This window comes from Macaca mulatta, chromosome 11 (genome assembly GCF_049350105.2).
Source record: "Macaca mulatta isolate MMU2019108-1 chromosome 11, T2T-MMU8v2.0, whole genome shotgun sequence".
NCBI lineage: Eukaryota > Metazoa > Chordata > Mammalia > Primates > Cercopithecidae > Macaca > Macaca mulatta.
In genome coordinates, this window is record NC_133416.1 from 12,395,660 (window position 1) to 12,449,429 (window position 53,770).

The 53,770-nt window shown below is 45.7% G+C and overlaps 1 protein-coding gene across 1 annotated transcript; it reads left to right on the forward strand.

The window, feature by feature from the left end:
* Positions 1-20,390: 20,390 nt before the first annotated feature.
* On the forward strand, positions 20,391-36,823 carry SLC2A3 (solute carrier family 2 (facilitated glucose transporter), member 3). The gene is given in 10 exon segments (NM_001261533.1): positions 20,391-20,643; positions 22,721-22,813; positions 23,476-23,636; positions 26,069-26,309; positions 26,613-26,775; positions 27,397-27,584; positions 30,985-31,089; positions 32,733-32,834; positions 34,545-34,748; positions 36,034-36,823. Coding segments are annotated over 10 exon segments (1,491 nt in total). The 5' UTR covers positions 20,391-20,628; the 3' UTR covers positions 36,253-36,823.
* Positions 36,824-53,770: the final 16,947 nt, after the last annotated feature.

Here is a 53,770-nt window from a genome sequence, read left to right on the forward strand (position 1 = left end):
TTTTTTTTGTAGAGATCAAGTCTTGCTATGTTCCCCAGGCTGGGCTGAAACTCCTGACCTCAAGCCATCTTCCCATCTCAGCCTCCTAAAGCAAGGTAATTATAGGCACAAGCCACCACACCCCCTAGTCCATTTTAGAACCCCATTTGATAAACAACATCCTGAAGCTTCAGTAGTCTTTTTCCTCCTAGAGAACTGAGTGAATCTTTTCTAGGGAGTTAGGCTCTGCTGGACTGGAGGGCTGCCAAAGTTAGGGAAAAGCCCTGTTAAAAGAATATAGACCTTTCATTATGAAACATTGTATTGAAAAGTATCCATAGGTCCGGAGCAGTGGCTTGCGCCTGTGATCCCAGCACTTTGGGAGGCCCAAGGCAGTTGGATCGATCACTTGAGGTCAGGAGTTTGAGACCAGCCTGGCCAACAGGATGAAACCCTGTCTCTACTAAAAATACAAAAATTAGCCAGGCATGGTGGTGGGCATCTGTAATCCCAGCTACTCAGGAGGCTGAGGCAGGAGAATCACTGGAATCCGGGAGGTGGAAGTTGTTGTGAGCAACCATTGCACCATTGCATTCCAGCCTGGGTGACACAGCAAGACTCTGTCTCAAAAGAAATTTAAAAAAAAAAAAAAAAAGTGTCCATAGATTGGCATATGCTTCTGGTTTTGAAAGAGTAGATGTGAGTCAGCTAAGCACTTCAGTCACCATGTAGCTGTTTTCCTGTGAGTGGGGGGAGGGGGTGGCATCCTGGTGATAGTGTCCCACTAATAGCTACACAGAGAAAGAAGGACGTTTATAGCTTTAGTGCACTGCTAGAGGAAAGTTAAGGAACTCAAAGAACTGTCTTCACTTCATGCAGGCAATTATCTGTGTTCCCTATATATTGGCGCTTGCACAGAAGATGACTTTTATTGCTTCTTGGCCTTTTGGCTAAGATCAAGTGAAGATGACTTTTAAAACACTTGTCTGTGATCCTGCAGTCACTCTCCTTGGCGCTTATGCAAATGAGTTGAAATCCTGCATCTACATGAAAACCTGCGAACGAATATTTAGAGCAGTTTTATTCATAGTTGCTAAAACTTACCAAGATATCCTTCAGGAGGGTGAATGTATAAATTGTGGTGCATCCAAATAATGGAATATTATCCAGTAATAAAAATAAATGAGCCATGAAAAGACATAGAGGAATCTTCAATGAATATCACTAAGTCAAATAAGCCAATATGAAAAGGCTACATAATGTATGATTCTGACTGTATGACAACCTGGAAAAGGTAAAACTATGCAACAAAACAGCAAAAAGACCAGTGGTTGCCAGGGGTTGGAGGAGCAGGGAAGGGAGGTGGAACATGGGATTTTCAGAGCAGTAAAGCTGTTCTGTATGATATCATACATTTATCAAACCCGTGGAATATACAACCCAAAGAATGAACGCGAATATAAACTGTGGACCTCAGTTAATAATCATGTATCAATATTAGCTCCTCAATTATTAATATAACAGATGTGGCCAGGTGAGGTGGTTCACACCTGTAATCCCAACACTTTGGTAGGCCAAGACGACGGGCAGATCACCTGAGGTTAGGAGTTTGAGACCAGCCTGGCCAATATGGCAAAACCTCATCTCTACTAAAAATACAAAAATTAGCTGGGCATGGTGACGGGTGCCTGTAATTCCAGCTACTCAGGAGGCTGAGGCAGGAGAATCGCTTGAACATGGGAAACAGAGGTTGCAGTGAGCCGAGATCACGCCACTGCATTCCAGCCTGGGAGACAGAGTGGAAGACTCCGTATAAAAATATATATAACAGATGTATCATACTAATGCAAATGTCACTATAGTGTAAGAGGGTTAAGGGAGTAGATGGGAACTCTGTATACTTTCTGCTTAATTTTTCTCTAAACCTTAAACTGTCCTACCCCAAGCAAAGCCTATTAATTTTAAAAAAGGCAAAATGCTTGATTATATGTCATTCTCCATCCCCTTTACCACCATGAGACCTTAAAGGCAGGGAACATGTTTTTTGTGTGTGCCGGAGTTTGGCTGTTGTCGCCTAGGCTGGAGTGTAATGGCGTGATCTCGGCTCACTGAAATCTCCGCCTCCCAGGTTCATGGGATTCTCCTGCCTGAGCCTCCTGAGTAGCTGAGATAACAGGCGTGGGCCACCACACTCAGCTAATTTTTTTTTGTATTATTAGTAGAAACGGGATTTTACCATGTTGACCAGGCTAGTCTCAAAATCCGGACCTCAGGTGATCCACCCGCCTCGGCCTCCCAAACTGCTGGGATTATAGGTGTGAGCCACTGCGCCAGTCCAAACATCTTTTCTATCTTTATATTCCCAGCATCTGGGATGAAAGAGAAAGAGAACACTATTTTTAGTGCATATCCTAACAATATCTCAGACTTAGCACATCTAAAATAAAAGTCTTGATTTGACCGTGAAGTGTCTGTCTGCTTTCCTGACTGAGGTAAATGGCAACTCCAGTTCTCCAGTTGCTCCAGCCAAAACCTGTAGGATCATTATAGGATCATTATTGACTCAATTTTTTCACTTATGCCGAACATCTAAAACCACCAGTAGGTTGCACCTTAAAAATACATTTTAAATCCAACAAGTCAGTTCTCACCTGGACCAGTAGCCTCCTAACTGGTCTCTATGCTCCCACTCTTACCCTGTGTCTTTGTTCATACTGCTGTAACTAAGCAACACAGACTGGCAGGGCGCCCGTGGCTCAAGCCTGTAATCCCTGCACCGAGGCAGGTGGATCACCTGAGGTCAGGAGTTCGAGACCATCCTGACGAACATGATGGAACCTCGTCTCTACTAAAAATACAAAAAATTGGCCGGGCGCGGTGGCTCATGCCTGTAATCCCAGCACTTTGGGAGGCCAAGGCAGGCGGATCACAACGTCAGGAGATCAAGACCATCCTGGCTAACATGGTGAAACCCCATCTCTACCAAAAACACAAAAAAATTAGCCGAGCGTGGTGGCAGGTGCCTGTAGTCCCAGCTACTCAGGAGGCTAAGGCAGGAGAATGGCGTGAACTCGGGGGCGGAGTGTGCAGTGAGCCGAGATCACGCCGCTGCACTCCAGCCTGGGAGACAGAGCAAGACTCCGTCTCAAAAAAAATAAAAAATAAAAGATAAAAAAATTTAAAAAAAATAACTAGGCGTGGTGGTAGGCGCCTGTAATCCCAGCTACTCAGGAGGCTGAGGCAGGAGAATCGCTTGAACCCGGGAGGCGGTTGTAGTGAGCGGAGATTGCGCCACTGCCCTCCAGCCGCCAACAACAGCAAAACTCCGTGCTCGGATTACAGGTGTGAGCCACGCGCCTGGCCAAGGTCCAGCCTCTTAATATCGCCACAATTAGGATTAAGTTTCTGCATGAATTTCGGAGGGAACACACATTTAAACCACAGCGCCCTCCTTCAGCACCTTCTCCATTCAACAGCACATACTTTTTTTTAAAAACACGAATCAACTCATGTCACGCTTCTGTTCGAAATACTAAAATGGCTTCGTAGCTCCCTGGCTGTCTGTCACATTCAGAATATAAACCAGAAGGTCCATGACTGCTTACAATGTCCTGCACGAGCAGACTCCTAGCTGTCTTCAGCATCATTTCTCCTGCCACTCTGCCCCTGCTTCACTCCACTCCTGCCAAATCCGCCCTTTGTCACCCTGCCAAACACGAGTCCTCCTTTTGGTGTCTGCGTTTGAAATGCCTTCTGTTTGAAATGCTGTTTTCAGATACTGCCGAGGTTGACTTCCTCGTGTGATTTAGGTTTCTGTTCAAGTATCATCTCTACTGAGAGAGGAACCCTAACCACTCTATCTTAATCTTCCCCAGCCCCAACCCTTTATCACCTTACCTTGATCTTTTATTCTTCAAAATGCTCTCTTATTACTTGACATTATATATGTGTTGTCTGCTAAGGCTGCCATAACAAAATACCACAAACAGGTGGCTTAAACAACAGGAATTTGTTTTCTCATAGTTCTAGATGCTGGACATCCAAGATCAAGGTGCCAGCAGGGTTAGATTCTCCTGAGACCTCTCCCCTTCGGTAGCAGATGGCTGTCTCAGTGTCCTCACATGGCCTTTTCTCTATTCATAGGCCTAATGCCTCTTCCTCTTCTCATAAGGACACCTGTCCTATTGGACTAGAGCCCCACCCTAGTGACCTCATGTGACCTTAATTACCTCCTTAAAGACCCATCTCCAAATACAGCTCCATTCTAAGTTACTAGGGGTTAGGGCTTCAACATATGAATTTTAGGACACAATTTAGTCCATGGCTTTTTGCCCTCTGGCCCCCCAAAATTTATGTCCTCACATGCAAAATACATTTATCTCTATCCCAGCAGGCCCTAAAGTCTTAACCCATTCCAGCATCCGTTCTAAATCCAAAAATCTCATCTGAATATCATTTAAATTTGGTATGGGTGAGACTCAAGGTATTATTAATCCTGAGGCAAATTTTTTTTCCAACCTGAGCCTGGGAAACCAGACAAGTTATGTGCTTCCATAATACAATGGTGGGACAGACATAGGCTAGACATTCTCATTGCAAAAGGGGGAAATGAGGGAAATAAGAAAGAGGTACCCAGTCTTGCAAGTATTCTAGCAAGGCAAATTCCTTTTTTTTTTTTTTTTTTTGAGACAGAGTCTAGCTTGGTTATCCAGGCTGGAGTGCAATGGCGCGATCTCAGTTCACTGCAACCTCTGCCTCCTGGGTTCATGCGATTCTCCTGCCTCAGCCTCCCAAGTAGCTGGTATTACAGGCTTGTGCCACCACACCTGGCTAATTTTTGTATTTTTAGTAAAGACAGGGTTTCTTTTTTTTTTTTTTTTTTTTTTTGAGACAGAGTCTCGCTCTGTCGCCCAGGCTGGAGTGCAGTGGCGCAATCTCGGCTCACTGTAAGCTCCGCCTCCCGGGTTCACGCCATTCTCCTGCCTCAGCCTCCTGAGTAGCTGGGACTACAGGCGCCCGCCACTGCTCCCGGCTAATTTTTTGTATTTTTAGTAGAAACGGGGTTTCACCGCGGTCTCGATCTCCTGACCTTGTGATCCGCCCGCCTCGGCCTCCCAAAGTGCTGGGATTACAGGCGTGAGCCACCGCGCCCAGCAAGACAGGGTTTCAACATGTTGGCCAGGCTGGTCTTGAACAACTGACCTCAAGTAATCCACCCAACTTGGCCTCCCAAAGTGCTGGGATTACAGGCGTGAACCACCATGCCCAGCCCATTATTTCTTTATCAAGTGATTTTCTAGCCATACTCTCAGTATTCTCTCTAAAACATGCTTTGCCAGTACTTTGCAATATACATAGGCCAAGAATTTCCCAAATAATGATTCTTTTTTGCTTACAATTTCTCATTCAGTTTATCTCTTCTTCTCACATGTTACTATAAGCAGCAAGGAGAAAGCAGGCCATATCCTCAGCATTTTCCTTAGAAATCACCTCAGCTAAATATGCATTTCATGACAAATAAGCTCTTTCTTTCTTTTTTTTTTTTGAGACGGAGTCTCGCTCTGTAGCCCAGGCTGGAGTGCAGTGGCCGGATCTCAGCTCACTGCAAGCTCCACCTCCCGGGTTCACGCCATTCTCCGGCCTCAGCCTCCCGAGTAGCTGGGACTACAGGCGCCCGCCACCTCGCCCGGCTAGTTTTTTGTGTTTCTTAGTAGAGACGGGGTTTCACCGTGTTACCCAGGATGGTCTCGATCTCCTGACCTCGTGATCCGCCCATCTCGGCCTCCCAAAGTGCTGGGATTACAGGCTTGAGCCACCGCACCCGGCCCCGACAAATAAGTTCTTTCCGCAAAACATTGGCACAATGTTGAGCCACATTTTTTTTGCCACTTTATAACATGGATTGCCTTTTCTTCAGTTTCCAATAACATGTTCCTCACTTCCCTCAGGGAACTCACAGAATCACCTATTTATTTATCTATTTATTTTGCATATTTATTTTTCAGAGGGTCCCATGGAGAAACAGAATCACTTTTAATGTTGATTAATGTTGATATTCCTAAAAAGAATTTTTTTTTTTTTTTTTTTTTTTTTGAGACAGAGTTTCACTCTTGTTGCCCAGGATGAAATGCAATGGCACGATCTCAGCTCACTGCAATCTCCACCTCCCAGGTTCAGGTGATTCTTCTGCCTCAACCTCCCAAAGTGCTGGGATTACAGGTGTGAATCTCTGCGCCCGGCCTGGCTCACATGATTATAATGGCTGGCAAGTCCGAAATCTGCAAGGAGGGCCGACTGGATAGAGACCCAGGAAGAGCTGATACTGCATTTGAAGTCTGAAGCCTCTCCGCTGGCAGAAATACTTCTTGCTCAGGGAGTCAGTCTGTTGTTCTATCAGGTCTTCAACTGATTGGATGAGGTCTACCCACATTATGGATCATAATCTTCTTTACTCAAACTCCACTGATTTAAATATAAATCTCATCCCAAACACTCTCACAAAAACATTTAGAATGAGGTTTGACCACGTATCTGGGTACTGTAGTCCAACCAAGTTGACACATAAGATAAAATATCACAAGTATCTTCCATACTGAAATTTAGATGTTGAGCACAGTGGCTCATGCCTTGTAATCTCACTGCTTTGGGAGGCCAAGGCAGGAGGATCACTCGAGCTCAGGAATTTGAGATGAGCCTGGGCGACATGGAAAGACTGTGTCTCTACTAAAAACCAACAAAATGAGCCAGGTATGGTGGTATGCACATGTAGTCCCAGCTGCTTGGGAGGCTGAGGCAGGAAGTTCATGACATCCTGCCTTGCTGCAGCCCCGACCTCGCTTGAGGCAGGAGCTGTAGGTTGCAGTGAGTCATGATGGTGCCATTGCACTCCAGCCTAGATGACAAAGTGAGACCCTGTCTCGATTTTTTTTTTTTTTTTTTTTTTTTTGAGACAGAGTCTGACTCCATCGCCCAGGCTGGAGTGCAGTGGCATGATTTCGGCTCACTGCAACCTCTGCCTCCCGGGTTCAAGCAATTCTCCTGCCTCAGTCTCCTGAGTAGCCAGGACTACAGGCGCGCACCACCATGCCCGGCTAATTTCTGTATTTTTAGTAGAGGTGGGGTTTCACCATGTTAGCCAGGTTGGTCTTAAATTCCTGACCTCAGGTGATCCGCCCACCTCAGCCTCCCAAAGTGCTGGGATTACAGAAGTGAGCCACCGCGCCCGGCCTCAAACAAGTCACTTTCTTTCTCTAAATCTCAATTTCAGTATTTACATTGGAGGTTTTAATACCCATCTCACAAAATTATTGGAAAAATTAAACGAGACAATGCAAGCGGAAAAATGGCAGATGCACTCTATAGCCCAAACAAATATTCATTTCTTCAGTCAGTCATTATGCATTTTTTTCATTTATTTATTTTTCACGCAGATGGGATCTCACTATGTTGCCTAGGCTGCTCTCAAGCTCCTGGGCTCAAGCAGTCCTCCCGCCTCAGCCTCCTAAAATGCTAGGATTCACCATGCCTGGCCTTTGAGGTGAGTATTTTATTTTATTTTTTGAGACAAGAGTCTTGCTCTGTTGCCCAGACTGGAGTGCAATGGCCAGTCTCGGCCCACTGCAACCTATATTGTCTGTGCCTAGTAGTGTATCTACCATACGGTAGGTATTCAATAAATAGTTGATGAAAAATATCATGAGGTCAGGAGTTCGAGACCAGCCTGACCAACATGGTGAAACCCCGTCTCTACTAAAAATACAAAAATTAGCTGGGTGTGGTGGCAGGTGCCTGTAATCCTGGCTACTCAGGAGGCTAAGGCAGGAGAATCACTTGAACCTAGGAGGCGGAGGTTGCAGTGAACCAAGATAGCGCCATTGCATTTCAGCCTTGGCAACAGAGTGAGGTTCTGTCTCAAAAAAAAAAAGAAAGAAAGAAAGAAGGAAGGAAGGAAGGAAGGAAGGAAGGAAGGAAGGAAGGAAGGAAGGAAGGAAGGAAGGAAGGAAGGAAAGAAAGAGACTTGTTTGAATGTCTAAACTCTAGTTCATACTTCAGAGTTGGGCTTCACATTTTTCTGTTCTGACATCCAAACCTCTGCTTAATCAACTACACCAAACTGTAAAAATTCTCTCTCCTACCAATTGTTTTCTAGTATTGACAATAAGATGAAATAAATAAAGTATTAATGCCAAGTCTCAGATCGTCTCATGTCTTTTACATTCTGCTGGGTGTTAAAGAGGATACCCAGTGAGTCAGGGGAATATTTGTGCAGCCCTGCCCAACGTTAACAGGCAGTTGTGATCAGCAAGGGGAGGTGTCAGAGACAGAACTTCTGCTTTAGAGTAGATGGTCATTTCAGGGAAGCACTGAAATACTCTGCAAGGAGTGTCACTTGTTTCTCCAATCCTGGGGAAAAAACTGTTATTAAAACACTGGAGAGAGTCTATAAACACAAAGATTTTGCTTTGCACTGCAAGTCTTTCAGAATTAGTTTGGCATACAGGGATTGGGGAGATTTGGGGGCTAAAGTGTGGGCAGCTGTTGTATAAGGTAGTGGTTTTTCGTGTGGTAATTGTGACACATACATTCACTTCCCCCTCTTAGTAACCAGGTTCTTCCTTTTTTCTCAGGTCTTCCTTTATCAAGTATAATGATTGACTTATCTTTCTTGATATTGATTAGAGCATATTCAGACATTATTGATTCTTAACAATAAGTATAATATATGTGATGTTATAGTATGGTAGAACCATTTTAATCTCTGCTAAGTATTAAAAACTACTTGTGGCCGGGCATGGTGGCTCATGCCTGTAATCCCAGCACTTTGCAAGGCTGAGGTGGGTGGATCATGAGGTCAGGAGATCGAGACCATCCTGCCTAACATGGTGAAACCCCGTCACTACTAAAAATACAAAAAATTAGCCAGGCGTGGTGGCAGGTGCCTGTAGTCCCAGCTATTCGGGAGGCTGAGGCAGGAGAATGGCTTGAACCTGGGAGGTGGAGCTTGCAGTGAGCTGAGATCGTGCCACTGCACTTCAGCCTGGGCAACAGAACGAGACTGTCTCAAAAACAACAAAAAGTACTTGTGCCAGGAAGGGTGTCTCGTGCCTGTAATCCCAGCACTTTGGAAGGTCAAGGTGGGCAGATCACGAGGTCAAGAGGCCGAGACCATCCTGGCCAACAGGTGAATCCCCATCTCTACTAAAAATACAAAAATTGGCTGGATGTGGTGGTGCTCACCATTAGTCCCAGCTACTCGGGAGGCTGAGGCAGGAGAATCGCTTGAACCCAGGAGGTGCAGGTTGCAGTGAGCTGAGATCAAGCCACTGCAGCGAGACTCCATCTAAAAATAAAAAGTACTTGTTTAAAGAAAAATAAAAATAATTACTTAGAAGTAACAAGCCAGGCCAGGTGTGGTGGCTCACACCTGTAATTGCAGGACTTTGGAAGGCCAAGGTGGATGGATAGCTTGAGGTCAGAAGTTTAAGACCAGCGTGGCCAATGTGGTGAAATCCGTCTCTACCAGAAATACAAAAATTAGCCGGGCTTGGTGGCATGGGCCTATAATCCCAACTACGCAGGAGGCAGAGGCTCAGGAATTGCTTGACCAGGGAGATAGAGGTGGCAGTGAGCTAAGATCACTCCAGCCTGGGCGACAGAGCGAGACTGTGACTCAAAAATAAATAAATAAAATAAAATAAAAAGAAGAAACAACGCATGGGAAATAAAATGGCTAGGCTTGGTGGCTCACGTCTGTAATTCCACCACTTTGGGAGGCTGAGGTGGGTGGATCGCTTGAGCTCAGGAGTTCCAGACCAGCCTGGGCAACATGGTAAATCCCTATCTCTACAAAAAATTAGCTGTGCGTGGTGGTGCACACCTGTGGTCCAAGCTACTCAGGAGGCTGAGATGGGATGATTGCTTGGCCCAGAAGGCGGAGGCTGCAGTGAGCTGAGACCACACAACTGCACTCCAGCCTGGGAGACAGAGTTAGACCCTATCTCAAAAAAAGAAAGAAAGAAAGAAACAAAGAAAGAAAGAAAGAAGGGAGGAAGGGAGGGAGGGAGGAAGGAAGGAAGGAAGGAAGGAAGGGGAGCACTTTTTTTTTTTTTTTTGAGACGGAGTCTAGCTCTGTCGCCCAGGTTGGAATGCAGTGGCAGGATCTCGACTCACTGCCAGCTCCGCCTCCTGGGTTCACGCCATTCTCCTGCCTCAGCCTCCTGAGTAGCTAGGATTACAAGTGCCCACCACCATGCCCGGCTAATTTTTGTGTTTTTAGTAGAGACTGGGTTTCACCTTGTTAACCAGGATGGTCTCGATCTCCTGACCTCGTGATCTGCCCACCTCAGCCTCCCAAAGTGCTGGGATTACAGGCATGAGCCACCGCGCCCGGCCAGAAGGGGATCATATTAATTGGCTTATCATGCCCCATCTACCTACATTCCTAGAAGGATTTACTTATCTAAGGGACATTTTTGACACTTACAAAAATAATTTTATTAATGAATCTTTCCTATAATTATGTTATCTAATTAGGTTCTAGCTTATTTAGATATTAGCAGTCCTAAGGATATACTTCGGACATGTTTTATTCCCCTAATTAGATATTTTGATCACCTATTTATTAGGCACTCTGAATCTAGAGATAGGTAAAATCCAGTCTCTGCCCCTAGAGTGCTCACAGCTTAGAGAGGTAAGCAAATACTCGCCATGGGATTCAGTAAGTACTGAGTGATGGGTGTGTTTGAGATGGTTGGTGGCACAAAGGAAATCAGATCTTCTTAGGTTTTTCTGGGAAAGTTTCACAAATGACAAGAAATGCTGGTTATTGAAGTATGATCAGGAGTTAGCTGATTGGAAAGAATATTCCAGATGGAAGAATACAAAGGAGTGAATCTCCAGTAACATGGTGTTATGGACTGAACTATGCCCCCAAAATTTAATACCACTGCCCTATTCTGGGAATAGAGTTCACTAAAAATCCTGGTATTAGAGACTAGTAATATTAAATTACAGTCTCTTAAATTTCAGCCTCTTAAATTTTATTTAAAGATGTTATTTCTTCTAAAGAGATAGCTTTTTTTTTCTTATTTTTTTGAAACGGAGTTTTGCTCTTGTTGCCCAGGCTGGAGTACAATGGCACAATCTTGGCTCACGGCAACCTCTGCCTCCAGGGTTCAAGCAAGCGATTTTCCTGCCTCAGCCTCCCAAGTAGCTGGGATTACAGGCATGTGACACCACACCCAGCAAATTTTGTATTTTTAGTAGAAATTGGATTTCTCCATGTTGGTCAGGCTGGTTTCGAACTCCTGATCTCAGGTGATCCACCAGCCTTGGCTTCTCAAAATGCTGAGATGACAGGCGTGAGCCACGTGCCCGGCCTGCTCAACATTAAAATAGGTATCTACTTTAACAATTTCAGGCCATGGGTTTTTTTGTTTGTTTTGGGTTTTTTGTTTTTGTTTTTGTTTTTTGGGACAGGGCCTTGCTCTGTTGCCCAGGCTGGAGTGCAGTGGCATGATCACGGCTCACTGCAAGCCTTGACCTCCTGGGCTCAAAAGTCTCCCTCCTCAGCCTCTCCAGTAGCTGGGACTACAGGCACACACCACCACGCTTGGCTAATTTTTAAATTTTTTGTAGACACAAGGTCTCACTATATCACCCAGGCTGGTCTTGAACTCCTGAGCTCAAGCAATGCTCCCACCTAGGCCTCCCCAAACCATGTTTTAATACCTATGAGTGACAAAGATGGCTATCGTAAAACAGAAGAACCTATGACTGGCAGAATTGAAGTCCTATGGCAATTTATTATAAAAAGGAAGAAAGATCCAGATTGTTTCTATACCCTCTGTAATTAATTCAACAATGATTAAGCCTTTCTATGTGCAAGGAACTTACACATTTCAAAAGTTTAAAAATTACCCAGAGCGTTGATGAGAATACTGTATTAATACAATCACCAGATGCCCAGATTTTCCAAGGCAATCCTAGTTTCAGTATTTTGTCCCAGTTTCAGACTGTGTGGAATGATATAAACATGTCAGTTATGAACATGATGAGTTTGTTGTTTGAAGTTTTCCAAAAGTCCTATATTATGTATTCAAGGCTAACATACAAAATAGAGTAAAAGTAAACTTCACATACTTCGTTATGGGTTAATGTACTCCTTGGCCAAGTGTGGTGACTCACACCTATAATCTGAGCAATTTGGGAAGCTGAGACAGGGGAATAGCTTGAGGCCAGGAGTTTGAGACCACTACGGGCTACATAGTGAGTCCCTGTCTCTATAATTTAAAAATAAAAATAATGGCTGGGCACGATGGCTCACGCCTGTAATCCCAGCACTTTGGGAGGCCGAGGTGGGTGGATCATGAGGTCAGGAGATCGAGACCATCCTGGCTAACACAGTGAAACCCCGTCTCTACTAAAAATACAAAAAATTAGCCGGGTGCGGTGGCGGGCGCCTGTAGTCCCAGCTACTCGGGAGGCTGAGGCAGGAGAATGGCGTGAACCCGGGAGGCGGAGCTTGCAGTGAGCTGAGATGACGCCACTGCACTCCAGCCTGGGCGACAGAGCGAGACTCCATCTCAAAAAAAAAAACAAAAAAAAAAAACAGAAAAATAAAAATAATGTACTCACTAACCTTGGTTTCACTGTCAAGGTTAAAGGTGAAACCTTGGTTTCACCCTGTTTGTGTGGCCTGCAAGCAAGACTGTATGACCTTCCTAAACCAAATGCTTCAGGGGGAACTGAAGTGTTCATAAGTTTTAGTTTGTTCCTTTGTTCTGAGAAATACAGTAAACTTTTGTTTTGTTTAGTTTTTTTTTTTTTTTGAGGCGCAGTCTCGCTCTGTCGCCCAGGCTGGAGTGCGGTGGCGCGATCTCGGCTCACTGCAAGCTCCGCCTCCCGGGTTCCCGCCATTCTCCTGCCTCAGCCTCCCGAGTAGCTGGGACTACAGGCGCCGCCACCACGCCCGGCTAATTTTTTTGTATTTTTAGTGGAGACGGGGTTTCATTGTGTTAGCCAGGATGGTCTCGATCTCCTGACCTCGTGATCCGCCCGTCTAGGCCTCCCAAAGTGCTGGGATTACAGGCTTGAGCCACCGCGCCCAGCCTTGTTTTGTTTCGTTTTGAGAGAGAGTCTTGCTCTGTTGCCCAGGTTGGAGCGCAGTGGCGCGATCTTGGCTCACTGCAACCTCCACCTCCCAGGTTCCAGCGATTCCCCTGCTTCAGCCTCCCAAATAGCTGGAATTACAGGCATGTATCACCACGCCCAGTTTATTTTTGTATTTTGAGTAGAGACGGGGTTTCCCCATGTTGGCCAGGCTGGTCTCCAACTCCTGACCTCAGGTGATCCACCCGCCTCGGCCTCCCAAAGTGCTGGGATTACAGCTGTGAGCCACTGTGCCTGGCCGACAATAACCTTTTTTATCTGAGGAATCTGAATCCCCTTTAAATTAACAGGTCCAGAGAGGGGCATTGAAATGAGACTGCAGTCACTTACCATTCCTGCTTGAGCCAAGTAATTATTTTGAAGTGGCTTTCTATATGAACTCCAGATCAACAGCTATAAATTAACATGGGCATGGTGATGCATGCCTGTAATCCCAGCTACTCAGGAGACTAAGGCAGGAGGATCACTTGAGATTGGGGTGACATAGAAAGACCCTGTCTAGAAGAAAAAAAAAATTAATTGAATGATACAGTATATTGGACACCATAACTCATATTCTGTAGTTGAACTAGGTATAGCCAATCACTGATCAATGTTCTTTCTTTTTTTTTTTTTTTTTTTTTTTTTGAGACAGAGTCTCACTCTGTCTCCAAGCTGGAGTGCAGTGGTGTGATCTCGGCTCACTGCAACCTCTGCCTCCCAGGTTCAAGTGATTCTCCTGCCTCAGCCTCCCGAGTAGCTGGGACTACAGGCACGCGCCACCATGCCCAGCTAATTTTTGTATTTTTCGTGGAGACAGACTTTCACCATGTTGGCCAGGCTGGTCTTAAACTCTTGACGTCAGGTGATCCGCCTGCCTCGGACTTCCAAAGTGCTGGGATTACAGGCGTGAGCCAGTGGGCCTGGCCGATCAATGTTATTTCTGTAAACCTGTGAGAATTCCTGAAACACAACGTTTGTTTTCACCATTCTCCTGATTAATCCTTTTTTCTTTAAAATCTCAAGGTTCTCCTTTGTTCTCTGGAGCACTTCTTAGTGATTTCTAGGATACAGTCCTCAACTTTGGCCCAAATATACCCTCTACCTATATTAATTTTGCCTCAGTTTCTTTCTTTAGGTCAACATGTCATTCAATTGACGGTTCATTCACGCATATGTCCAGGACTATGTGAAGTGCCTGCGAACAGAAAGAAGACACAAAATCCCTGCTCTTAAGGGATTTACACGTGAAATAGGGTGACAAAGAAGACAATTAAGGTGAGACTCTGAGGAACATGGAGTGTGCCTGTAGTCCCAGCTACCAGGAGGATTGCTTGAGCCCAGGAGTTACAGTCCAGCCTGGGGTAGCACAGCTAGATGCTGTCTCTTAAATTAAAAAGAAGAAGAAAATTAAAAGACACTGGCCAGGCACGGTGGCTCATGCCTATAATCCCGACACTTTGGGAGGCCGAGGCGGGCAGATCACCTGAGGTCAGGAGTTTGAGACCAGCCTGGCCAATATGACAAAACCCCATCTCTACTAAAAATACAAAAAAATCAGCTGTGTGGTGGTGGGAGGCTGTAATCCCAGCTATTTGGGAGACTGAGGCAGGAGAATTACTTGAACTCGGGAGGGGGAGGTTGCAGCGAGTGTACCATTGCACTCCAGCCTGGGCAACAAGAGCAAAACTCCATTTCAAAAAAAAAGAAAATTAAAATACATAAAAACAGGTTATGAGGGATCAAGTTCCTGGAAGAGATGATGTTTCATCTAAAACATGAAGGTCGCTGGGTACAGTGGCTGACACCTGTAATCCCAGCACTTTGGGAGGCCGAGGCAGGTGAATCACGAGGTCAAGAGATCGAGATCATCCTGACTAACACGGTGAAACCCCGTCTCTACTAAAAAAATACAAAAAATCAGCCAGGTGTGCTGGCAGACGCCTGTAATCCCAGCTACTCAGGAGGCTGAGGCAGGAGAATGGTGTGAACCTGGGAGGCGGAGGTTGCAGTGAGCCGAGATCACGCCATTGCACTCCCGCCTGGGCGACAGAGCGAGACTCCTTTAAAAAAAAAAAAAAAAACAAAACAAAACCTGCAGGTCTTCATCAGGTTTTTCACTACCCTCAACTTCCACATATTCCTATAACTTCTACATACAACCATTCATTGATTCAACTAACATGTAGTGGGTTTCCATTCTATTCTGGGCCTGCTCAAAACAACTAAGCCAGACCATGCTCCCATGGAGTTCCAACCTAGATACCTACAATTCAAGATAAAATATAGTATTATAAGACATGCATGATCTTTGGCTGGGCACAGTGGCTCACACCTGTAATCCTAGCACTTTGAGAGGCCAAGGCGGGTGGATCACCTGAATTCAGGAGTTTGAGACCAGCCTGGCCAACATGGTAAAACCCCATCTCTACAAAACTTGGCTGGGCGTGGTGCCACATGCCTATAATCCCAGCTAGTTGGGAGGCTGAGACAGAAAAATCGCTTGATCTCGGAAGGCAGAGGTTGCAGTGAACCGAGATCACGCCACTGCACTTTAGCCTGGGCGATAGAGTGAGACTCTCGGAAAAAAAAAAAACAAAAAAAACAAAAAGATATGCATAATCTTCAAATGTATGTCCTTTGGCCAGGAGGATCTTGCCTTAGAATTGACCCATAAAGGATGGGAAAGATTTGTACAAGCAGCAGTGAAAGGGATTTATTTTTTAAGACAGAGTAAGACAAAGTAAAACCTATGAGGCAGGGAATGGGGCCTGTTTGAAAACTGACAAATAGTTAGATTGGCTGAGGCAAAGCGTAGGTATACTTCTAATTTTTTTTTCTTGGGTGTATATTTTAAGTATATTCTAAGCCTGGCATCATAAGTTGGGATCATGCTGAAGAGTCAAGATATATCTCATTGATAATTATATATATTAATTTCATGCTGAAATGAGAATTTGGGGATATATTAGGGTATATAAAGTATAATATTAAAATTAATGTGTTTCTTTTTTATTTTCTTAATGTGGCTACTGAGTTTTTTTGTTTTGTTTTGTTTTGTTTTTTTGACTTAGTGTCTCACTCAGTCACCCAGACTGGAGTGCAGTGGCACTGTCTTGGCTCATTGCAACATCTGCCTCCTGGATTCAAGTGATTCTCATGCCTCAGCTTCCCAAGTAGCTGGGGTTACAGGTGTGTGGACACACCTGGCTAAATTTTTGTATTTTTCATAGAGACGGAGTTTTGCGATGTTGGCCAGGCTGGTATTGAACTTCTGACCTCAAGTGATCTGCCCACCTCAGCCTCCCAAAGTGCTGGGATTACAACAGGTGTGAGACCCCATGCGCAGAAGAAAAATTTTAAGTGACATTTGTGACTCATACTATATGTATATTGGACAGTACTGGTCTAGGCTTTATTCAATAATCATTGAAGATATTTGAGTAGGAAATTGATAAGATTCAAATTCTGATTTAGGATAATTCATGTAGCCCTGATGTGGAATGGATTCATTTTTGAAGAAGGGAGAGGGAGGAGGAGGGAAGACCTTCCTGAAAGTGGGACGGACCTGAGAGCTGGGAGTAGGCCCTTCAAGATCAATGGGAGTGATGGAAGGATGATGTAAACCCAGTTTAGACAGGAAAATCAACATTTCTCAAACGTTTTCCTTCTTAATCTTGAGGACTTATTTTCTACAGTGTTTTCAAATTCAAGTGAACTAACCTAATACAGGAAGATTAAAAAGTAACATGCTTTAACAAAAGTTGTTCTTTATGAGGAATATTACGGACGCAAGGAAAGTTTTAGATCAGTTATTAGCTTTTTTGTTTCTGTTTTTGTTTTTGGGTTTTTTTTAGACAGAGTTTTTGCTCTTGTTGCCCAGGCTGGAGTGCAGTGGCACAATCGCGGATCACTACAACCTCCGCCTCCCAGGTTCAAGTGATTCTTCTGCTTCAGCCTCCTGAGTAGCTTAGATTACAGGCATGCACCACCACTCCCAGCTAATTTTTTAGTATTTTTAGTAGAGACAGTGTTTCACCATGTTGGCCAGGCTGGTCTCGAACTCCTGACCTCAGGTGATCTGCCTGCCTCGGCCTCCCAAAGTGCTGGGATTACAGGTGTGAGCCACCGCGCCTGGCCCGGTTACTAGCTTTTTAGTGTGTCTTGAAATGCCTCTTATATTGTTTTATGAAAGAGATAGTTTTCCCTGTCTTTACCTCAATGCGTTTAAAGCCTTGTATTCCTTGACTTTAGATTTTATGTTTGTTTTCCACTTGGTTATCATATAGCAAGCATCCATCCCACAAAACTGCATGAAACTAGGATTGAGATTTACATTATGCAGATGTAGATTCTAGGATTGAGATTTACATCACAACTCTTCTCTAGTGACCAAGGTGAAGGACTATCTAAGCTTGGACATCTATGTTGCTTTGGGGGCCAGCCCACTCCGGAACTGGTTTTTGAGCATCAGGTTCCTCCTAGGTCCCATTTGCTCAAGGAATACTTGTCTCAATATGCTCAACACACTTTTTTTTTTTTTTGAGACAGGGTCTCACTCCGTTGCCCAGGCTGCATAGCTCACTGCAGCTTCTACCTCCTGGGCTCAAGTGATCCTCCCACCTCAGCCTCCCAAGAAGCTGGGTCTATAGGCGCATGCCATTACCACACCCAGCTAATTTTTTTTTTTTAGGTAGAGAAGGGGTCTCACTGTGTTGTCCAGGCAATGCTCAATATGCAATTTAAAATATTTTCCTGATAAACACAACTTTGTTGTTTTGGTAGGGCTACATATTGCTTTAATTTGTAACTTTAAAATATACAATATGTTTCAAAGACAGTACAAAAAAGTAAGCTATTAATAATTTTTATATTGAATGCATGCTGAAATGGCAATGTTTTGGATATATTGGGTTTAAATAAAATAATTATGAAAAAAAATTCTCATTTCTTTTAAAATCTTTAATGTGGCTACTAGAAACCATAATGTGACAGGCTCACATTATATTTCTATTGCACAGCACTGCTCTTTGGGATATCCTTTTTCCTTTAGATGCCAAATTCAGTTGTGGTGGTGACTAAAGGGGCCTCTGGCTCAGCGTTTCCTGGAAGGCAAGGGTTAGATGGGGGAGGGGAGTTGTCATCAAATCAGATTTTAACAATATCCTCATTAAAGCAAAGGAAGCAAGAGTAATGTAGTTTTCTCGGGTACAGCAGTATTAATTTGAATTCTAGGCCCTCAACCAAAACCCTAAAGGAAGATGCACTTTCTCCAGTTCACCACTGGGAAAACGTTTATCTCTTTACCAAGCTTCCTTCACCCACCCTGCCACCTCCAGTACTGAAAGGGTTGCCAGCTACAAATAAAGGGACATTAGGAATTTGATAGTTGATATACCTCCTCCAAAAAAGCCTAGATACTATCTCCCACTTACCCAGCTGTTTAAACACAAACTAAATTGTTTTGCTTTGTTTGCTCTCACCCTGGAGCCACTCTTCTCTCTCCCCATTATCCCTCCCTCAGTTCTCATTCCTATTTTCTTCTCCTACTTAGCTTGTTCAGTTTTCTTGTATAGCTTAGTAATCAGATACTTATCTCACACTTTTCTTTCAAGAAACTCACAGTCCATAACTACTAGGGTATTCATTATCTTTTCCAGTTATGTGAGAATTGCTTGCCCTAGTCCCTTCTTATTAAATACAAAAAGGTTAGAAGGGAAACACTATAAATGCCTTGTGGGTCAGAACTCTTTTGTCCTATTATTATTATTACTATTATTATTATTACTATTATTATTATTAGTTTTTGAGACAGAGTCTTGCTCTTTTGCCCAGGCTGGAGTGCAGTGGCGCGATCTCAGCTCACTGCAAGCTCCACCTCCCGGGTTCACACCATTCTACTGCCTCAGCCTCCCAAGTAGCTGGGACTACAGGCGCCCACTACCACGCCCAGTTAATTTTTTTTTTGTATTTTTAGTAGAGACAGGGTTTCACCGTGTTAGCCAGGATGGTCTTGATCCTTTGACCTCGTGATCCGCCCGCCTCAGCCTCCCAGAGTACTGGGATTACAGGCGTGAGCCACCACGCCTGGCCTTTTGTCCTATTATTCACTGAAGAATCACCAGCTTCTTGGAGAGTACTTGATACATAGCATGTACTCAGCAAATATCTGCTTAATTGAACTCGATATTCATTGCATTTCTAGATTCTATAAGCTTGAGACTAGCAAAAAGCGATGCAGAATTCAGAATGCGTGATATGGCAAATACCTTATTAAAGAATGTGGGGTCAGGCACGGTGGCTCACACTTGTAATCCCAAAACTCTGGGAGGCCGAGGTGGGCAGATCACAAGGTCAGGAGTTTGAGACCAGCCTGGCCAATATGGTGAAATCCTGTCTCTACTAAAAATACAAAAATTAGCTGGGCGTGGTGGCGGGTGCGTATAGTCCCAGCTACTCGGTAGGCTGAGGCAGGAGAATTGCTTGAACCCGGGAGGCGGAGGTTGCAGTGGGCCGAGATCGCACCACTGCACTCCAGCCTGGGTGACAGTGTGAGGCAACATATCAAAAAAAAAAAAAAAAAAGAATATGGATTGTATTTCATAAACAGTTGAACCTCTTCTTGCTGCCCTGATAGTTGGTCTGGCTCCTAGAAATTCAGGTTTCTTCCCTCCAGGTGAGATTATGCTAATCAGAGAACACTGGCAAAATTCTTTCCCTGATTTTCTTCTCACAGGCTGTCTTTCCCTCCCTTTTAAGATCGTAGACTCCCTCTTAAAAAAAAAAGAAAAAAAAAAAAAGATTGTAGACCCACCCTATAAACAAAAAACGACTGATAAATTCATAGAATCAGGAATCCTTACTGCTTACACTCTTTCTAACAACCTTAAATCTCTGATAGTAGCACCCACTTTGTTTTATATGGATAGATTTATTCTCATCTCTCTGTAGATTGTTTTAATCCCAAGCAGATTCCAGAGCAAAAAATAGTGTATTTGCCCTCCCTCCAGGCTTTTCTGGTAGCATTTTGTCTGTGAAACTAAGAGGCTGTAACTGCTATTAGAAGAGGGAAGGAGTAAGGATGAGCTTTTGAAAAAAAAAAAGAAAAAAAAAAAAACCCAGGGTAGAGAGAGTGGCAGGATGTGGTTTGAAGAGAGGGGGGAGGGAGGGCGTTATTGTCGGTGGTGCGGGGGTGGGGATAGTTCTGAAGTTCTGATAACACAGAATTCCGAGAGATCACAAGATTATTTCAGGGGGGTGGGGTGGGGTGGGGCTGGGGGCTTGTCGCCCTTTCAGGCTCCACCCTTTGCGGAGATTATAAATAGTCATGATCCCAGCCAGACCCATAGATGCTGTAGTGGTGAGACTCTGGAGCCTTCCTGAGAACCTGGAGAAGACTTGCTGCTGAGAAGGACATTTTGAAGGTTTTGTTGGCTGAAAAAGCTGTTTCTGGAATCACACCCCTGGATCTTTCTTGAAGACTTGAATTAGATTCGGGCCATGGGGACACAGAAGGTAAGAATGATATAATTACTGGTTATTTTTGCTTGTTTGGGGTTCACTCAGAAAGGCAAATATTAATGATGTTAATTGCCTTGTTCTATTTTCTCCTAAGTCACCAAGCCATCTTAAGGCCTTTTCATTTCTTATCTAGCCTGCACTGCTGCCGCTTCATCAGTTCTCTTTGAATGTCAGTTCTGTTCACCCTCTTATCATAGGAAAGTCACCCGGGGAAGTTGTGTTGACTTCTCAGGTTTATTTTAGGTAACCATATACCACTGAGGACGAGATGGTTGAGCGTTTAGAGGATCGGGCTGTCTGGTTGTATAGATTAAAAGTGTGGGTCTCAGCCAGTGTGAAGACTTCTCTGGAAGCATTAGACCTTGAAAAGGTCTGTGTTTGGGGGCACAGGCCAGGGTCCAGCCATCTGTTGGGGTTCATGAAAGAATTACAGTTGTCCTTCCTATTAGGGTTAAAATTGTGAGTGCAGGACATACAAAATATTATTGGTGCTGTAGTGCAATATTTGCAGGGAGAAAGGCTTTTATTTTATTTTATTTTTTTTCTGATTGAGTTTTGCTCTTGTTGCCCAGGCTGGAGTGCAATGGAGAGACCTCAGCTCACCACAACCTCCGCCTCCCGGGTTCAAGCGGTTCTCCTGCCTCAGCCTCATGAGTAGATGGGATTACAGGCATGAACCACCACGCCCGGCTAATTTGTATTTTTAGTAGAGACGGGGTTTCTCCATGTTGGTCAGACTCCTGACCTCAGGTGATCCGCCCGCCTCGGCCTCCCAAGGTGCTGAGATTATAGGCGTGAGCTACCGCGCCCAGCAAGAAAGGCATTTTTTACCAAGATAAATTTAACTAAAAATAAGGGGCCGGGTGTGGCGGGTCACGCCTATAACCCCAGCATTTGGGAAAGCAAGGCAGAAGGATCACATGAGGCCTGGAGTTTGAGACTAGTCTTGGGCAATATAGTGAGATCCCATCTCTACAAAGCAGGAAGAAAGAAAATGTAGGAAAATAGGAGGGATGGAAAATTGAGACTAAAGAAAAGGCTCTCAAAGATAGCGAATGATGAGAGGAGGCAGAAGAGATTTTTACTAAAAGGAAAAAGATTTAACAGAGAGCATTGTACTGGCAGGGCCCTCCGGGGTACCGATGCTTAGCTGTGACTGAGACATCTGGGAGGCTGCAGGCAAGGTCACTTCTGCTGAAGCTCCTAGCCTGCTGCCTAATCTGTCCGACCTGAAAGGAAATGAGTTTAAGATGTGAGAGATTGAAGGGATTTTTGGTGGGGTGGGGTGGGGAGGAATGGCATAGAAGATGGCCTCAGGCATAAAAGTTGAGCTGCTGGGAGGTGGAAATGTAAAATGTCTTCCCCAGCTGGATTATTCCAGGCAAGGTGAAGATGACTGGTTCTCCCCACTAAGACATGTCTCTTATATGTTGGGTTCAGAGTAAGATGTTCTTTCTTCCCCTACGCGGGGGTTAGAGATAGCAGAACTGTATTTAATAAACGAAGACTGAAATGGGGCCAGGATGCAGTGGGTAGATCCAGTAGCTTACATGGTCCAGAGAGATACAGACTCAAAGAGCTGCCCAGCAGTGAAGATACAAACTACCGTGCCCTCCCCCACCACCACAACTGGGCTTCTGTGGGGTCTGGGTACAGATCAGACTGCACTGTGTTTGTTTCCGAAATGATCAGTTCTTAGTGATCCTACCCAACGCTGTGTTGTCCTCTGCCCTCCCAGTTCTTGAGTGGAATTCTGTGCCTACCTTTTTACCTGATGCAAGTTTTTAAATATTTCCAAACTGACCAACCCAGTTTCTCTTAACTTCTTCCTTCCCCAATTTTCTTTCCACTTTCACCAAGTTAACTTCACATTCTTATCTCCAGATAAGTTCTTTAGTATAATCTATTCCTTTGTCTTCCCCATTAATTACCTAAATCTCATTTGATGTTTGTCCTTTTCATACCACTCACAGGTCAAATTCTCCTAATACAGCTCCATAATTAATAAGAAACAGTCACCAATCACAAGTTTTAAGGACCACTCTCTCCTCCCTGTCTTCCCTCCCTCCAGGTCACCCCAGCTCTGATCTTTGCCATCACAGTTGCTACAATTGGCTCTTTCCAGTTTGGGTACAACACTGGGGTCATCAATGCTCCTGAGAAGGTGAGTGCCAGGCCACAAGAATTAGAATCTGGAATAGGGAAGTTACTCCTTTAAGTAGAGTTTCAAGAAATCAGAATTTAAGGCCAGGCACGGTGGCACCTGTCTGGAGTCCCAGCTACTCCGGAGGCTGAAGCCTAAAGATCACTTGAGCCCAGGAGTTAAACACCATCCTGGGCAACACAGTTAGTGAGGGTTCCTCCCCAAACTAGGGGATTTTAAGACAAACTTTGTATCTATCCTGTCCAAGACTGAAGATGGAGACAATATTGGTGGGGAAAATTAGTGGGGTCGTTTAATCAAAGCAGAAAGCTCACTTACTTCCTGAACCCTGGGCGGTGCTGTTCTTCCTCCCACTCTTTCACCCATAGTGATAGACTTCCTGTATTATCCCTTAGGGGTTAGGTACAAAGAAGCTGGGTTCCCTTAGCATGGGGCTGGGGTAGACTGAACATCGGTGCTGCCACCTACTGGGATTTTCAGGACAAATTAAAAAATTACTATTCCAGGGAGAGTTAACATTAATTCCAATATGTTATCTGCCTCTTCCATTCCCGTCTATTTATTCCCTTGATTCTCTAGGAAGGAAATGATCCCTAATATTTGTCTTTTTTTCTCATCCAACTGTAACAGTCTGTTCTACCACCAACGCTTTTATTTTGCAGATCATAAAGGAATTTATCAATAAAAGTCTGACGGAGAAGGCAAATATCCCTCCCTCTGAGGTGCTGCTCACGTCTCTCTGGTCCTTGTCTGTGGCCATATTCTCCGTCGGGGGTATGATCGGCTCCTTTTCTGTCGGACTCTTCGTCAACCGCTTTGGCAGGTATTGACTAGAAACTGGGCAAGGGCCGGGCGCGGTGGCTCAAGCCTGTAATCCCAGCACTTTGGGAGGCCGAGACGGGCGGATCACGAGGTCAGGAGATCGAGACCATCCTGGCTAATATGGTGAAACCCCGTCTCTACTAAAAAATACAAAAAACTAGCCGGGCGAGGTGGTGGGCGCCTGTAGTCCCAGCTACTCCGGAGGCTGAAGCAGGAGAATGGCGTAAACCCGGGAGGCGGAGCTTGCAGTGAGCTGAGATCCGGCCACTGCACTCCAGCCTGGGCGACAAAGCCAGACTCCGTCTCAAAAAAAAAAAAAAAAAAAAAAAAAACTGGGCAAGGAAGTGGGCTCTACAGCTGCACTGAGGACAAGTGTGGAGAGTTAGGGCAGGGAGATGATGATGCCTTTGAATAAGAACACCTTGAATTCTAATCAAGGGAAACCTAGTCCAACTGGCCCCGAATATGACTGCCCTTGCCTGGAGCTCTACTACCCTCCATAGCTCCCGCCCAGCTGCTCAAGAGATGAACTGTGTGAGTGATTGGCCTTTGCAGTCCAGCTAGGGCTAGTTCAGAATTATTCCCTAGGTAAGCTCAACTGTGGGGTTTCCAGAAACATAATTTACAAGGTATGAAGTTGTTTACTTTTATTTAAAAAATTGGGGTTTCATATAAATGTTTCTATTATTTTACACAGGATAGGTAGGAATTATTTTTGTAATTCTTAGTCTATGGCAAATGTGGATAATGGTAAAAAGAATCTTATTCTATAGGAGCTTAACAATATGTTTTAGAAGGTAGAATATATTTTCAGTTATGAAATATATTTTCATTTAGGCAATTAGGCCGGGTGCAGTGGCTCACGCCTGTAGTCTTAGCACTTAGGGAAGCCGAGGCAAGTGGATCAGCTAAGGTCAGGAGTTCGAGACCGGCCTGGCCAACATGGCGAAACCCCGTCTCTACTAAAAATACAAAAATTAGTCAGGCATAGTGACAGGCACTTATCATGTCAGCTACTCCAGAGGCTGAGGCAGAAAAATCGCTTGAACCTCGGGGGTGGTGCAGAGGTTGCAGTAAGCTGAGATCTGGCCACTTCACACCAGCCTGGGTGAAAGAGCGAAACTCCATCTCAAAAAAAAAAAAAAAAAAAAAAGCCAGTGCAGTGGCTCACCTCTGTAATCCCAGCACTTTAAGTCAGGAGGTCAAGACCATCCTGGCTAACACGGTGAAACCCCTGTCTCTACTAAAAATACAAGAAATTAACCAGGCGTGGTCGTGGGCGCCTGTAATCCCAGCTGCTCGGGAGGCTGAGGCAGGAGAATCTCTTGAGCCCGGGAGGCGGAGGTTGCAGTGAGCCGAGATCCCGCCGCTGCACTCTAGCCTGGGTGACAGACCAACACTGCATCTCAAAAAAAAAAAAAAAAATTGCTAATTGGATATTCTAGAAATGCAATTGGAATTCACATTTAAAAATGGATAAGGCGGCCGGGCGCGGTGGCTCAAGCCTGTAATCCCAGCACTTTGGGAGGCCGAGACGGGCGGATCACGAGGTCAGGAGATTGAGACCATCCTGGCTGACACTGTGAAACCCCCATCTCTACTAAAAAATACAAAAAACTGGCCGGGCGCGGTGGCTCACGCCTGTAATCCCAGCACTTTGGGAGGCCGAGGCGGGCGGATCACAAGGTCAGGAGATCGAGACCACGGTGAAACCCCGTCTCTACTAAAAATACAAAAAATTAGCCGGGCGCGGTTGTGGGCGCCTGTAGTCCCAGCTACTCGGGAGGCTGAGGCAGGAGAATGGCGTGAACCCGGGAGGCGGAGCTTGCAGTGAGCCGAGATCGCGCCACTGCACTCCAGCCTGGGCGACAGAGCGAGACTCCGTCTCAAAAAAAAAAAAAAAAAATACAAAAAACTAGCCAGGCGAGGTGGCGGGCGCCTGTAGTCCCAGCTACTCAGGAGGCTGAGGCAGGAGAATGGCGTGAACCCGGGAGGCAGAGCTTGCAGTGAGCCGAGATCTGGCCACTGCACTCCAGCCTGGGCGGCAGAGGGAGACTCCGTCTCAAAAAAAAAAAAAAAAAATGGATAAGGCAACCTATTTTACTTGATTATGTTCTTTTTTTTTTTTTAACCCCCCAAGAAAGGGGGTCTTGCTCTGTCACCCAGGCTGGAGTGTAATAGCTCAATCATAGCTCACTACAGCCTCAACCTCTCCCACCTCAGCTCACTGAGAGCCGGGGACTATAGGCGGGCACGCACGGTCATGCCTGGTTGCCAACTAGAAATGTTCTGATAATAGAAAGTGAAAAAGAAAAGTTAGATCAAAAAAAGGAGATGATAGGAGCCTGGAGAAGAGCAGAATAATGAGGACAGAAGAGAGGTTAGGAGCCTCTCACTTTGCTAATTGCATTTTGTCTTTGATTAACCTTACAGGCGTAATTCAATGCTGATTGTCAACCTGTTGGCTGTCACTGGTGGTTGCCTTATGGGACTGTGTAAAGTAGCGAAGTCAGTTGAAATGCTGATCCTGGGCCGCTTGGTTATTGGCCTCTTCTGCGGACTCTGCACAGGGTTTGTGCCCATGTACATCGGAGAGATCTCGCCTACTGCCCTGCGGGGTGCCTTTGGCACTCTCAACCAGCTGGGCATCGTAATTGGAATTCTGGTGGCCCAGGTACTCTAGAACTTCTCATACCTGATGAGTGTTAGTTTCATGGGTCATTAAAAAAGTTAACATAGATAAAGCACTGAAGGATATCTGGCACATGTTCAATTATATGTGGAAGTTTTAGATATTGTTACTATAACTCATAGTAGCTCAAGAAGCAGGCTGAGTAGAGAAAGGAAAAGAAACACAATTTGTTGATTTTTTTCCCATAGTAAAAGAATGTATGATTTTCTGAACTTTTTGTTTTTTTAATGAACTTGTGGCCTATGAGGTATGGGGTTTATAGCATTATCTTTGTGTGGTTTCTAGATCTTTGGTCTGGAATTCATCCTTGGGTCTGAAGAGCTCTGGCCGTTGCTATTGGGCTTCACCATCCTTCCTGCTATCCTACAAAGTGCAACCCTTCCATTTTGCCCTGAAAGTCCCAGATTTTTGCTCATTAACAGAAAAGAAGAGGAGAATGCTAAGCAGAGTGAGTATCCTTCACACCTTCATGTGAATATAATGTGAATTATATGGTTGTGGTTTGTTTGAAGGATGAGGGTACTGGACCTATTTTCTGTTACACTCTTTCCCTGCCCCTCAGAATCCAAGTGAGGAGGGTTCTGATTACTCCTGAGGAAAATTTTCAGCCCCTAATGAATGAGATGAAAAGGCAGGTTTAGGAATGGATGCTATCAGGCCGGGCATGATGGGTCATGCCTGTAATCCAGCACTTTAAGAGGCCAAGGCAGGTCACCTGAGGTCAGGAATTCAAGACCTGCCTGAACAACATGGCGAAACCCCATCTCTACTAAAAATACAAAATTAGCCGGGAATGGTGGTGCATGCCTGTAATCCCAGCTACTCGCCAGACTGAGGCGGGAGAATTGCGTGAACCCGGGAGGCGGAAGTTGCTTGAGCCGAGATCATGCCATTGCACTCCAGCCTGGGCAACAAGAGTGAAACTCCGTTTCAAAAAAAAAAAAAAAAAAAAAGGAAGGGATGCTATCGATCACCTCATCTCATGCGGCCCTTTCCTGGCTGCCTTACAGGAAGAATGAATTTGGGGCAGCACATTGTCTTTATCCTTCCTCTTTCTTCTTTTCACCAGTCCTCCAGCGGTTGTGGGGCACCCAGGATGTATCTCAAGACATCCAGGAGATGAAAGATGAGAGTGCAAGGATGTCACAAGAAAAGCAAGTCACCGTGCTGGAGCTCTTTAGAGTGTCCAGCTACCGACAGCCCATCATCATTTCCATTGTGCTCCAGCTCTCTCAGCAGCTCTCCGGCATCAATGCTGTGAGTATGATACTTTAGGGTCAAACATGTCTTACAGTATTTCACTTAAAATGCTGGGCATGGTGGCGCTGTGCCTGTAGTCCCAGCTACTCAGGAGACAGATAAAAGGATCACTTGGGCTCAGGAGTTGCAGGCTGCAGTGAGCTATAATTATGCCACTGCATTCCAGCCTGGGAGACAGAGTGAGACTCTGTCTCTGAAATAGGGAAAAAAAAGACCCTGGAAGGACACTGGCGACTTCAGAGTGAACTGACTTTACCAGTCTATGTTTTTACAACAAGAATAGTGAGCATGATAGTTTAAAGAGGGCAGCAAAACGGAAGCTAGCATTTGGCAGATAGCCCTTGTATTCCATGCAAATATCGGCTTCCTGCGTTTGACTGGATTGTAGGAAGAGAATATTCCTGTGCCTTCTAGTCAATATGGCTATTAAGAGCACCCTTGTCCCACCTTTTAAAATACTGATTCATCCCCTAAGGGTTTTCAGATAGTCTTTGATCAATGGGATTAAGTTATTTTGTAACAAAGCATTTTGCATGTAATAGAGCGTTTTGATGCTCAAAATAGTAAATTGGTTCCTGAACTTTTCTCCTAGCTAGCACACCAGGGTATTTGTATTTGAAGTGGCAGTGCTTCCTGGGAGGGGTTAGAGGCTGTTTTGTCAGAATCTGAGGAGCCAGGTGTGGTGGCTGCTCATGCCTGTAATCCCAGCTACTACTCGGGAGGCTGAGGTGGGAATATCACTTAGGCTCAGGAGTCAAGCCTGGGCAATATAGTATGAGCCTGTCTTTAAAAAAAAAAAAAAAAACCACCACTTGGGAGGAAATACACAGTAGTTAGAAAAAGCCTCCTAGGTGATTGGTGATTTTGTTGAATCCCAGTTTCAAATTCCTCATTTGGAAATGCTAATGTAGGCCACATGTATTGCTGGAGAAAAATGTGCTCCCGAGACCTTCCAGAGCAGCAGAGCTGAGACTCTGAGCAGGTGAGGCAGCTACGTGCAAGTGTAGCCCTGAGAATGAGCACCTCTTTAAAGAATGTACCTTGCATTAGTTCTGTGCCTGTTTAAAAAAAGAACAAATAAAAGAATGCACCTGAGGCAACTCCCTAGTTGCCTCACCACAGTTCTGGCCCTGCAAAACAGGATCAGGAAAAGATCACCTGTGGGAAATTACAAATGATTAATGAGCACTCTGAGGGACAGACAACTGCCACTTCAGAGTACGGTGTGTACATTCTTTTTCTTTTTTTTTGAGTCTCACTCTGTCACCCAGGCTGTAGTACAGTGGCACAGTCTCGGCTCACTGAAAGCTCCACCTCCCGGGTTCAAGCGATTCTCCTGCCTCAGCCTCCCTAGTAGCTGGGATTACAGGAGCACACCACCATACCTAGCTAGTTTTTTTGTATTTTTAGTAGAGATGGGATATCACCATGTTGGCCAGGCTGGTCTCAAACTCCTGACCTCAGGTGATCCGCCCACCTCGGCCTCCTAAAGTGCTGGCCTTACAGGTGTGAGCCACCATGCCCAGCATGTATGTTAATTATTGTTGGACGAAGCTGGCTCCCAACTTAGTCAATGAGTAGACTTTGCTCCAGGTATAATCTCACCCAAAGCTAGCTGCACCAGAATTATGGGTGTTGGGATTCCTGAGTCAGCTGAATTTGAGAATCTCTGTGTAAGAGGCCTGAAAATTGTCTGTAAAAAAAAATCTGATGCACAGCAGGCTTGGAAATCGCTTTTCCAACCTACTTTTGCACAAACGATGATTTCTAATTTCCCTTATGGGCAAATGGATAACAGGTTGCATTGTATCATGTTTACCTAGCAGAGTAAACTGTTTAGGTAAGATGACATAGGGGTTAGCTTATCTTGCTTGGTGACACTAGATCGCAAAGTCATTTTACTGTAAGAAGTTTTATTGAGATGTGTACATGTACATTAGGTTTTTGACATGTAGACATTATGTTAAGGAAGAGAATTGGCATACCTATTTGTTACTTGTTTAAACTGCTCAAGTAATTACTTTTGTGCTAGCCTAATATCTTTCCCCACAAGCTTGATGTCATCATATAATATGTTGAGATTTTTTAACAGTCTTAATTAGCCCTAGAGCAGCAGGGTTTTCAATAATGACTCTACAAATCTGTTTCAAAAAATAGTTATAATCTTATTTTAGAAAATATAAATATAGTTTATCTTATGTACTAGGGATTTATTTATTTATTTATTTATTTATTTATTTATTTATTTTTTGAGATGGAGTCTCGCTCTATCGCCCAGGCTGGAGTGCAGTGGCCGGATCTCAGCTCACTACAAGCTCTGCCTCCCAGGTTTACGCCATTCTCCTGCCTCAGCCTCCCGAGTAGCTGGGACTACAGGCGCCCGCCACCTCGCCCGGTTTTTTGTATTTTTTTTTTTTTTTTTTTTTGAGACGGAGTCTCACTCTGTCGCCGGGCTGGAGTACAGTGGCCGGATCTCAGCTCACTGCAAGCTCCACCTCCCGGGTTCCCGCCATTCTCCTACCTCAGCCTCCCGAGTAGCTGGGACTACAGGCGCCCGCCACCTCGCCCGGCTAGTTTTTTGTATTTTTTTAGTAGAGATGGGGTTTCACTGTGTTAGCCAGGATGGTCTCGATCTCCTGGCCTTGTGATCCGCCCGTCTCGGCCTCCCAAAATGCTGGGATTACAGGCTTGAGCCACGGCGCCCGGCCTTGTACTAGGGATTTAAAGAGTTGCTTCTTGAGAAGGTAAATCCCAATGTAGAGGTCCATATTCATCAAAAAGACTAATATTGCTATGGAGGCAAATACTCTAGGTGAAATAAACTGAAGCGAACCTGGGTAACCTAGATAATGTTCCCTTATTAACTTGAGGTCTGAGTCCAATATTTTAATATCTCTTAACTATAGTAGTTGTAGCATAGTTGGTAGTTGTAACTGGGGTATATATATATGTATATATGGTAGTTGTAACTGGGGTAGTTATAATCCCAGCATTTTGGGAGGCCAAGGCCAGCAGGTCACTTGAGGACAGGAGTTTGAGACCAGCCTGGCCAACATGTCGAAAACCCGTCTCTACTTAAACTACAAAAATTAGCTGGGAGTGGTTGCAGGCACCTGTAGTCCAGCTACTCAGGAGGCTGAGGCAGGAGAATCGCTTTCATCTGGGAGGTAGAATAACAGTGAGCCGAGATTGTGCCACTGCACTCCTGCCTAGGTGACAGTTTGAGACTCCCTCTCAGAAAAAAGAGAAAGGAGATAAGATACAGAAGATAATTCATTTGCAGAAGGGATATGAGTATTGAACAAAAACCCTAGAAAAAAAATAAGTTTATTTTTGAGGGTTCTGTGTAACTGGTGTGCAGAATTGTATCAAAGTTGCATGTTTTCTTTTCTACTAGGTGTTCTACTACTCAACAGGAATCTTCAAGGATGCAGGTGTTCAAGAGCCCATCTATGCCACCATCGGCGCGGGTGTGGTTAATACAATCTTCACTGTAGTTTCTGTAAGTTGGATGGTTTGATAATTTTGTGGGGGGAAAAGAATCCTTGCTACAGATGTTCAAAGATGGATTGAGTGACCCTACTATCATTTAGTTACCTTTCTGTTTAATTTTCCTTTGGGAAAAAGATACATTTAATGTTGGATGTAGTCTTCACTCTTCAAGCAAATGTGGATGGATGGGAAAGGAGGAAGTATAGAAGGGACTAACTATATATAGTACGCTTTAAACTTGGAATTGGAGGAGAGGTGTTTGGAAAAGCTCTCAACTCTGTGATTCCACTGTTTTTAAACTAAAGAAACAATAATCAACAGAAGATGTCTGTGACCCCCAGAATGTGTGAAGATTTTTCCCCATTAGGTAGGCAATCAGTTCTGTAGTGGACACCATCTAGGTGTCCTGCGATTTAATTCTGACACGATTTACCTGGAGATAGCATCAGATCTCACAGGTTGGTGGCACAGTTCCCAAGACTGCCCTCCACTCCTGATGCCCATCACAGGCTCCAGGTTGTTTTACCTGTGCTTCTGACCCACCAGCTATAGATCGGGATTCCCACCACGCCCTCTTTGGGTTGGATTAATTGGCTACAGTGGCTTACAGAACTCAGGGAAAATGTTTCCTAGTTTGATTTTTTTTGTTTGTTTTTTTTGTTGTTGTTTTTTTTGTTGAGACGGAGTCTCGCTCTGTTGCCCAGGCTGGAGTGCAGTGGTCGGATCTCGGCTCACTGCAAGCTCCGCCTCCCGGGTTTACGCCATTCTCCTGCCTCAGCCTCCCGAGTAGCTGGGACTACAGGTGCCCGCCACCTCGCCCGGCTAGTTTTTTGTATTTTTTTAGTAGAGACGGGGTTTCACCGTGTTAGCCAGGATGGTCTCGATCTCCTGACCTCGTGATCCACCCGCCTCAGCCTCCCAAAGTGCTGGGATTACAGGCTTGAGCCACCACGTCCGGCCTCCTAGTTTGATTTTAAAGGATATTTTAAAGCACAGAAATAAACAACCAAATTGATTCACAGGGCGAGGTCTGGAGGGACCCTGAGCGTGGGAGCCTCTGTCTCCGTGGAGTTGGGGTGCACTCCTAGTGCATAGATGATTTGTTGCTGACCTTCCTGTCAGCTTCCATGGGTTCAGATATCTGGAAGCTCCCCACACCCTGCCTTTTGGGCCTTTTATGCAGACTTAATTGATTCTCCATGATTGAAGCATGGACAACTGTTTTGAAATGTGATTGGACAAAAAGGGAATGATCTGAACCCAGCCAGGCCTATCTGTTTGGATTATTTTGGCCTCTCTATAGCATTTCTTCCTCTAGGGGATGGGGCAGGACCCTCTCTGAAATGAGGGTTTTATGACCCGCAGTCAGATTAGCGTCCTGCCAAGTGGGAGGGCAGGAGAAAGTCAGAGAAGAATTCTATTTTCTGAGGCCTGCGGCATCCCAACATTATGATAAAAGACTCTACCAAGGGCTAGGGGGATTTTGAGCCAGGACCTGTGAATGGAACACAATATGTACGTATATAAAATCATAAATCACAGGAGGTGTATCCGTAACAAGTGTCCTGCTGTTGGTAAGGCAGATTCCAAGTAGCTCAGACACTGTTTTCATGGAAAGGAAAACTGAAGTTTCATGTCACATTCTTCTTCCAGCTATTTCTGGTGGAAAGGGCAGGAAGAAGGACTCTGCATATGATAGGCCTTGGAGGGATGGCTGTTTGTTCCACGCTTATGACTGTTTCTTTGTCATTAAAGGTGAGTGCTCTTTGAGTGAAGAAAAGCGAGGGAGGGGGAAAGGAGGAGAGGTTACAGTTGACTTCTGTGACACAAGGGGTGGGTTGTTAAGGTTGCAGTTTGTCAACAAAGTCAAAGGAGAGAAGCAGGATGCCCAGAGTTTTTAAGAAATGTGGGTCTAAGGCCGGGCGCGGTGGCTCAAGCCTGTAATCCCAGCACTTTGGGAGGCCGAGACGGGCGGATCACGAGGTCAGGAGATCGAGACCATCCTGGCTAACACGGTGAAACCCCGTCTCTACTAAAAAATACAAAAAACTGGCCGGGCGCGGTGGCGGGCGCCTGTAGTCCCAGCTACTTGGGAGGCTGAGGCAGGAGAATGGCGTGAACCCGGGAGGCGGAGCTTGCAGTGAGCTGAGATCCGGCCACTGCACTCCAGCCTGGGCGGCAGAGCGAGACTCCGTCTCAAAAAAAAAAAAAAAAAAAAGAAATGTGGGTCTTCAGAGAACTGGAGGTAAACGATTAGAATCCTTACATTTATAGAACATTCTTATAGCTTAAATAAATTATCTAGTTTAATTCTTAAAATAATATCAAGGTAATCACACTTAATAGATGATGACATGGTCTCAATACAAAGTGACATACATGAGATCACATAGATGGGATTCAAAAATCCAAGCCTTGGTGGGACACGGTGGCTCATGCCTGTAATCCCAGCACTTTGGGAGGCTGAGGTGGGTGGATCACCTGAGGTTGGGAGTTCAAGAACAGCCTGACCAACATGGAGAAACCCCGTCTCTACTAAAAATACAAAATTAGCCGGGAGTGGTGTTGCGTGCCTCTAATGCCAGCTACTCAGGAGGCTGAGGCAGGAGAATCACTTGAACCCAGGAGGCAGAGGTTGCAGTGAGTCAAGATGGCGCCATTGCACTCTGGCCTGGGCAACAAGAGCGAAACTCCCTCTCAAAAAAAAAAAAAAAATTCCAAGCCTGGCTGGGTGCAGTGGTTCATGCCTGTCATCTGCAACTTTGGAAGGCCAAGGTTAGAGGATTGCTTGAGGCCATAAGATCAAGACCAGCCTAGGCAACATGGCAAGAAACTGTCTCTATAAAAAAAACGAAAATTTGTTTTGTTTTGGTTTTGTTTTTTTGTGACAGGGTTTCACTGTGTCAACAGGCTGAAGTGCAGTGGCACGATCTCAGCTCACTGCAACCTTCGCCTCCTGGGCTTAAGCGTTTCCTATGCCTCAGCCTCCCAGGAAGCTGGGATTACAGGCATGCACCACCATGCCCAGCTAATTTTTGTACTTTTTAGTAGAGACAGGGTTTCACCATGTTAGCCAGGCTGGTCTCCAACTCTTGACCTCAAATAATCCACCTGCCTTGGTGTGAGCCACAGCGCCCGGCTAAAAAAATTTTTTTAATTAGCCAGGTGTGGTGGCACATGCTTCAAGTCCAAGCGATTTGAGAGGCTGAGGTTGGAGGATTGCTTAAGCCCAGGAGATTGATGATGCAGCGAGGTATTGTAGTGCCACTGCACTCCAGCCTGGGCAGCACAGTAAGACCCTGTCTCTAAAAATAATAAAAATAAATCCAAGCCTATTGATTCCACAGCCACTCTTTGTATTGTGCATCAGGGACAGGAGGATCTTGCCGTTAATTGCCTCTGGGAACCTAGATCCTAGGTTACACTGTCTTTAAATTGTATTTTCTCTGTTCTTTCCTCTTACAGGATAACTATAGTGGGATGAGCTTTGTCTGTATTGGCGCTATCCTGGTCTTTGTAGCCTTCTTTGAAATTGGACCAGGCCCCATTCCCTGGTTTATTGTGGCCGAACTCTTCAGCCAGGGCCCCCGCCCAGCTGCGATGGCAGTGGCCGGCTGTTCCAACTGGACCTCCAACTTCCTAGTTGGATTGCTCTTCCCCTCTGCTGCTGTAAGTAAACTCACCTTATCTTAAAACCAGCCTATGCAAGCTGACATGTTGAAGATACTCCTTAATAATAGAGTAGTCTGGGCCTGACATTGTGGCTCACACCTGTAATCCTAGCACTTTGAGAGGCTGAGGCAGGTGGATCACCTGAGGTCAGGAGTTCGAGATCAGCCTGGCCAACATGGTGAAACTCCTGTCTCTACTAAAAACTCAAAAATTAGCTGGGCATGGTGGCACACGCCTGTAATTCCAGCTATTTGGGAGACCGAGGAAGGAGAATCGCTTAAACCTGGGAGGTGGAGGTTGCAGCGTGCCGAGATCACGCTACTGCACTCCAGCCTGCTCGATGGGAGCAAGACTTCATCCCTCAATAAATCAACAAATAAATAATACCATAGTCCCTCCTCATCTGCGGTTTCAGTTACCTGCAGTCTAAAAATATTAAATGGAAAATTCCAGAAATAAACAATTCGTAAGTTTTAAATCACGGCCGGACGCAGTGGCTCAAGCCTGTAATCCCAGCACTTTGAGAGGCCAAGGCGGGTGGATAACTTGAGGTCAGGAGTTGGGGACCAGCCTGACTATCATGGTGAAACCCTGTTTCTACAATAAATACAAAAATTAGGCCTTGAGTCATGGCTCACTGTAATCTCAGTGAGCAAGATCATGCCATTGCACTCCAGCCTGGGCAACATGAGAGAAACTGTCTCAAAGAAAAAAAAAGCCAGGCATTGTAGCACACACCTGTAGGCCTAGCTAACTCAGGAGACTGAGGCAAGAGAATCACTTGAACCCAGGAGGTAGAGTTCATTGTGAGCTGTGATCACGCTTCTGCTCTCTACCCTGGGTGACAGAGCGAGACCCCATTTCAAAACAAAAAAAACTGTAAAAAGAGATGGAGTCTTGTTGTGTTGCCCAGGCTGGTCTCAAACTGCTGGGTTCCGGTGATCCTCCCACCTTGACTTCCCAAAGTGCTGGGATTACAGGCTTGAGCCGCCGCACTCGGCCCAGAAACACAGATTTTAAAAATAATACTCAAAAGTCCAAAAATACTCAGTAGACATTTGGAAGCATCTAACTGTATTGAAAAGGAATAACAAAAAGAAAACTACAGAGAACTATAGTAAGTTAGCAACAGAATCTTAAGTGAATCACTGAAGAAACCTGTTCCATTAAATATGGAAGGGTTATAGCTTGAAGTCCACTGGAAATATGAATGTGAAGGAAATTGAGTTTGTCAATGACCAGATTTTTATATCAACCTTCCTTTTTTGTGTCCTTTCACTAGCACTATTTAGGAGCCTACGTTTTTATTATCTTCACCGGCTTCCTCATTACCTTCTTGGCCTTTACCTTCTTCAAAGTCCCTGAGACCCGTGGCAGGACTTTTGAGGATATCACACGGGCCTTTGAAGGGCAGGCACATGGTGCAGATAGATCTGGGAAGGACGGCGTCATGGAGATGAACAGCATCCAGCCTCCTAAGGAGACCACCACCAATGTCTAAGTCATGCCCGCTTCCACCTCCCTCCCAGCATGGGAAAGCCATCTCTCCCTGAACAAGGGAGACACCTCATCAGGATGAACCCAGGATTGCTTCTGAATGCTGCTACTTGATTCCTTTCTCATCCCACGCACTCCATGAGCACCCCAAAGCTGGGGTTTGTTGGATTTTCAATGGCTTTCTAAAGATTTTATTTCCTGGACATTCTCTTCTGCTTAGGAGAGACCGAGTGAACCTACCTTCATTTCAGGAGGGATTGGCCACTTGGCATATGACAACTTTGCCAGCTTTTCCTCCCTTGGGTTCTAATATTGCCACATTAGGGGATATAGGAGAGGAAAAGTAAGGTGCAGTTCCCCCAACCTCAGACTTAACAGGAAGCAGATGCACATATGAGTGTGGAAGGCAGAGGGGGTTTATGTAAGAGCACCTTCCTCACTTCCACACAGCTCTACACAGCAAGTAAACTTGAGTTTTATTTATTTTATCCTCTGGTTTAATTACATAATTGTTTTTTACATTAAGCTCCAGGATACATGTGCAGAATGTGCAGGTTTGTTACATAGGTATATATGTGCCATGGTGGAAATATTTATTTTTTTAAGCATAATTTTACCAAATAATTAAAACAGAAGGAAATTGAGATTAGAGGGAGGTGTTTAAAGAGAGGTTATAGAGTAAAAGATTTGATGCTGGAGAGGTTCAGGTGCAATAAGAAGAATTTAGGGAGAAATGTAGTTCATTATTGGAGGGTAAATGATGTGGTGCCTGAGGGCTGTAGTTTACCTCTTAACAATTTTTGTCCTTCAGATGGAAACTCTTGAAGTTTAATTTTTCATAAAAGTCATAGGCTTATATAATAAAGCTACTGATTTCCTTTAGAATTTTTTTCTTTAAGATAATAGTTTACATGTAGTAGTACTTGAAGTCTAGGATTATTAACTAATATGGGCATTGCAGTTAATGGCAGTTGATGGGTTCTAATTTTGGATGGAGTTGAGGGAAGGGAAAGTGATTTCTAGAAAGGCTCTTCCCCTCACTGGACGAAATAACTCCTTCTTGTAGTAGTCTCATGACTTTTGAAGTAATCCTGCCACCTATCTTGTGGGAGAGCCATCCAAATGAGAAACCACAAATAATTGGTTCTTGGTAGAGATTCATTGTTTCTCCACTTTGTTCTTTAGGAGATTTTAGGTGTTGATTTTCTGTTTTATTTTAACTCATACCTTTAAAGGAATTCCCCAAAGAATATTTATAGCAAACTTGGAATGTGTAACCTCAGCTCTGGGAGAGGATTTTTTTCTGAGCGATTATTATCTAAAGTGTGTTGTTGCTTTAGGGTCACGGCACGCTTGCGTATGTCTGTTACCATGTCACTGTGGTCTGATGCCGAGTGCCCTTAGGGGGCCTGAATCTTTCCAATAAACCACGTTTGAGAGCATGAGTCAATGTGCAGTGTAGCCACACTTGAGGATGAATGTATGTGCACTGTCACTTTGCTCTGGGTGGAAGTACATTATTGGTGACTTATTTTCTCTGTGTTTGTTCCTACAGCCCCATTTTCATATGTTGCTCAATCTCCCTTTCCCTTCTTGGTGCTTACACATCTCAGAACCATTAGCCAAACCCTTGCCAGTGACAGTATTTTGGTTTTCAGTTCTCACTGTTCCTGTGGAGCCTTTGAATATAAACACACAGCTGAGGCCGGGTGCGGTGGCTCTCGCCTGTAATCCCAGCACTTTGGGAGGCCGAGGCGGGCGGTCAGGGATTCGAGAGCAATCTGGCCAACATAGTGAAACCCTGTCTCTACTAAAAATGCAAAAATTAACTGGGCGTGGTGGCGGGCGCCTGTAATCCCAGCTACTCGGGAGGCTGAGGCAGGAGAATCACGTGAACCCGGGACGCAGAGGTTGCAGATCGCGTCATTGCACCCTAGCCCAGGCCACAGTGCAAGACTCCATCTCAAGGAAAAAAAAAAAAAAAAGGACATAGCTATGGAGTGGGGTTTAGCTTGAAAAGGTGACCTTGCAATTTCACGTCAACTTCTGGTTCCTCAAACAGTAGGTCGGCAGTAAGGTAGGGTCCCCTTTTTCACTGAGAAGATTGTGAATATTTCCATATGGATTTTCTATTACTAATGTTACTCTGATTCTTTGTTTTAAAATAAAAATTCTGAATGTACATGAAATTATGGGCTCATTACTTTTTGTCCTTCCTGTGACCACAAAATCAGCTTTAAATCCTGACTTGGCTACTCAGTGCCTGTTGTGACTTGTATGAGACCCTTATACTCATATGAGACTCTGTTCTTAGAGTCTTATACGTAAGAGAAGAGCCGTATGTGTTTATTATGTAGATTAAAAGAAAAAACTTTTGTGCATTGCTTTTCATACTTGATAAATTATTTGTTTTGTTTCCCACTGATAACTAGTTTTTTTAAAAACTGCCCTACCTACCTAAAAGCCTTGCCTCTTGTTATATGCATTTTTGCCTCTCTTGTTATGCATTTTTTTTTCTTTTTTTTTTTGGGACGGAGCTTCGCTCTTGTTACCCAGGATGGAGTGCAATGGTGTGATCTCAGCTCACTGGAACCTCCGCCTCCCAGGTTCAAGCGATTCTCTTGGTTTAGTCTCCCAAGTAGCTGAGACTACAGGTGTAGACCACCACACCCAGCTAATTTTTGTACTTTTAGTAGAGATGGGGTTTCACTATGTTGACTAGGCTGGTCTTGAACTTCTGGCCTCATGTGATCTGTCCGCGATCTGTCCGCCTCAGCCTCCCAACGTTCTGGGATTACAGGCGTGAGCCACCATACCCAGTGATACAAGTGATGTCTATCAAGTGTATCAGTCTGGGTCCTATCAGAAGATAAAAATCACACTTTTTTTGTTTAGTTTTTTTTTTACAAGGAAAGGATAATACAAAGAATATCAAGCTATAGGCTGGGCGCGGTGGGTCATGCATGTAATCCCAGCACTTTGGGAGGCTGAGGTGGGTGGATCGCCTGAGGTCAGCAGCTCGAGACCAGTCTGGCCAGTATGCTGAAACCCCATCTCTTAAAAATACGAAGAAAAAATGGCTGGGCATAGTGGTAGTCACCTGTAATCCCAGCTGAGCAGAAGAATCGCTTGACCTGGGGAGGTGGAGGTTGCAGTGAGCCAAGATCGTATCATTGCACTCCAGCCTGTGCAATAAGAACAAAACTCCTTTAAAAAAAAATAAAAGATATAAGACAAAATTCAGTTTCCTAGAGCTGAAGGAGATTATCCAAGAAAGGACATACTTGGAAGGAAGGCCACTGCCATTTCCTCAAAACTGAGGTGCACACCCTACTGGAGAATGTAGAGTTGCAGTCCAGGGGAGAGCAGAGAAGTTTGGTGATTTGCCTAGGCCAGTGCAGGTATGCAGTCCCTTTGCAAGCAGGGAACACACAGCTGGTGACCAGACATGCAGATGTGCAGAGGGAGTCGAGGCACCAGAGGGGTAGGGGGCCTGGAGTGTGGCATCCCTGTGGAAAGTGACCACCAGGCCAGGGTTCGGCTGGGGCAGGTCACCACCAAATTTCCTCTCATCTGTACTGCTGACCTATGGTGCAGCCACTGGAACCAGCAAGAAAATCCCCCTTCATCCTGGAGTATCCTTCCAGCACCATCTACTGAGAAAGCATTGTTCTTAGTACTCTAAAAAGGAAATGCTTAAAGGAATTCCATCCATTTAAAAGCAGGTATTGAGGGATGAATTCAGAGCTGACAGACAGTAAATTGATAACTAGCACAATAAGTGTTAGATGACTGGGTAGATAATAGTTGGGTTTTGGTGGAGGGGATTTCCCCCTTCCACACCTCCCAAAGCCACCTGGGCTTTTAGAGAAAATTCAAGGTAAAACTTGTCCCCCACCCCGTCACCCTCTTTTTTTTTTTTTTTTTTTTTTAAATCATGTGTTTGTTGCAGAAACTTGGCCAAGGTCCCAAGTGGCCCCAGATGGTTGAGTTTGGGCCAGGGGGTCGCCTGCCGAGAGTTGGGCAAGTGAGACAAGGAAAAGGTGGAGAGAGCGACTCTAGGCCTGGAGCTTCAGAGCTGCAAGATGCTGTTTCAGTCAAGCTGCAGGTGAGGCTCATGCGGCTCGCTCTGGCTCCGGCTCCGGCTCTGCGCTGTAGGCCTTCATCATGCGGTCCTCTCTCATCATGAGCTGTAGATACACAAAGAATGGCAAAGAATGGCACCGATGAATCACCTAGCAACAAATCTGTCTTTTTGATCGGGGGCCTTCGCATGGCTGAAACTGCGGTTCTCACCAACGTCCACTTTCTTCCTCCAGTTCGCTGCCCTGCACCCAACGAGCACCGAGCCAACCAGCCCTACTTGGCACTGCAGCCGCGACCACCCACCTCCCCATAGTCCAGGCGCCGCATGAGGCTCAGACTGGCGCACGGAGGCGCGTGGGGGTGGGGGACGCGGAAGGGAGGGGCCGCGAAACTGGAGACCCTGCGAAAAAGCTGGGCCTGGGACGCGCTGGCTCCCCCGCGAGTCCCCTTCACTGCGCAGGCGTGGGCAGCTGCAGAACCCTGTCATTCCTACTTAGTTTGCTCATCATCACTAATATTCTTTGCTGTGACCCAGGATATATCTGGAACCCAGGGACCTTGACCTGCCTTCAAATGCAGGTAACTGAATTTAACTGCCCTTTCTGTATTGCTCTAGGCTGTGGTGCTTGATAGGGTTGACTTCTGAGTTGGGATACATTTCAGGGATTACATTCAATTTATTTATTTATTTATTTATTGAGACGGAGTTTCGCTCTTGTCGCCCAGGCTGGAGTGCAGTGGCGCGATCTCAGGTCACCGCAATCTCCGCCACCCGGGTTCAAGCGATTCGCCTGCCTCAGCCTCCCGAGTAGCTGGTATTAGAGGCACACGACACCAAGCCCAGCTGCACACCTGGCTAATTTTTTGTATTTTCAGTGGAAACAGGATTTCACCATGTTAGCCAGGCTGGTCTCAAACTCCCGATTTCAGGTGATCCGCCCGCCTAGGCCTCCCAAAGTGCTGGAATGACAGGCGTGAGCCACCGCGCCTGGCTAAATTCCATTTTTTTAAACGAGGAAATTGGCCAGGCGCTGTGGCTCAAGCCTGTCATCCCAGCACTTTGGGAAGCTGAGGCCGGGAGGCGGAAGTTGCAGTGAGCCGAGATCGTGCCATTACATTCCAGCCTGGACAGACTGGGACTCCGTCTCAAAAAAATAAGCAGAAAAAAAAAGTAAAAAAAGCTAATCATAAAAGACCACATATTATATTACTTAATTTATATGAAATTTCCAGAATAGGCCATTCTACAGAGACAAAGAAGATAGATTTGGTGGTGGCCATGGAAGGGAAGAGGAGGTGGTGAAGAACACAGGGAGGGCCGAGTCCAGTGGCTCACGCCTGTAATCCCAGCACTTTAGGAGGCTGAGGTAGAAGGATCACTTGAGCCAGGAGTTCAAGACCAGCCTAGGCAACATAGGGAGACCCCATCCCTACAAAAAATTTAAAATTTAGTCAGGTGTAGTGGTATGTGCCTGTGATCCCAGCCACTCGGGAGGCTGAGGCAGGAGGATCACTTGAGCCAGGAGGTCGAGGTTGCAGTGAGCTAAGGTCACGCCACTGCACTCTAGCTTGGGCAATAGAGGGAGACCCTATCTCGAAAGGAAAAGATATAAAACCGAAATATCCTGGCCAGGCGCAGTGGCTCACGCCTGTAATCCCAGCACTTTGGGAGTCCGAGGAGGGCAGATCACGAAGTCAGGAGATCGAGACCATCCCGGCTAACATGGTAAAACCCCGTCTCTACTAAAAATGTAAAAAATTAGCCAGGCGTTGTGGCAGGTGCCTGTAGTCGCAGCTACTCGGGAGGCTGAGGCAGGAGAATCGCTTGAATCCAGGAGGCAGAGGTTGCAGTGAACTGAGATGGTGCCACTGCACTCCAGCTTGGGTGACAGAGTGAGACTTAGTCTCCAAAAAAAAAGAAAGCAAAGCCAGGCACAGTGGCTCACGCCTGTAATCCCAGCACTTTGGGAGGCCGAGGCAGGTGCATCACAAGGTCAGGAGTTCTGGAACAGCCCCGTCAACATGGTGAAACTCCGCCTCTACTAAAAAAAAAATACAAAAATTAGCCGGGCATGGTGACTTGTGCCTGTAATCCCAGCTACTTGGGAGGCTGAGATAGGAGAATTGCTTGAACCCGGGAGGCAGAGGTTGCAGCGAGCGGAAATCGTGCCACTGCACTCCAGCCTGGGCAACAGAGCAAGACTGCATCTCAAAACAAAACAAAAGCAAAACACCCAAAGTGGCTGCATCACCATTTTATATTCCCAACGGTAGTGTCTAAGGGATCCAGTTTTTCCACATCTTTAATAATTCCTTCCTTCCTTCCTTCCTTCCTTCGTTCCTTCGTTCCTTCGTTCCTTCCTTCCTTCCTTCTTTCGTTGTTTCCCTCCCTCCTTTCTTCCTTTCCTTCTTTCTTCTTTTCTTTATTTCATTCTTTCTCTCTCTTTCTTTCTTTGTCTTTCTTTTTCTCTCTCTTTTTCTTTTTCTTTCTCTTTTTTTCTTTGAGACAGATCCTCCCTCTGTCGCCCAGGCTGGAGTGCAGTGACATGGCATCGACTCACTGCAACCTCCACCTCCCAGGTTGAAACAATTGTTCTCTGGAGCAGCTGGGACTACAGCTGTCCGCCACCACACCAGGCTAATTTTTGTATTTCTTGTAGAGATGGGGTTTTACCATGTTGGCCAGGCTGCTCTTGAACTCCTGACCTCTGGTGATCTGCCCACCTCAGCCTCCCAAAGTGCTGGGATTACAGGCATGAGCCACACCTGGCCCTCACTCTCTCTTTTTCTTTCTTTTCTCTCTCTCTCTCTTTCTTTTTTCAGAGACGGGGGTCTCACTATGTTTCCCAGGCTGGCCTCAAACACATGTGCCCAAGTGATTCTCCTGCCTCAGCCTCTCAAGTAGCTGGTATTACAGGTGCAGACCTCCACACCTGGCTGAATATCTGACCCTTTGATTTTAGTCAAAACGTGGGTGGGGACCAGGTGCAGGGGCTCACACCTGTGATTTCCAGCACTTTGGGTGGCCGAGGCAGATGGATTGCTTGGGGCCAGGAGTTTGAGACCAGCCTGTCCAACATAGTGAAACCCCGTCTCTACTAAAACTACAAAAATTAGTTGGGGGTGGTGGCTGGCATGTGTCTGTAATCCCAGCTTCTTGGGAGGCTTAGGCATGAGAATTGCTTGAACCCAGGAGGCAGAGGTTGCAGGGAGCCAAAATCGCAACATTGCACTCCTGCCTGGGCAACAGCGCAAGACTCTGTCTCAAAAAAAAAACAAAAAAAAGTGAGGGCCAGGAGCAGTGGCTCACACCTGTAATTCTATCAGTTTGGGAGCCCAAGATGGGCGGGATCACGTGAGGTCAGGAGTTGGAGACCAGCCTGATCAACATGGAGAAACCCCATCTCTACTAAAAATACAAAATTAGCCAGGCATGGTGGCATATGCCTGTAATCCCAGCTACTCGAGAGGCTGAGACAGGAGAATCACTTGTACCCAGGAGGCAGAAGTTGCAGCAAGCCGAGATCATGCCATTGCACTCCAGCCTGGGCAACAAGAGTGAAATTCCATCTTAAAAAAAAAAAATGGCCGGGCGCGGTGGCTCAAGCCTGTAATCCCAGCACTTTGGTAGGCCGAGACGGGTGGATCATGAGGTCAGGAGATCGAGACCATCCTGGCTAACATGGTGAAACCCCATCTCTACTAAAAAATACAAAAAAAAAAAAAACTAGCCGGGTGAGGTGGCGGGCGCCTGTAGTCCCAGCTACTCGGGAGGCTGAGGCAGGAGAATGGCGTGGACCCGGGAGGCGGAGCTTGCAGTGAGCTAAGATCCGGCCACTGCACTCCAGCCTGGGAGACAGAGCGAGACTCCGTCTCAAAAAAAAAAAAAAAAAAAAAAAAAAAAAAAAAAAATCTGATGTAATCAAATTTATCTATTTTTTGTTGTTGTTGTTACTCAGGCCTCCTAACTGGCAAACCTTTAAATATCTGTACATATCAACTATGGGCGAGAATGAGAAGCAATGGGAGCTATCTTTACTGCTAGCAAGAATATAACATTGTATCGCTACTTTGTTGTTATTATTGTTATTATTATTATTATTATAATTATTTTACTTTCCCAGTTCTCTTTATGTATCATTACTTTAGAAAGCCGGGCACGGGGGCTCACGCCTGTAATCCCAGCACTTTGGGAGGCCGAGGCGGGCGGATCACAAGGTCAGGAGATCGAGACCACAGTGAAACCCCGTCTCTACTAAAAATACAAAAAATTAGCCGGGCGCGGTTGTGGGCACCTGTAGTCCCAGCTACTCGGGAGGCAGAGATAGGAGAATGGCGTGAACCCGGGAGGCGGAGCTTGCAGTGAGCCGAGATCGCGCCACTGCACTCCAGCCTGGGCGACAGAGCGAGACTCCGTCTCAAAAAAAAAAAAAAAAAGAAAGCAGTTTGGGCTGGGACAGATGCCGTGGCTCACGCCTCTAATCCCAGCACTTGGGGAGGCAGGAGTTTGAGACCAGCCTGACCAACATGGCAAAACCCGGTATCTACTAAAAATACAAAATTAGCCAGGCGTGGTGGTACACGTTTGTAGTTCCAGCTACTCGGGAGGCTGAGGCAGGAGAATCGCTTGAACCCAGGAGGCAGAGGATGCAGTGAACCGAGATCGCACCATTGCACTCCAGCCTGGTTGACAGAGGAAACTCCGTCTCAAAAAAAAAAGAAAGCATTTTGGGCTGGACACAGTAGCTCATGACTATAATCCTAGCACTTTGCGAGGCCAAAGCAGGCAAATCACTTGAGCCTAGGAGTTTGAGACCAGCCCTGGGAGCCGAGTGGGATCCACGTCTCTACAAACTTTTTTTTTTTTTTTTTTTTTTTTTTTTTGAGACGGAGTCTTGCTCTGTCACCCAGGCTGGAGTGCAGTGGCCGGATCTCAGCTCACTGCAAGCTCTGCCTCCTGGGTTCACGCCATTCTCCTGCCTCAGCCTCCCAAGTAGCTGGGACTACAGGCGCCCGCCACCTCGCCCGGCTAGTTTTTTGTATTTTTTAGTAGAGACGGTGTTTCACCGTGTTAGCCAGGATGGTCTCGATCTCCTGACCTCGTGATCCGCCCGTCTCGACCTCCCAAAGTGCTGGGATTACAGGCTTGAGCCACCGCGCCCGGCCTCAAACTTTTTTTTTTAGTTAGCTGGGCATGGTGATGTGTGCCTGTAATGCCAGCTATTCAAGAGGCTGAGGGCAGGATCCCTTGAGTTATGATTGAGGTACTGCACTGCAGCCTGAGCAACAGAGCAAGATCCTGTCTCAAAAAAAAAAAAAAAAAAAAAAAAATTAATAGTAATAAAAAAAAATGAAAGCAGTTTGACTTTATCCAGGAAAATTGAATGTATGTATGGCTCAAATTCTTTACCTCCTCATCCCATCCCCAATTCCATGCTTTTTGCTAAGTGGTCTTTGCAGTTCCTTCTACTAAAGGAGAGGGATAAGCTTTACTAAAGGAGAGGGATAAGTTTAACTTTTTTTTTTTTTGAGACGGAGTCTTGCTCTGTCACCCAGGCTGGAGTGCAGTGGCACGACCTTGGCTCACTGCAAGCTCCGCTTCCTGGGTTCACGCCATTCTCCTGCCTCAGCCTCCCGAGTAGCTGGGACTACAGGTGCCCGCCACCACACCAGGCTAATTTTTTTGTATTTTTAGTAGAGAGAGGGTTTCACTGTGTTAGCCAAGATGGTCTCAATCTCCTGACCTTGTGATCTGCCCGCCTCCGCCTCCCATAGTGCTGGGATTACAGGTGTGAGTCACCGAGCCTGGTCCAGTTCTTTTGATTAAATTGCAGGACCATCATCCCGGATGACTAGAGGTCAGGTTTGATTTTCTTTTGTTTTTTTGAGAAGGAGTCTCGCTCTGCAGTGGCACTATCTCAGCTCACTGCAACCTCCACCTCCCAGGTTTAAGCAATTATCCTGCCTCAGCAGCCTCCCGAGTAGCTGGGATTACAGGCATCTGCCACCATGCCCGGCTAAATTTTCTTTGTATTTTTCGTAGAGATGGGGTTTCCCATGTTGACCAGGCTGGTCTTGAACTGCTGACCTCAGGTGATCCACCTGCGTTGGCCTCCCATAGTGCTGGGATTACAGGCGTGAGCCACCACACCTGGCCTGGTCAGGTTTCTTGAATTCCTAATAACCAGGGTGAATATGTCAGGTTTGTTTAAGGCCCTTCAATGCTGAGTGACTAGTAGGAGTCTCATCAGTACAGCAACTTCTGAGAGTGCTGTATTAAGGCCTCTGTTTTGGCCCCATCAGTGTCTGCTTTATTGGTCCAATTTCTTGGGGTTTTTTTGTTTTATTTTCTTTTGTTTTGTGTTTGTAGAGACAGGGTCTTGCTCTGTCACCCAGGCTGGAATGCATTGGTACAATCACAACTCACTATATCCTCAAACTGCTGGGCTCAAGTGATCCTCCCACCTCAGCCTACTGAGTAGCTGGGACTACAGGTGCTCACCACACATGGCTAAGTTTTTAATTCTTATTTTTGTAGAGATGAGGTCTCACTGGGTTGCCAGGCTGGTCTCAAACTCCTGGGCTCAAGTGATCTTCCTTCCTGCCTTGGCCCTGCAAAGTGCTGGGATTACAGGAGTGAGTCACCATAACCAGTCTATTCATCGCATTTCTTTTTTTTTTTTTTTTTTTTTTCTGAGAAGGAGTCTTGCTCTGTCACCCAGGCTGGATTGCAGTGGTGCAGTCTCGCCTTATTGCAACCTCTGCCTTGCGGACTCAAGTGATCCTCCTGCCTTGGCTCTGCAAAGTGCTGGGTTTATAGGAGTGAGTCACTGTGACCAGCCTGTTCATCCCGTTTCGTTTCTTCTTCTTTTTTTTTTTTTGAGAAGGAGTCTCACTCTGTCACCCAGACTGAAGTGCAGTGGAGCGATCTCGTCTCATTGCAACCTCTGCCTGCCGGGTTCAAGTGATTCTCCTGCCTCAGCCTGCTGAGGAGCTGGGATCACAGGCGTGCGCCACTGCACCCAGCTAAATTTTGTATTTTTATAAAGACATGGTTTCACCATATTGGCCAGGCTAGTCTTGAAATCCTGACCTCAGATAATCCACCTGCCTTGGCCTCCCAAAGTGCTGGGATTACATGCATGAGCCACTGTGCCCAGCCACTCATCCCATTTCTTAATAACAGTTTGAGAATTGATGTACTGATGGGATGAGTATTTCCACACTCTTCTCATTTTCTTCCCCTTTGTTTTACCCATGTTCATACAAATCGTTCCAACTTTCTTTGCTATTTTTTGTTTTTGCATAATTTTTTCCTTTTTTTTTTTTTTTTTGAGGCGGACTCTTGCTCTGTCACCAGGCTGGAGTGCAGTGACTCAGTCTCGGCTCACTGCAACCTCTGCCTCCCTGGTTCCAGTGATTCTCCTGCCTCAGCCTCCTGAGTATCTGGGACTACAGGCATGCACCACCACGCCCAGCTAATTTTTGTATTTTTAGTAGAGACAGGGTTTCACCATGTTGGCCAGGATGGTCTCAATCTCTTTACCTCGTGAGCCCTCCACCTCCGCTTCCCGAAGTGCTGTGATTACAGGTGTGAGGAACTGCACTAGGCCAATGTTTCCCTTTGGAAGCAATTCTGGCTACCAGCTGTAACTCAGGCTGGCTGGAATCCAAGTTTGGCCTAGTGACAAGATTTGTCCCAATGTGTTCCTTTGGTAGGGCCCTGAGGCTAGAGGCTAGAGTTCCACTGGGCCAAGATTCAGGCTTGGCTCACTGTCAGGATCCACCACCACAGTTTCTTTTCCCTTCAACTTTTACCTGTTGGTAGGGCGCTGTGGCTAGAGACTGTAGTTCAGTCCGGCCGAAATCCAAGGTTGGCCCAGCATTCTCCTGAATTTTTCGTTTTAGCTTTTACATACAACAATAACCAAGAAACTGTATATTTTGCTTGTTTCTTGTTACTCTGCATTTCCTTATGCATTCATTCAGTAACACAAGTTCCTGGAAATTTGATCCATCATTTCTTTTTCTTTCTTTCTTTCTTTCTTTTTTTTTTTGAGACAGAGTCTTGCTCTGTCACCCAGACTGGAGTGCAGTGGTGCAATCTTGGCTCACTGCAACCTCCACCTCCCAAGTTCAAGCAATTCTCGTGACTCGGCCTCCCAAGTAGCTGTGACTACCGGTGAGCACCACCACACCTGGTTACTTTTTGTATTTTTAGTAGACATAGAGTTTCACCATGTTGGCCAGGCTGGTCTCGAACTCCTGACCTCAGATGATCTGCCTGCCTTGGCCTCCCAAAGTGCTGGGATTATAGGCATGAGCCACTGTGCCCAGTGTGATCCATCATTTCTAATTTCCATTGGTAACTTTTCATTTCCAGTAACTGATTGCAGCACAGTTGTATTTCCATGCCATGAATGCCCCTGTGACCACCCAGGAATCAAAGTTTCATCAACTCGGCCAGGCATGGTGGCTCACACCTGTAATCCCAGGAGGCAATACACTATTCCGGGAGAGGACACACTAAAATCAATCAAAGTAGGCCGGGCGTGGTGGCTCACACCTGTAATCCCAGCAGGAGACTGAGGCATGCGTATCACTTGAGGTCAAGGGTTCAAGACAGACCAGCCTGCCCAACATGGTGGGCACGCCTGTAACCCCAGTACTTGGGAGGCTGAGGCAGGAGAATCACTTGAACCTGGGAAGCAGAGGTTGCAGTGAGCCAAGATCGTGCCACTTTACTCCAGCCTGGGCAACAGAGCAAGGATCTGTCTGAAATAAATAAATAAATACAATTTTTATTGTATTTTATTTTTATTATTATTATTTTTTTGAGACAGAATCTCACTCTGTCTCCCAGGCTGGAGTGCAGTGGCGTGATCTCAGCTCACTGCAACCTTCACCTCCCGGGTTCAAATGAGTTTCCTGCCTCAGCCTCCCAAGTAGCTGGGATTACAGGTGTGTGCCACCACGCCTGGCTAATTTTTGTATTTTTAGTAGAGACAGGGTTTCACCATGTTGGCCAGGCTGGTCTCCAACTCCTGACATCAAGTGATCCACCCGCCTTGGCCTCCCAAAGTGCTGGTATTACAGGCATGTGCCACCTTGCCTGGCCATTTTTATTTTTTTAATTTTTTCGAGACAGAGTCTCACTCTGTCACCCAGGCTGGAGTGCAGTGTCATTATCTCGGCTCACTGTAACCTCTGCCTCCCGGTTTCAAGTGATTCTCCTGCCTCAGCATCCCAAGTAGCTGGGATTATAGGCATGTGCCACCATGCCTGGCTAATTTTGTATTTTTAGTAGAGGTGGGGTTTCTCCATGTTGGTCAGGCTGGTCGTGAACTCCTGACCTCAGGTGATCTGCCCGCATCAGCCTCCCAAAGTGCTGGGATTACTGGCATGAGCCACTACGCCCGGCAGATATATATATCTATAGATATATATCTCTATATAGATATATATATATTTAGATAGATATATTTAGATATATATAGATATATTTAAATATATATAGATATATTTAGATATCTATAGATATATATATATTTAGATGGAATCTCCCTCTGTCGCCCCAGGCTGGGGTGCAGTGGTGCGATCTGGGCTCACTGCAACCTGTGCCTCCTGGGTTCAAGCAATTCTTCTGCCTCAGCCTCCCAAGTAGCTGGGATTACAGGTGCCTGCCACCACGTCCCACTAATCTTTTGTATTTTTAGTAGAGACGGGGTTTCACCATCTTGGCCAGGCTGGTCTTGAACTCCTGACCTCATGATCCACCTGCCTTGGCCCCCCAAAGTGCTGGGATTACAGGCGTGAGCCACCACACCCGGCCTGGTCAGGTTTCTTGAATTCCTAATAACCAGGGTGAATATGGCAGGTTTGTTTAAGGCCCTTCAATGCTGAGTGACTAGTAGGAGTCTCATCAGTACAGCAACTTCTGAGAGTGCTGTATTAAGGCCTCTGTTTTGGCCCCATCAGTGTCTGCTTTATTGGTCCAATTTCTTGGGGTTTTTTTGTTTTATTTTCTTTTGTTTTGTGTTTGTAGAGACAGGGTCTTGCTCTGTCACCCAGGCTGGAATGCATTGGTACAATCACAACTCACTATATCCTCAAACTGCTGGGCTCAAGTGATCCTCCCACCTCAGCCTACTGAGTAGCTGGGACTACAGGTGCTCACCACACATGGCTAAGTTTTTAATTCTTATTTTTGTAGAGATGAGGTCTCACTGGGTTGCCAGGCTGGTCTCAAACTCCTGGGCTCAAGTGATCTTCCTTCCTGCCTTGGCCCTGCAAAGTGCTGGGATTACAGGAGTGAGTCACCATAACCAGTCTATTCATCGCATTTCTTTTTTTTTTTTTTTTTTTTTCTGAGAAGGAGTCTTGCTCTGTCACCCAGGCTGGATTGCAGTGGTGCAGTCTCGCCTTATTGCAACCTCTGCCTTGCGGACTCAAGTGATCCTCCTGCCTTGGCTCTGCAAAGTGCTGGGTTTATAGGAGTGAGTCACTGTGACCAGCCTGTTCATCCCGTTTCGTTTCTTCTTCTTTTTTTTTTTTTGAGAAGGAGTCTCACTCTGTCACCCAGACTGAAGTGCAGTGGAGCGATCTCGCCTCATTGCAACCTCTGCCTGCCGGGTTCAAGTGATTCTCCTGCCTCAGCCTGCTGAGGAGCTGGGATCACAGGCGTGCGCCACTGCACCCAGCTAAATTTTGTATTTTTATAAAGACATGGTTTCACCATATTGGCCAGGCTAGTCTTGAAATCCTGACCTCAGATAATCCACCTGCCTTGGCCTCCCAAAGTGCTGGGATTACATGCATGAGCCACTGTGCCCAGCCACTCATCCCATTTCTTAATAACAGTTTGAGAATTGATGTACTGATGGGATGAGTATTTCCACACTCTTCTCATTTTCTTCCCCTTTGTTTTACCCATGTTCATACAAATCGTTCCAACTTTCTTTGCTATTTTTTGTTTTTGCATAATTTTTTCCTTTTTTTTTTTTTTTTTTGAGGCGGACTCTTGCTCTGTCACCAGGCTGGAGTGCAGTGACTCAGTCTCGGCTCACTGCAACCTCTGCCTCCCTGGTTCCAGTGATTCTCCTGCCTCAGCCTCCTGAGTATCTGGGACTACAGGCATGCACCACCACGCCCAGCTAATTTTTGTATTTTTAGTAGAGACAGGGTTTCACCATGTTGGCCAGGATGGTCTCAATCTCTTTACCTCGTGAGCCCTCCACCTCCGCTTCCCGAAGTGCTGTGATTACAGGTGTGAGGAACTGCACTAGGCCAATGTTTCCCTTTGGAAGCAATTCTGGCTACCAGCTGTAACTCAGGCTGGCTGGAATCCAAGTTTGGCCTAGTGACAAGATTTGTCCCAATGTGTTCCTTTGGTAGGGCCCTGAGGCTAGAGGCTAGAGTTCCACTGGGCCAAGATTCAGGCTTGGCTCACTGTCAGGATCCACCACCACAGTTTCTTTTCCCTTCAACTTTTACCTGTTGGTAGGGCGCTGTGGCTAGAGACTGTAGTTCAGTCCGGCCGAAATCCAAGGTTGGCCCAGCATTCTCCTGAATTTTTCGTTTTAGCTTTTACATACAACAATAACCAAGAAACTGTATATTTTGCTTGTTTCTTGTTACTCTGCATTTCCTTATGCATTCATTCAGTAACACAAGTTCCTGGAAATTTGATCCATCATTTCTTTTTCTTTCTTTCTTTCTTTCTTTTTTTTTTTGAGACAGAGTCTTGCTCTGTCACCCAGACTGGAGTGCAGTGGTGCAATCTTGGCTCACTGCAACCTCCACCTCCCAAGTTCAAGCAATTCTCGTGACTCGGCCTCCCAAGTAGCTGTGACTACCGGTGAGCACCACCACACCTGGTTACTTTTTGTATTTTTAGTAGACATAGAGTTTCACCATGTTGGCCAGGCTGGTCTCGAACTCCTGACCTCAGATGATCTGCCTGCCTTGGCCTCCCAAAGTGCTGGGATTATAGGCATGAGCCACTGTGCCCAGTGTGATCCATCATTTCTAATTTCCATTGGTAACTTTTCATTTCCAGTAACTGATTGCAGCACAGTTGTATTTCCATGCCATGAATGCCCCTGTGACCACCCAGGAATCAAAGTTTCATCAACTCGGCCAGGCATGGTGGCTCACACCTGTAATCCCAGGAGGCAATACACTATTCCGGGAGAGGACACACTAAAATCAATCAAAGTAGGCCGGGCGTGGTGGCTCACACCTGTAATCCCAGCAGGAGACTGAGGCATGCGTATCACTTGAGGTCAAGGGTTCAAGACAGACCAGCCTGCCCAACATGGTGGGCACGCCTGTAACCCCAGTACTTGGGAGGCTGAGGCAGGAGAATCACTTGAACCTGGGAAGCAGAGGTTGCAGTGAGCCAAGATCGTGCCACTTTACTCCAGCCTGGGCAACAGAGCAAGGATCTGTCTGAAATAAATAAATAAATACAATTTTTATTGTATTTTATTTTTATTATTATTATTTTTTTGAGACAGAATCTCACTCTGTCTCCCAGGCTGGAGTGCAGTGGCGTGATCTCAGCTCACTGCAACCTTCACCTCCCGGGTTCAAATGAGTTTCCTGCCTCAGCCTCCCAAGTAGCTGGGATTACAGGTGTGTGCCACCACGCCTGGCTAATTTTTGTATTTTTAGTAGAGACAGGGTTTCACCATGTTGGCCAGGCTGGTCTCCAACTCCTGACATCAAGTGATCCACCCGCCTTGGCCTCCCAAAGTGCTGGTATTACAGGCATGTGCCACCTTGCCTGGCCATTTTTATTTTTTTAATTTTTTCGAGACAGAGTCTCACTCTGTCACCCAGGCTGGAGTGCAGTGTCATTATCTCGGCTCACTGTAACCTCTGCCTCCCGGTTTCAAGTGATTCTCCTGCCTCAGCATCCCAAGTAGCTGGGATTATAGGCATGTGCCACCATGCCTGGCTAATTTTGTATTTTTAGTAGAGGTGGGGTTTCTCCATGTTGGTCAGGCTGGTCGTGAACTCCTGACCTCAGGTGATCTGCCCGCATCAGCCTCCCAAAGTGCTGGGATTACTGGCATGAGCCACTACGCCCGGCAGATATATATATCTATAGATATATATCTCTATATAGATATATATATATTTAGATAGATATATTTAGATATATATAGATATATTTAAATATATATAGATATATTTAGATATCTATAGATATATATATATTTAGATGGAATCTCCCTCTGTCGCCCCAGGCTGGGGTGCAGTGGTGCGATCTGGGCTCACTGCAACCTGTGCCTCCTGGGTTCAAGCAATTCTTCTGCCTCAGCCTCCCAAGTAGCTGGGATTACAGGTGCCTGCCACCACGTCCCACTAATCTTTTGTATTTTTAGTAGAGACGGGGTTTCACCATCTTGGCCAGGCTGGTCTTGAACTCC